This window comes from Paramisgurnus dabryanus, chromosome 6 (genome assembly GCF_030506205.2).
Source record: "Paramisgurnus dabryanus chromosome 6, PD_genome_1.1, whole genome shotgun sequence".
NCBI classification, from domain to species: domain Eukaryota; kingdom Metazoa; phylum Chordata; class Actinopteri; order Cypriniformes; family Cobitidae; genus Paramisgurnus; species Paramisgurnus dabryanus.
The window spans coordinates 12478421-12550509 of NC_133342.1; positions in this window are offsets into that span (position 1 = coordinate 12478421).

The window sequence follows — 72089 nt, forward strand, 5'->3', positions numbered from 1 at the left end:
ATTTTTTTGTAAAGTCTATGGTTACACTGCTTGACTGTGCTAATGTGCCCAATGTATGTTTAATTTAGATGAATGATAGTAAGCTGGTTTTAGATTGTCTTGAAAAGACCAAAGTGTCCACAGGACTCTTCAAACTCATTCAGTCTTCATTCAGCTTCATCTCTTTTCAAAAATACAGCCCACAGTTTGAAAAGGCCTGCTGGGTTGTGCACTTAAATATGAATTTTCCTCATTTACTTAATTAAAACAAGTTGGGATAACATGAATGACTAGTAGTAGTATTAAAGGGATAGTTCACCCAAAAATGAAAACTCTGTCATCATTTACTCACTTTCATGAGCACAAAGAAAGATATTTTGAGGAATGTTTGTAAACAAATCAATCAGAAGCCCCATTGACTTTCATATTATGTTTTATATTTGGGGCTTTTGATCAGTTTGACTCAACTTGTGATAAAAGCTACAGTATATGGAAAACAAAAATCTCTTTGTGGGACTATTAAAGCTGAGTACAGAGCAACTATGATCTAGTCGACCACATCCAGAGGTCTGCACAGCCTGCATTGTGCTCTTAATTAATTTATTTTTAAGTTCAATAAACTTTTTTTTTAAATGTTACCAATTGAAATATATATTTTTAAGTTATTCCAACTTTTCACTTTTTACAGTATGGTGTACTGAAAATAACTGGTTGGAAAGAACCTTTTGAAAACATATATGGATTTCGACAAAAGACACAGTGATGCAGTTGTGGTGTCGATAAGGCTTTGTGGACAGATTAGATCAGCATGGTGGTTTTGAGCCAGAAATGCAAGGTTTGGTGTTTGCTGCAAACTTGTTGAAGCAGAAGAAGAAAATATTGGTGCAAAATTCATAAACATACAATTCCATGCTTGAGTAAATATTTTAGCACAACAATGCTGTCATTGCCGCATAAGGTGCCACAATAGAAACAATGCTGAAATATTTTCTGAATGCATATGCAAACAAATATGATTTATATACGAGACATTTCAGATCACTAAAATAAAGACCGACCTGGTGCTGAGAAAAATGTATACAGTTAGTTTGGTTGACAGTGTGTATAGCTCAAATCTGTCTGCGCTTTTTTTCCTGTCTTTCATCTCTGTAATTCTGTGTGGTTTGGTTCATTCTGTCGGGGATGTGTATTTCACCAACCAAAACAGCCTTTAAACCTGAGATATCTCTGTATTCATTGCCCCACTTGCAGCGAGAAGTGGAATTCTTGATGAATTATTCATTTTTTGCCTTTGTTTTCTCCATTGTTTCCCCTTTTTTGTTTTTCTTCATCTTTGTACATCGTCTCCAAGTTTGTTTTGTTCCTGGGTTGGTACGTATAAAAAATACAGCTCCTGAGGCGAGAGATGTAGAGCAAGGCGTCCCCGTTACCTGCGAAAGCAATGCCGAAAACTCTGTAGCTGGAAACCTATATGAAGAGTTATGAAGGGCCCAATTTGGCTTTCAGTTGATGCTTATCTCATGCACTTTTTATCAGCTGGTAATAACCAGACAAGATATTTACAGTAGTTGATAAAATTCTCCCATAATATGCATGCAGGTGGGAGATTTGAAGGTGAAAACCTACGTTATTTATTATAAATTATCACTGTGCACCTGACATTTACTCCACATCATCATGAGGTTTCAAAGGACGCAACACAGAAAACATTATCTTACTTTTAACACAAATTATTCTGACTGAACCTTCAAAGAGGGCACAAATGTGAACCCTTAAGTGTTTGACCGCTAAAGCAGCAAAGCAGCCATATCGACTATTTTCAGGGAATATTTCAAATAAGCAATTTGCTCAACCTTTCACATGATTTTATCACACTGCCCTTCAAAAAAACTATTTTTATCATTGCTGCAGAAAAATAACAAAGCAGCTCTTTTAAGAGTTCCCAGAAAATGGCTTTTTTTACTGGATGACTCTGATGCTGAAACTGGGGGATTTCCAGCTCATGCTGGTGGGCAGAAAACAGCAGAGATTATATCTATTCTTTGAGACAGGGTGTGAAGTGGGTGCATGAATGTTAAGTGCTGTTTGTGGGGTGGAAATGAACGCTATAATGGACTTTGGGAATGGGCTTGCCAAAGGCAAGATCTATTGACTGGGACTCTGAGAGTCTTTTTTGTTAAAGCACTTCACACGCCAGAGCTTTCAGTACAAAAGACTCATAAGCTGCTGTCTGATAATGTCAAACAGACGGTTTTACACTTTTTGAAGATTTCTGAAGTGATTAACTCTAAAAGTCTATTATTTTAATATGTGACCCTGGACCACAAAATCAGTCTTAAGTAGCATGGGTACATTTGTAATAAAATCCCAAAATACATTGTATGGATCAAAATTACAAATTTTTAATTTATGCCAAAAATCATTAGGATATTAAGTAAAGATCATGTTCCATTAATTTATTTTGTAAATATCCTACCATAAATGTATCATTTGTGAAGGGATGCAGTTGATAATGACTTAATTTGGACAACTTAAAAGGCGATTTTCTCATCATCACCCTCAGATTCCAGTTTTTCAAACAGTTCTCAGTATGGTACTATATTTAAAAACCATACATCAATGGAAAGCTTATTTATTCAGCTTTTAGATGATGTATAAATCTCAATTAAAAAAATAACCTTATTACTGGTTTTGTGGTCCTGGGTAACATATTCTTTTAATCAATGCTATCTCATGGCAGATCTAACATATTTTACGAGGTATCTAATTTTTAATAATTGGTACGACCACATTTACACTTTTGTACGATTTCAAAACGACACCTCGGTTGTGCATTATTTTTCAATAATTCAATGGCACAAAGTCAATTATTCTGCTTATTCTATGGTTACCACACCTCAAGACATCAATCATATATATAGTTAAAGGGATTTGTCCAGTTTTTGTACTTAAATCGCTATTGTGATTAGGATTATTTCTTCCGCGTCTCATCCACAACGGCTCCTTTTGCTTGTTCCAAAACGTCATTTTTGAATTGCTAAAACACTAACCCCCAATCTCTGAACCAAATTCATAGTGGCCTAAACGCGTTTGTCAAATCATGCACTCTTTTTGCAAAATTCTAAACACAAACTTCTCACTAAAACACACATTTCACACTGCAATGCACTTGTTTTATAAATGCTAAACACAGGCAGGCAAAAGTTGAACACAACTAAAACACCGTTATCATCGAGTAAACACAACAACTCAAAATTCTACACACTTTTATCTAATGGTATTTTTTACCAATTGTGTGAATTGGAAACAGTCTGAGAGGCAGATGAAGAGTATGAGGAAGAAAAGGACACCAGAGACAATGTAATTGGCAAAATTTGCAGTTGGATTGATGACTTTTTACAAAATACAAGTGCTGCTTACAGTAATATTGAAAACTTACTATTACTTGCAGTACTTACAGTAAAGTATTCACTATATTCACTGAACTAAACTTGTGATTACAGTAATAGAGATTTTTTTGCAGTATTTGTGTTGTTATGTACAGTAAACATGTATTTCTGTAAGCAGATCTCCTGGATGTTGTGTTTTCCATTTTTTAAGGTAGTGTCTAATGGATGCGTGTAGTGTTTTATATTATAGACTTATGTGTGTATGATTTGAAAGCTTAGTTTGATTTTGAGTACAAGTGAAATGGTTTTGAAGCAATTGTTTGATTTTGCTAGAAGAGTCAGGGGTTCTGTTAATTTTGTTTAAAATTGGGATTTGTGTTTAAGGTTTTGAGAAAATGAGTGATGGTTTCAAAAAAAGTGTTTTAGCAATTCAGAAAAACTGTAATGAAGTTATTAGAAACAGAGCGAGAGAGACACAGAAAGAGAAAGAAAGAAAGAAAGAGAGAGAGAGAGAGAGAGAGAGAGAGAGAGAGAGAGAGAGAGAGAGAGAGAGACAGATTGTGTGAACGAGGCTACCTCTGTGCGTTTCTAAACGCCTCAGAAAATCGTCTGTCCTGTTGTTTTTGTTTGTCCTTTATTGCAGTTAACTATGCGAAGTGATATGGAACTGTAATGCGATCAAGAGAGCTGCCTGGAATGACGTTCGCGTTGCGTTTCCCAGAAAATAATTGCACACCTCAGAACGTTCATCAGCCAATCAGATTCAAGCATTCAACGGACCCGAATGTATTAATATTAAAACCTTTACATTTATATTTTATGACTTATGATTATACATAATACAAGGAGCCAACATTTAAGGGATTTACAAAATTGGACATACACACATATTTCAAGACCAAGGGCCCTATTTTATCGATCTAAGCGCATGGTCTAAAGCGCACAGCGCACCGTCGGAATCCACTTTTGCTAACTTAAGGATGGGAGAAATGGTTTGTGCGCCGAGCGCACGGTCAAAAGGGTTGTTCATATTCTTTTAAAGAGTAATGGGTGTGTTTTGGGCGTAACGTGCTCTAAAAATTCTTTATTTGTAACAAACAACGTGCGGATGGAGATAAAGAATTTACAAACGTGCGGATCTGCCGTTTCAGCACTCGGACAGTGACATGAGTTTTTTTTTTAAAGAATTACTTAACAATATTTCTCATCTCACCAATCCACAGGTATTGAGTCATCATATACAATAAATCCTCGGGGTAGCATTTAAAAACAGATGCATTTGTTTAAAGCAAAGCATTTATTTACTTACCAGGCTACAGGTGAAGCAGCTCTTTGCGCCTTCTAACGTCTCATAATTGGTCCTCATTTATATCCAAAAGACTCAATAATAATCTTTTACATTTGAATGCTTTACCTTTTCATATTTAAAAGCTTTTTTGTGCTGCTGCGCATCCATGTGTGTGATAAGCAAACGCGCATTGTCGTCCCGTTTATAGGCGCATATTTCTAAGGCAATCATTAAATAATAAAAACACTAATTGCGTCATAGACTTTAGACTTTTAGGTTTTAGTTGGTCAGTGGCGTAGTCTATTTTAGTTGCCTCAAAATAGCAACGCGCCAACAATGCGCCTGAACACACCTAGTTTTTTTTAGATCAGAACACCCATGGGCGCAAAACTGGGCGCAAATGCATTTGCTATTTAAAGAAGTGGTGCTAAATGTGAAAATGATAATTGTGCCAGGTTGAAACTAGTAAAAGACACTTGCGTGGCGCATTGCGCTGCATTGCGCCGGGTGTATGATAGAGCCCCAAGACTTTATGTTTTACCTATTACAACAACACGTCAAATTCAAGTTTCAGACAGTCGAAAATTTAAAAGACATGTCAACTGCTTGTACCAACAAAAGCAAGCCAATAGATTTACAGGTAGGTACTAAGAATTTTAAAAGTCATGTACTGTATAGGCCGTTGCAATGGATTGATGGCCAAATGTAGTGAGTCAGGCAAAATGTTTGTTTGCTTTTTTTAAATGAATGAAAGCTAGTATTAGAGTAATAAGCCCTGTTACTCTTGTACGCGCAGTGTGCGTGAATGGTCTTGTTTCATGTGTTTATGTTGGCAGAGATCGTTTCTGAAATGCCAGTGTAGACGAGGATCATTCTTATATTAAAATGAAAAGAGGCTCTATTGTAAACACCACATTGCCTTACTCTGGAATTGATTCACGCATCGCCTATAAGGGGGTGGGGTTTCGTTATTGTTTTATGATAATCGTACGTTTTTGCACAATTAACTTTTTACAAATTCATATAAATTAGCCAACTTATACGAATTCTTGTGAGATCAGGTTATTTCAGTTGAAACCAAAGAAATTGTCCATGCATTAATTTAAGTTAGGTTAATATTCAATATTAAAAAATAACCATAAAGATATTATCATATTGCTTAGTTATTTTTGCCATTGTTTGATTACTTGGAATTGTCTTCCTGTGCCACACGACATTTACAGCTAATGTAAAACGTTATTTGCTCAAACATGAGATCTCTGTAGAAAGTCGGTCTGTAGTTGTCTCTACACATTAAGCTTGCATATGAGAATGTATTTTAACATCAAGATTGTGCACACTTGACTTTAAATTGAGGCAAATTAAGCATTTTAAATTCTTCCCACTTGAAGGCAATTTAAAATCTTATCAAATAACGTCAATCACATGAATAAAGTGGCTAAGTGAACTGCATTTACTCCCTACAGCTGTGCTGGAATTATGTTTTGACTTGTTTAGATTGCGCTGTTCACATCATTTCGAGATGTTTCCTTTAACTGCCCTTAAATAGGCAGTTAGCATAATCAGCACATATGCGCTTTCATATGGCATCTGATGCCCTTGAAACACTTTACTGTTCTGCTCCAGTGGGAAAACACAAACTGTACATATCAGGCATGTCATTTATTTAACAAAAAAATAAATAAACATTTAATGTGCAGAAAATCATTGGAGTATAGTCACATACTGACCCTCATTTGCATGATTAAACTGGATATATCGTCTCGGCTTTCCTCCAGACATAACTTGTGCATTGCATTACACATGAAAATAACATTTTGCCCGTATCTGTCGAACGCCTCTTATCGGCAGAATGAGCCTGATATGACTCTGTTGATCTCAGAAAGGCACATGATTTCCCTACAGCTGTGTCTGCTTGTCATGTAGGTCATAACGCTTTAGCCTCTGATGCCAGCCATTAATAAACCACCGACTTTAGTTCTCGTGCAATTCTCGGGCACTCGCGCAAAGGAAATTAGCCAAGCACTTTAAAAGAACGAGTTATTTTCTCTCATCGACAAGTGCTTCTTTCATTTTTAGTTCTCAGATGGAGCAATCTTCAAAGCGGTTTGATAAAAGAAGTCAGGCCATCACATAATGGGAAAAGCATATTATAAAGCTTCAGATATTTTTTTATGATTTATTTTTAGGAGAAAAGAATTTAGCGTAAATTTAAGCAGTAAATTCTTAAAAATATAGCTGCTACACAATGTCATACTGTACCATTATTGGCTGAATGGTTCCATAAAGAACCGTTAACACTTGAAGGACCTTTCTGTTTCACAAAAGGTTTGTTGAAGTGAAAATGGTTCTTCAGATTATAAAAAGGCAAGAAAGAAATGGTGCTTTAAAGGACTTTTGACTGGATGGTTCTTTGAGGAACCAAAAATGGTTACTCTATGGTATCGCTGTGAAGAATCTTTTATACACTCTTTAAAGGTGCTTCACAATGTCATAAAAGTATAATTTCTAGCTAAATTGTCCCATAAAGAAGAATGGTCCCAGAAGAACCTTCGTGTTTTGCAAAAAGGTTCTTTGTGGTGAAAAGGTTCGGATTAAAAAATATAAGAGAAATGGGACCTTTAAAGAACCTTGACAAGAAATGGTGCTACACTGCAAAAAAATGAATGTCTTACTTAGTATTTTTGTCTTGTTTTCTAATATAAATATCTGAAAATTCTTAAATTGAGATACATTTACTTGGTAAGCAAGTGGCTTAAGATATTAAGTCTTGTTTATTGAAATAAATGATTACAATCAAGAGGTTTCTTACTTAAAATAAGTCAAAATATCTGCAAGTGCAGTGAGAAAAATTTTGCAGAAAAAAAAGTTTTTAAATTAAGTTTGAATTTAGTTGGAACTGAAATGAAGTTTATTTTTCTTACTGCACTGGCAGTTTAGTGCTAAACATAAACAATGTAGAATCTGTATAGCACCTGTGTATAATCACATTGTGCTATGTGGTGCTATAGTCATGCTTTGGTACCACTATGGTTCTACAGAGGTGCTATGTAGGTGCTCTGTAGCGCTAAAAATGATTCTCATATGATTACGAGCTTTTAGTACTATTTAGCACCATTTTTTAGTGTAGATGGTTCTCAGAGGGATCAAAAATGGTTCTTCTATTGCAGGGGTGTCAAACTCAATTTCATCCCGGGCCACATCAGCATTACGGTTAATCTCAAAGGGCCGGTTGTATTTGAATGACTATGTGAATGTATTAACTCTTTTATTACTGTACATTGCATAGTTTTCTCTGCATTTGCTTACTATTGGTTTTTTTAAATACCTCAATTAATATCTAGCTTTGAAAGTAGAAGCCCAGGCAAATAATGACAAAGTGTATAGAGTACAGAATAGATTACTTAAAAAATAATTGTGGTAACAAAAACACGTGTAGTATGTGAGTGCACTCAAAATGTTCTGTTATCCTTCATTGTGCAGGTAAGAAAATGAGTGGCATTTTAAGATACTAATAAAGAGTTTTACAATCTCTCCACCACAATAGGCCTATGCATTTATTAGACACATATACTCTGGCTTGTCATTTCTTGCCCTCTTTACAAAAAAGCTGTGATTTTTTTACCTGGCTTTGAGTGTCTGACTGATTGACTGACGTCTCATGAGTTCAGTGTTGTAGGCTACAGATCAATAGTTTCAATCGTTTATTAAACGTAATCGGTTCAGATGAGTCATTAGTTCGCGTATTTAGCGGGAATAGACGCGTTGTAAACTAATCCCAGCTGGACATCGCGAAACATTTCTGTACACGAGACGGAAAACATTTTCTCGCTGGATCCGCGTGAGCGTGCGCGAGAGAGGGAGAGAAAGAACGACCGTTTCCAAAGGCTGCAGCCTGCGGAGGTCGCATAGGCAGCGTCATCAAGCCTGGTTTATTCAAGTTAACTCACCATTACATTCGCAAGTCATACGCATATTACAACTATTTACTATAAACAAAGAATAATATTTAACTTTATAATTGTTAATATTCTGAAACAAGACAGTCTTGATGACGTATGCAGCCTGGATATGCGACTTCCGGAGGCTGCAGCGTTCGCATTCAGACACGCCCACTCTAGTAGTGCGCGCGTGCGGGGCACTGCTCGTTCTTTCTCATGCAATCATAAACATTATCACTATAATTACATTACAAAAAGACTTTGGCGGGACAAAAATTTGTTTTGGTGGCTGCTAATAAAATCAATAGGAAATAACCTGCAAAAAATAAAACTTATAATAACATTAAAATAATCTGTAAACTCTTGCGGGCCACATAATTAACATAATTTGTAAACTCTCGCGGGCCAGATGAAATGAGGGGGCGGGCCGGATTTGGCCCGCGGGCCTTGAGTTTGACACCCCTGTTCTATTGCATCGCTGTGAGTGTCTAATGGAGTGACTACACAATTATACAAATAAACACAATTATAAAAATAAAGGAATTTGCAGCGATGCCGCGGCGGAAACATATTGGTTTCCTCAATAAACCGTTCTTAAAAGATAAAAACCATCTTTCATTTTTGTAGTCTGCTAAAGCTTTTTTAACTGCAGATAACTTTTAGTGCAACAGAAAGGTTGAGTGAAAGTTCTTCAGCCCATCAAACAACCTTTTCGGAACCATTATTTTTAAGAGTGTAGTCTATTTTCACATCCATTTTATGTACGGGCGCAGCTGTTTGGGGTTTTTCAGTTGGCCAAATTGTTCTGCAGACATTTCTTTGGTTTGATGTTCTGCTCACTGAATTTAATTTTATTTTATTAATCTCAAGTGTCTGTGTGAGTCGCTGTCAACAGCTCATCAAATAAACTGATGCTCGATGATGGCTTTGATCAACAATGTCTCAGTGTTCCCACAATGCACTGCTCTGTCCTCTTCAGAGCCACCATTGTTCAATTTGGCTGCAGTTAGTCATAACATAAAGGGCTCTCGAAAGTATTTCATATTTCAGACCAAACAGACTCTGGTTCAGTTATCAGTGATAAAGAATGAATAAATCATTGATGTGGGTGGTTCGGTTTAGGCACGGAGAGTGAAATTATCCAAGGCCTGCTTTTTCTCTCTAAAGAGTCATTCATCAAACTACATGCTATAGTTTGAGAAATGGCTCTGACTTTGAAGTTTTGAGGAGGAAAAAGCTACTTCAGAAGTAATATGATAATTTGAAGTAATACGAATCTATATCATAGAAGACAGAACAAGACACAAGTGCTTTGTGAGCAGTCAAGCCTTGCGTGTTTACATCCTCCTAGTTAGATTAAAGTGTGCTTAATTCGATTATTTGATTATTCATGCGATTTTTAAGCTGTCATATTACAGGTAGGGCCTGTTTGCAGAATTAAACCTGTTTTATGGAGAACCCAACCATGAACTGACCGACGCAATCTCATGGCAATTCGTACGTATTTTGCAAGGTTGCTACTTCGCATGTATTCGTATAACCAAATTCGTACGTTTGTGTGTAATTTGCTTTTGATCCTGTGATGTTGGGTTTAGGGGCAGGGTTAGGGATGAGCTGTCATAGGTGGATTTTCCACTTTTTTGAAAATATGCTCATTTTCCAGCTTCCCTAGAGATAAACATTTGATTTTTACCATTTTGGAATCCATTCAGCTGATCCTCCGGGTCTGGCACTAGCACTTTTAGCATAGCTTAGCACAATCCATTGAATCTGATTGGACCATTAGCATCGCGCTAAAAAATTTTGATATTTTTCCTATTTAAAACTTGACTCTTCTGTAGTTACATTGTATACTAAGACCGATGGAAAGTAAAAGTTGCGATTTTCTAGTCAGATATGGCTAGGAACTATACTCTCTTTCTGGCGTAATAATCAAGGACTTTGCTGCTGTAACATGGCTGTAGAAGGCGCAATGATATTACGCGGCGCCTGAAAATAGTCCCCTGCTATTGAAAGTAACCAAGGGGACTATTTTCGGGCACGGGGTAATATCATAATAGTGCGAAAATTAGCATATTTTCAAAACAGTGGAATGTCCCTTTAACAGTAAACTTTGATTACGCATGAGATAATACGAGTATCTGGCAAAAGTGAGCGTCTCTTTTATCATAAACCCTTTAGACGCATCTGCACCAGGCACTTATTTTGACAAAACACGTGATGCACATAGCTTCTGAACACAAATTTTGAAATGACGAACCACACACATGACAGGCTACATACGTTTTGTGACGAACTTTGCATGGTGCGCCCTCAAAAAAAGAAGTCACCGGCCGCCACTGTTGTAAAATATGCATCATCCTAATGATACTTTTGTGATTTAACTTTATTTCTACTGCAGCAAAGGCAGCCTTGATGCCTGCAGCAGTCACAGATCCAAATTCGCGAACTGATTTCTACAATTTCATAAAAGTTGAACCACATTTTGTCCAGCTTGTTAAACGGTTCTTTCTTATCCGCCGTATCGACTGGAGCGTTTGCTCGCGGTATGTTTATATCAAAGTAAATTAAATCAAAACTGAGCTGGTCAATGCTGGTAGATCTTTATCCGAAATCTGTCTCCATGTGTAGGAAGCTTGGAGCCAGAGTGGAGGTCTGTTTCATTTTCGTAATAACACTCCTCGTTGTTATATTTCATTGCATGACGCAGTGGTCCAGAAAAGACCTGCGTTGAAGCACAGACAGTGCTCGATCCACTTCCCGGTCTTTAGTCAACTGTATCAGTTACTGCACCTCTCCACGGTCCTTTGTTTGGGATCTACCCAAAGGCATAGGATTGGTTTGAACACGGGGAGGGACATCTTAAAATCAATCAAACTTTCCTGTTACAGGTGAACATTAATTGTATTTTTTTATTTATAAGTCATGCCAAAAAATATACTTGCATAGAAGTTATTTTTTATGGTGTAAATGATGAATGCATGTTAATTTAAGTAAATTAAACATTTATATTTATGCATTTGGCAGATGCTTATACAAAGTGACTTTAAAGTGCATTTAATTTTGCATTTTTTTTAAATAAGGGATCGAACTCATGACATTTGCATTGGTAATGCAATGCTCTACCCTTTGAGTCACTGGAATATAAATGCATGTTGCATTTAATGTTTTTATCACATACAGTGTAAATAGCTAAAAAATATTGGTAGGGTTTAATTAAGACTGTCTCAACTTTAGTGTTTAGCCTCCAAATTCCTTACTTTACTTGCTTCTCTTCTTATTTTTCCATTGAGAGGCTCAGTGCTTGTTTATCTTGTTTTATCGGCTCTTGGCCGTGTCCCGGCCCATGCGTGGGGACCTGGCGTAGCTCCGCACACCGCAGATAAAATCATTGGGATTCTGATAGAATGAATTAGCCGCACAGTCCGGATTGATTTCTAAATGGCCATATACAAGGCGGTGAAGTGCACATCCATGGGAAACAGGATCCCGCACGGGTCACATTTAAACGATGCTGTGGTGTTTCAGGTTTCATCTGGAATGTTCACTCGAATCAATGATGGAGGCTTAATTACTGGGTACTACCAAAAGCAATATCGGAAGCACGTCATATTAGGATATTTAGTTTCGCGCTTGAAAGCCGGCGTACTGTAAGGTCACCCATTTGGCTCGGCCTCTGTCGGGGAAAGCACCTTGTATTGTACCTCGTTTAAAGGCGATGAGGCACAGTGACTTTCTTCATATTGTCTTTCTCAATGCTCAATTAGAGTCAGAACTCAATGGAGTGTTTATTCTTCAGGTAATACAGTTGGACAGGTTTAATTTACAAAGTTTTCTACAGTGAGCACAGCGTAGACTTTGATGTATGGAATTGTCTTGAAGATTAAAGAACAGATTACTCAGTGAATCTGTCAGAGCTCCTCAGCTTTAAACAACTGTTCCTCTTTAATAAATTATTGAGTGTGGGAAGAAAAATGTGAAGAGCAGGAAATTGCACCACGGGGCCACAGGGGAAATATGACAAGCCTGCGCACGTCCAAAAAATGTCCACCATCGTGAAGGTTAATAAAATGCGTCATGGACTGGAGCTTTTGCTCGAGCGATCTCCCCTGATATACAGACATGCGATTGGATTTGACAACACTCTCAACAACAGCCCTTCAGTTAAGAGCCGGGCCATAAAGCTTGCCAGTACAGTCAATTGGAAATGTTTATTTCTTGATGTGGAAACGTCTATTAGACTAAACGCAGACAAATTTCAATCGCTTTAGATCAGCGCTTCAAAGTTTCAGAGGCAGCAAAGAGAATGAAGATATAATCATGAAGTCGAAAATAATGAAGAGTTGGAGTAGCTTTATTATCAGTTCAGCCGTACGGCTTGTTCACAGGAAAATGAAAAAAAAAAAAACATTTCTCCAGGTCCAAGGTGGAGACAGTGCTATAAGATACAAGACACACAGCTAACATTATCTAAAAAATATATGGATGCACCGATACCGATACATTTTCTAAAGTACTCGTACTCGTTAAAAGTCCCCCGATACCTGGAATCGATACCACGGTCTGAAAAATGTCTATGTTTGAGCGGCGTGTAAGGGGTTAATGCCTCTTGTGTTGTCCAAAGAGGCAGAGTTTACAACAAACTGGAAAACTAGTCCTTTTTTTTTTTTTTTAATTATATGACTAAAGCTGTTACCTGTAAATTTAAATCATGTTTTTTTTATTAAGTACTCGGTATCGGTATCGGCAAGTACTGAAATGCAAGTACTCGTACTCTTACTCGTATTCCAAAAAAGTGGTATCGGTGCATCCCTACTAAAAAATAAATAGACAAAAAACGTTGAGTAAGAATGATATGAACTAAACATTACTCTAAGCGTAAAGGAACAGTATGTAAGAAATGTTTATCAGTTAATCATAAAATGGCCCTGTTATGTCACGTTTAACGTTTTAGGAAGGCATGGGCACTTTTAGAAAGAATACCTCTTTGGGTTTGAGACTTCAATCATTGTGACTTTAAGGGTCTTCTATATGCACCAACAGCTTTTAACACTTAAAGGAAAACATAAAATTATATCATATGACCCATTTATTAGAAATTAATAGATTTGGTTAGTTAAAGAAGTCATGTGATGCAATTTCATGTTTTTCTTTGCCTGTCTTTGAAAGAAAAGGTTAAAAGATTTTAAGATTTGGCAGATGCTTTTATCTTAAAGGAATAGTTCATTTTCTTAAAAGAAAAATCCAGATAATTTACTCACCACCATGTCATCCAACGTGTTGATGTCTTTCTTTGTTCAGTCGAGAAGAAATTATGTTTTTTGAGGAAAACATTGCAGGATTTTTCTCATTTTAATGGACTTTAATAGACACCAACACTTAACACTTAACACGTAAAAGTTTTTTTGAATGGAGTTTCAAAGGACTATAAATGATCCCAAACGAGGCATAAGGGTCTTATCTAGCGAAATGATTTTCATTTTTGACAAGAAAAATAACAAATATACACTTTTAAACCACAATTTCTCGTCTAGATCCAGTCCTGAAAGTCAAGAGGTCGATTTTGACGTCATGACGTCAAGAGGTCACAGAGGACGAAAGCGAAGCTCCGCCCCAGTGTTTACAAGTGTGTTGGAAGAGGACCGTTCCAACGTTGTTGTATGTCAACTGATACTAATTAATGTCTTTGTGTCAGTTTATTGTTTACAATGGTCCGCAAATGTGCGTTTTATATATGTAACACGTGACCTCCCTACGTCACTATGCATTTACGTTAAGTCGCGCTGGACCGGATCTAGACAAGAAATTGTGGTTTAAAAGTGTATATTTGTTATTTTTATTGTCAAAAATGAAAATCGTTTCGCTAGATAAGACCCTTATGCCTCGTTTGGGATCGTTTATAGTCCTTTGAAACTCCGTTGAAAAAAAACTTTTACGTGTTGAGTTAAGTGTTAAGTGTTGGTGTCTATTAAAGTCCATTAAAATGAGAAAAATCCTGCAATGTTTTCCTCAAAAAACATAATTTCTTCTTGACTGAACAAAGAAAGACATCAACATTTTGGATGACATGGTGGTGAGTAAATTATCTGGATTTTTCTTTTAAGAAAATTGACTATTCCTTTAAGTGACGTAGACTGCATTTTAGCAGTTATTTTTTTATCAGCATGTGTGTTCAATGGGAATCAAACCCTGTCTATTGCATTACTAACACTACAGGATAGTCCACCAGGAACATATATTCCTTTTATGAGAGCCCCATTAGCGTGGCCATTACGGTGGTATAAACTTCTAAAAAGGACAAAGACATTTTGATGTTGTCACATGAATGCAGACAGTCCAATCATTCAGCCCTCCTGCCAATAGTGTTGTGTGTTCTGCCTTGTTAAGTATTCCAGTGCGCCCTTGACAAAAGCTCCATACCTGATACCTTAATAATTAGACATTGGTTTTACTCATCAAACCGTCAATTTGTGCTTGATGTCTCAATGCAATAAGCCAACCCTTGTGGTGCTGAGAGTTGTAAGGCCGGTCGATTATCTCTGACCTGCCGCAACGCTATGGAAACCAATTAAGTGTGTAGCATTGACTGAGGTCCAGAGAGAGAGAGACACTGAACATTACATCAGCCACGTCAATCACTCTCTACCAGACAGACATGTGATCGATCGAAAGCCCTCCCTTGAGGCTACTATCTTTTTTACTTAAGTGTACTGTGCCTGGAATATAAATCAAATGCAGTGTACTGTATGAGGAGTGGCGGTTCATGGCAAGTCCATCTGAAAGTCCAACCTCAATGCTAGTTTAAAATGTGTGTGTGGTTGATTATGTTGTGTTAGGGTGTATATGTCAATGTATAGACTTTTACTGACAAAAGTTTAAAAAAGTAGAGGTTTCTATGCAAGTAGAAGAACCATTTTTAATTTCCAAACCATTTCTTTCTCACCTTTGAACACCTGTAGAAAATTTTTCCACTATAAATAACTTTTTGTTTCTCTGGATGTTAAAAATTCTTTATGGAATCATCCCGAAAACCATAAAAGAAAACATGGTTGCTATGGTCGAACCCTTACAACAAATTAAGAATAATTTCTACCGTACCCATAGATGGCTTTTGTAGTAAAATCATGTTAACATTCACCTTAAAGGTGTCACCTATGGTCAGATTCCCGATTTTACATTTCCTTTGGCGTGTAAGTGTGTATTAGTACATGTTAACGATATGCAAAAGGGACGTACCGTAAACAATGACGCGAGTTATCGTCTCCAACGTAAATCTCTTTTCTTGGACTACAACAAACACACAGATTGTAGGCAACAGTTTACTTCCTGGGATTGATGACGTAGACAAGATCGACATTATCATAATTCCTCCCGCTTGGACTCAGCCTGTAAGTTATCCTGTTAGCATTGCGAGCAAATCTTTCAAACCTGGTAAGGAGCATCACATTTCCGGCTGATGTCAGAGATATTCACACCAAGCACAACGTACAGGTTAGCTGCATGGCCAATCAGGGACACAGCGCTTTTCAAATCGATGAGTTTTGTACAAAATCTGTGAGTTTCATGAAAAAAAAGGGGGTATCTGGAGCTACAAAATTGTATGGTATGTGGAAAATAATGTGTTTTTTTAACCATAAACCACGCAAACACATTGTATTATACCAAATACACAAAATAGCATTGTATTTTAGCAATGAAATAGGTGCTCTTTAACTTTACCTTGACTATAATGGAACCACGGTTCATTTGCATAAAGGAACAATCTGACATAAAACCTTTTAGAAACACACTTTTTTTCATGGTTTAATGCAATTTGAGGCCATAAAATATTTTAGAAATATTGTTTTTTTTTGGTTAAGGTCCAATTTACTCTAGTAAAGAGTATTTTTTAATTCTGACTTATTAAAATAGTATTTCTGGGCGAAACTCATGCCTTCTCTTTTCTAAAAATTTCGGAAAGTTTTTTTCAAACATGGGTACCTGTTACTTATAAGGAGAATAAAGCCAGCCTTTTGGAAACAATGGATATAGTTCGTTTATCCGGGGAAGCAGCGGAGTTGTTCCTGTGGGTTTGTTTAATGCTGGATTTTGTTGAAATGGGACGGTCCCATGGCAATTGGCGCATAAGAGCATATGATTCACTACATTCGTGTCGTTTACATTATTAGTTATCCAGAGATAGTGGGATAATGTTTTGTGTGTGTGTGTGTGTGTTGCTTGCTCATGACTCGCTCCTCCCGCTGGATGCCTCTTGGATTTTTCGAAAACAATCGCTAGAGCTGATCTGTCTTTTATCAAAAAAGACTCTTTAGAGATATGAAGGATTTAAAGGGGCCATGGCATGAAAATCTGACTTTTTTCATGTTTAAGAGCTATGATAGGGTCCCCAGTGCTTCTATCAACCTAGAAAATGTGAAAAAGATCAACCCAATAACTTAATTTTGGTAAACCATTCTCTACAAGCACATGAAAAAATAGGTTGTTGAAATTTGGCTCTCCTTATGATGTCATAAGGAGCTCTTATTATAATAATACCACCACTTAATCTGCACTATCCAACCACAGCACTGCCATTTAGTGCAAGGAGAGAAAATAATACACAGCGCAACGAAATTCAATTTCAACAAATCACCATCATTGTGATCAGTGTTTGCACTTCATCAGCTCATTTGCATTTTAAAGGACACACCCAAAACGGCACATTTTTGCACACACCTACAAAGTGGCAATTTTAACATGTTATAATAAATTATCTATATGGTATTTGGAGCTGAAACTTCACATATGTGCTCTGGGAACACCAAAGATTTATGAGACATCTTAAAGTCTTGTGACATGGCCCCTTTAATACTACTCTTTAGTAGGGATGCAACGATAAATTCCGATAAACACTAATAAAACCTGTCCGATAACTATTCGCACAGCCGATATTATGCACAGCTATTTCATGTACCACAGCTTTTGATCAGTAAGTCCTTATCAATCTGAAATCACTATTAGTTTGAGTCGTTTATAATGTGCATTTGAAAAAACAACACTCGTCAAACATAATCATTATACATATTCTTTATCATCATGAAAATACCTAAAAAGGTTTGAAAAACAGCTATTTAAATATATGCTTAAGCAACTTCCTGGAGCTGCGATGGTTCTTCTTCTGCCGCATATTGAGCTTCTGTGAGAGGGCGCCCTCTTGCTTTTGGATGTACTGGCATTTCAAGCATCATTGGCCGATGTGTCGGTTCATCTCTACTCTTTCGGTACTAAAGATTTCAAGTCCAGCCCTACCTTTTTCATTTCAGATGCTGTTTCACTCGGATATACAGTACGTCACCACGGGGAAAATAATAACATAGCTACTTTTGTTTCATGGGCGACTTTAACCCTCCTTTGCTTGTTTTTGTTTTTAGGTATTTGGTAGAGAGATGAAAGACACAAGGGGTAACCAGACAGCCAGAACACTGCTGTTCCCTAATTTAGCTTGCTAAACAGGAAGTTGAGCAACATAGCATTTGGATGAGTTTTAGCAATCAGAATACAAACAAACTCAGTCTGACAGCCAATTAGCCCACAAATTGTCATTCATGTTTATGAGGGCAATGCAGGGCTTTCATTCGTCAGTTTCTATTTGATGTAGCCTAATGGGTTTTGACAACAACACTGGGTGTAAACAGTGAGTTAATGTTAGTGCCCTCATTATTATAATGTAAATTGCAACTTCCAATTACTAAAACTAATCGAATTAGGAATGAATGATATAAGCGAGTGTAAAAATGGTCAGCTTGTCAAGAACAGTAATTCATATTTTGCATTATTTTCTGCATTTACATCAACATGCTAATCACACGAGTCACTTTTATTCAAAACGGCTTTTCATCACAATCAGCAACATTTAAGAATCCATCTTACTAAGTCAATGAATCACTTCAAAGTAATTATGAATTCAGATTGATTCTGCTAAGTTATCTCGCTCTACGTTTCCTGACTGATGTTTTTAATTGAAACAGTCTGTAGTCTGTTCTTAATTTCAGATCTTGTTAATGCAATTAATAATGTATGGATATTCTAATTAAAATTTGCCCGCACCATTTTACAATGTAAACACAATTGATCTTCTGTTAATTAAGTTTTAAACATCATTGATGGAATTCACAATGAGCAGTGAATCTAGGACGCCTATCAGCACCTCCCCCAGCAGTTCGATGTATAAAATGGCAAACTGATTAAGACACATTAAAACAACTCCCTCGCTCGTACTTTTCATCAGGTGTTAAACTGTTTGTTCAGGATGTGTGATAAAAGCTGCTGTTTTGTACAGAGTTTAGACGAAACTGAATTAAATTGCATTGATGAAAATAAATCACATAATGAAACAGGACTGCGCCGTAATAATAGTGCTGTGGGTGTAATGCTGCGAAAAATATCAACTGCAGGATTTTGTGTAATCTGTAATTTGTGAGAAGCACCTGTTTCAAGTGAAGATGTTCAGTTAATTTAAGTCAGCTCTGTGTTCAACAATGCTATTTTACTTGTTAGAGTGAACTCTGGGAGATTGATAATATCCTGTATTAAATACCTGTGCAAAAATTTGCCTGTACTAACATTGTTCATTGGGCGGATTTTGTTACCTGGCCTGATCCAGACAAACCCTACAATCAAAAGTAGCCCAGTGACCTTAGGCCAAATGGCAAGACTCAAAATATGCCACTCCTATACCTAATATACATATTTTACATTCACTTCATGCATTGCATTAAGTTAAAAATCGCTGTATATGAGTGATATTAAACACAGCATGATTTTATAAATTAGATTATCATGCCTTAAAGGGACACTCCACTTTAAAAAATCGCGAAATTAGACTTATGAGGTGTCAAGAAACATTTTGATAAAAAAGTAAATGCAAAGTAAGAGTATCAAAATAAGAAGCATACAGTTACAAACATCTCTTCATGTACTATTTTGCGCATGATTTTAAATGACATCATACAAACCAATTTTGTTGTTTTTTCCACATTTAAGGGGACATTTTTCATTACCGCAACATGTCCATGACTGGATTTGGGTTCTTTGACATGGAAAAAAATAAAAATAATAAAAATCTTCAGTGCATGTTAAACTATAAACATTTACAGTAAAGAAACATGTGGTATTTGGTGATCATTGGTAAATGTCGTGACAATAATAAGGAATATAAATGTGTCCAAGACCAATTTTCTCATCCTCTGCAACAATTTTCAATCATTGTTTAAGCCCTCAAGAAACTAACATTTTCAAAAAAAAAAAAAAATAGTTGGAAGGGACATAATTAACTGTGACACTCAAGATGGCTACCAGGTAAGCAGTTCTTATTTTTTCTCTCCAGATAAAATTGAAATTTTGTTTGTCATAGTACCTAGACAACTTTTTAGTTCTCATTACCGAAACATGAGTTTGTAAATGCATATATTTAATGTACTATCATGTTGCGGTAATGATAATTTTTGTTAAATATAATCTAAAAAATGTAAATAGTTCTATAGGAAATATTTTTTAAATCCTCTAAAAATAATGGTTATAGTAACTCGGACCTTAATCTTATATCTGCAAATAAAAAAAAAGTTGGGATCTGGATTTCGTGAGAATCACCCGTTTATATTTTTTTACTCGATTCATTGAAACCACCACTGTTGTTAATCTTCATCTTTACGTACAGTAGACAATTACAGTATTATAGTCATGTTTGCATTTAATTTTGATCACATCAAACGGCAATTACATACAATAGTCTGGCAATTAATCTGAATCTGAATATGAATGCTGTTGTACAAATTAATATGAATAAGTCACCTCATAAAACAGTTGCACGTGTTGCCATTAGTGTTGTTTTGCTGTACATACGTGTCACTACTAAACAAATTGTTTTTGACTTTTACTAACCTACAGTATGGTTCTCAAACTTTTTTGCCATGTGGCCCCCCCTTGTACGGTGCATCCCTTTATGGCCCTGACCAAAAAATGTATGACATAAAACATTCTAAAATGTAAAATCTAAATTTATGCAAAACCTATTAAATGATACAACATAGTACCGTTGGTTAGTAGATTTAACAATACAGATTTATTTATTTTAATACAGATAAATTAAAGTATTTCATAAAATGTCATAAAACTAGGGCCCCTTTGGCACAAGCTTGTGGCCCTTCCAGGGGGCCACAGCACCAGTTTGGGAACCACTGGTGTACAGCACACACACATAAATAAAACAAAACTCCAAAGATTGAAACCAGAGCCTCGGCAATAACCTCAAGCAACTAAGTCCTCCTCCACCAGGATCTGAGAAGTTTAAAAGAGTTTAAAAACAGACATTGGCAGATAGGAAGTTTTGCAGTGCTGTCAGGCTTTGGCCAGAGCCCTGCGGTTTCCAAAGAGATTATAGATTGAGATCCCCCCAGGACTGCCCTAACTCCAGCCAGTGTGACCTCCTTAAAACCCTTTCTGGTTGCCAGGACCCTCTTGCACTCTGAGCTGGGGCCACAGGGCTCCTTCAGCTGAGAGGGCACCATCTGTCCGGCCCTGCTTGGAATTCGTTCGGTGGCTCTCTGACACGGCCCCTCCTCATCCAGTCACTTGTTGTGATGGCAGCAAATCCACCCTGTACGTGGTGTGAAATGCTTGTGCTGTGGCCAAACCCAATGTTGTGAAAAGGTCAAATTGGCTGTGTGGTGAAGAAACATTCTCTTCAATGCTTTTCTATGTAAATAGCATCTTTCATAATGAAGTCTAGAACAGAGGTGGCCAAACTAGTGCCCGCGGGGCACTTTTATCCAGCCTGCAAAGCATTTTGGTAGGATTTTGATCCAGAATGACTCATTTGATGCAATACCATCAACGTCCAAAAGATTCTGGTAGCGCTGAAAATCTCGACAGGAAAATGAGCACGCCTTTCCCAAAAATACTTTCCCAATATCAGACAGAACCCAGTATGTGTAATTTGCCAAGAAGTATTGCCATTTTTAAGACCAAAAACCATTTACCGCTGTTTTTAACATCATGGTGATATGTAATAATTATCTAGCAAAACACACAAAATCATTTGCCCTTAAGAAAACGAAGCATGCTTTAACTACATTAAGCATATTTTTATTTGTTGTAACCACACATTTACTATGGTCTCGTCTCACCATGTATTGTGGTAAATAGCCAGCCAGATATTAGTATTCTGTTATAATTTACTCACTCTTATGTCAAATACTACATGTTTTGCTCCACAAGATGACATTCATGATTGGCAAGAAATGTTTAAACAACAGTTGAATATGAGAAAAAAGTAAAGAATGTCGCAATTCATTTTCACCTGTTTTAACATATACAATTTACCAGCTCAACAGAACAACACATTTGTATTTTAATACTTCTATCTAATGTGATGATATTGAGATAATTGCCTCACAAGTGTTAAGTGATGAACTGTGTCCTGATGAATTAATTGTTCACACATGAAGAGCAGAGGATATCTAGTAGCACTTTGATCTATTGCCAAGTCTTGCATTTGGTGACAACACACATAAGTCAGGATGAAAGGTTGTTGTTCTTTGTTGGTAAACGCATACATGTGTTAAAACATACAGTGGCAAGAAAAAAGTATGTGAACCTTTTGGAATTTCATGGTTTTCTGAATAAATTCGTCATAAAATGTTATCCGATCTTCATCTAAGTCAAGGGTATTGACAAACATAATGTTTCTAAAAATAATTACACACAAAAAAATGTCTTTATTGCACACACTTATTCAACATTCAAAATGGCAGTGGAAAAAGTAAGTGAACCCTTAGAATTAATAACTGTGGATCAGACCTGGACATTTCATGTGTATGGCCCTCTTCAAGTCAATCCATAGCATCTCTTTTGGGTTGAGCTCTGGGCTCTGACGTGGCCACTCCAAAAGGCAGAGTTTTTCTGAAGCCATTCTGTTGTGGACTTGCTCTGGTGTTTTGGGTCGTAGTGAGTTCCAATGATGCCTTCAAATCTTTGGCTGTCATTCGGGGTTGTTACTTTACCCCATTGATGAGTCTGCATTGTGCTTTTGCTGTCATTTTAACTGGGTGCCCACTTCTTGGTAGAGAAGCAACAGTCCCAAAGCGTCTCAATTTGTAGATTGTTTGCTTGACTGTAGACTGGTGAGAACGAAAATAAATACCTTCCGGTAGTGCCGCCATCTTAGACTCCTCTGTATTCAGGAGAGAGTATTAGCGTAGTGTACGCACTTTTCTTAGTGACGTATGACAAATTCGGAGGGCGGGGGCACAGAGCAGCAGCAGAGTAGCCTCCGTAGGCTGCGTAAGCTCTCATCCTGAATGTGGACGCGACTAAGATGGCGGCGCTACTGGAAGCTAGTTATTTTAGTTTATATAGTTTTAAATATGGATATTTCTACAACAACACCGCGCGGATTACCCTCAGAAGACCTTTGTTTATCATCCTGGAGCTGTTTGGAATTATTTTGTGAAGGATGGACGCACTTTTTTTGGACTTAAAGGTCATGGACCCCATAACATTACATTTAATCAACTGAAAGATCTAAAACATTTTCTAAAATATCCGAAAATGTGTTTGTCTAAAAAACGATGGACATATGCAGCTCGGACAGCTTGGGGGCGAGTAAATCATGGGTTTAATATCATTTTTGGCCGAACTTTCCAGCTTTATGCAAACAATAATTCTTGATCGTAGCTCATCTGAAAGCTCTTTTTTGCAAAGCATGGCTCAAATAAGCATGCTATTCTTGTGCAGAGCAAACTCTAAATGTTTAAGGGGTTATTATCAATCAAAGTAGCTGTAGTCCACACCTCCAAACGTATAATCTTAACCAGACTCCAGGTGTGCTAAAACCTGACTACAATTAGCTTTTTGAGATCATTAACTCAAGGGTTCACTTTACCACAAGCACCATAGATTTTTTAGCTTGTTCTCAATAAAGACATGAAAGATAATTTTTTTTGTGTTATTATTTTTAGACACGTTATGTTTGTCAATACCCTTGACTTAGATGAAGATCAGATCACATTTTATGACAAATTTATTCAGAAAACTATTAAAATTCCAAAAGGTTCACATACGTTTTCTTGCCACTATAAGCAAATGTTATAATGTTGTTACATTCTGTACTTTTGCCTTATATTCATCTTACAAATTTTTGTCTTCACAAAAATGATATTCATCTTTTTTTCTGTCCCAAACCTTATGAAGGGCACATCCATTTCACTTTTTATTTATGCATTTGGCAGATGCTTTTATCCAAAGTGACTTACAGTACTATACAAGCTATACATTTTGTCAGTATATGAGTTTCCTTGGAAACCCATGACGTTTTGTGCTGTCAATGCAATACTCAGTTGAGCTACATGATTTAAACCCTCCGACCTTAGAGGATATTAAAAGCAAGAGATAAATATAAATATAACATTTGCCACTGGTATGCCTATTGATCCTTATCCTTACAATAGTTATTTTTTTCTAGTTAATATTCCCTCATCATTTTGCCTGGTTTCTAAGATTTAATAGTATCAAATTACATAGAGTTGTAAGTTGTAACTATAAACTATAATCTAAACCATTGCATTGCTTTAAACTAGAAAAACGCTTTTTTAAGTCATTAAGGTTTTAGTACTTAGATCCTCTAATATTGAAATGTTTACTTCCTCTGCAAGTGTCTGAAGCTAATTTTCACATTTAGCTTTTATTCTATATTTCCTTCTGTGATTTCTCCATTGTTTCACAAGGCATTATTTTTAGCATCTGCAAAGTTGTTTGAGAGCACACTGCGTGTGTTTGAAACTCTGAGAAATAGATATAAAACTCCTGGTATTTATTCTTTTGTCTATGAAATATGAAACAAATTTACAGCCTACGGCTTTCTGTGGCAATACTTTTAGAAATGCTAGTCATTATTACATTACAGGAAAAAAATGATGCTGCTTTGTTATGATGCTCAATAAAAAGAACCGGGCTTTGCATCTTTATTGGTTTATCCTCCTGACTACTGCACAGTAGAAAACTCCGGCTCAGCTTGTCACAGAATTCCCTGTGCTGCTGGAAAAAAAGTGGTTTTAATAATAGGAAGAGAAAGAGAGCCAGAGAAGCGAAATAGCTGCGTGATATCCGGGAACCCTCTCTGATTTATAAGGTGATATGTCTTTCTGAAGATCTTAAAATGAGTTGTTTCTCTGTGCGATGTTTCAGCTACACCAAAGATGCACGGTCGTCACATACAAATCAAAGCTCTGCAGTAGAAGTGGAAGCTAAACGTGATTGATTGAAAGTTGGATGAATGAATAAAGATGCTTTGCTTCTATGACACCAGCACACACAGCTGAGAAACTGAGAACAGACCTGATGAAAATTCATTAAAAATAATTTAAATTCAAATTTTGGTCATTATTAACTTATCCTCATGTTGTCTGTAAAATTAAAATGTCTGTTTACATAAAAACACAGATTTGGGACAACATGAAGGTGCATAAGAGGTTATCATCAAGGGTGTCCAGGGTGCGTCCCTCAGCAAAATGTATTGATGTTGACCAGAGGCATCTACTTATATTACTCTGAAAGCTGTATCTTGCCTGTATGCGACAAATAAACAAATTGAAATAAATTGAATATTTTCTCTCAAAATGGGTACAAAAGCCGTCACTAGGGCAGCGGTACCCTTTCAAAAAGTAGGGGAGAGCAGGGCACAACCTAATGATTTTTGGTTTTGAGTTAGATTAATTATATTTTTACACAAGCAACACACACATCTCCACTACAGATGAACATTTAAATTTTGTTTCTATTGCTTACCATTCTTGAACAATTACACCAAACATGACAGAAGTGCAAACGTTACAACTTACCCCATAGGTGGTGTTAATTGGAACAGGCAGGGGGTTAGATGTAACACTTGCTAAAAATTAAATTTGCGGGCAAATATTTCAATACTATTTTGTCTATATACTTGAAGTGGATATTGTTTATATATCTGTCTATAATAGACACACTGTAAAAAAATCCTGTGAAGCAAGTTGCCTTGAAAATTTAAGTTAAGTCAACTTTTTATTTTTTACAGGTATCCACATTGTATTAATTCATCCAGCCCTTTTCTAACAATAGTTCAATTACAAATGGATACAAATGTATAGATATGGAGAAAAAGCAGCACAATTATTACAAAATTTTTTTTTATATGTGACTCAGTCTGTAATAACCACAGTTTCAAAAATCAAATTCTGAGATAATGAGCATCAAAGTCTGATTTTAGCCGTTAATTTCATCATGATTTCAATCTTTGATGTGACCTTATTCAGTCAATATTAAAGATTTGAACAAAAATAAATTTGACACAGGATTTTTGATAAGACAGGGAAATGTATTTTGTTGGCAGCCAGCAATCATTCATGAGTAGCCGATTTAAAACAACGGCAAGAATTACGCTAATGTTAGCGGTTTTCATATCGTAAGTGTTGAGTGGTTAGTTGTAATACAGTGTAACAATTAACCCCGCTGGGTAAAAATATTTTCAAGCCCATCAAAAAAAGTTGCTATGAGCTGCAGGCATATTTCAAAACAATGCTATGTTTTAGTAAAAAATACACTGATTAATAAGACATAGCATTGGATTTGGTATCTTACACACCTAACTTAGAATCCGAAAAAAAACACATGATGAAAAAATTTACTTACATGCCACCAAAACATTCGTTCATAAATTAGGCTACTCTCTGGAAAAACATTGTACATTTTCAATAATTTGCGAGAGATCATCTTTTGGCAGCGTGAAAAAAATACTGGTAAAACAAAACACTCAAACTGTCCCGGTTACTACTAACCCCATTTATAGCAAGCTGTCTGTACGTACATCAGTTTGGTTCTTAATCTGGGGGGCAGATCACCCTTAGGGGGCACAATATGGTGCTTGGGGGACCCGAGTTTTATATCTATTAAATTACATTAATTCATCAAAAATTCTGTGTAATTAAACCTCAGAAAACCTCAGAAAAGTTGGCTATTAACCAACATTTTATGTGTTAAAACTCAAGACTGAGATGGTTTTATTTCATGAATTTTCTTTGGGGGGGGATGCAGTATGCACCCTATACAATGTGGGAGCTAGCCAAAAAGTTTGGGATCCGCTGCTGTACATGTAAAGTAATCCCAAGACCTTTATTAGCTGAAGGTGGATGGAGTAAACACCTATTCTAAATGGAAACAATTTGTATTTATCAAATATTAGAAGCAGCATGATAGTTGATAGTTTATGTATGCTGTAAGTTGTATTTCGGACTCATGTGTAATTAAACCAACCTCCCCTCAATTATTACAACAGCAGCAAAAGATAATTGTTTAGTTACATTGCAATACAAGGTCATAAAGAGAAATAACATTGAATAACCCCTTGACCCCGCTCTCTCTCAGGTTATAGCAGATCTCACTTTTTGTTATAACCTTTACCATGTGCAGTTAGCTCTATGCATTACTGCCAGTGAACCAACACTGCAGAATTAGCTAATAGAGGGCACATTGTTTGAATGTATTTTTAGCCCTTAGTTTCATGCTGGGTTTCAATTAATGGCCCTACTATGAGATGCCACTCTCCGCTGGATGCAGACACCAAAAAACCCCAAAATGACCTGCATATTACCCTCTTAATTTCTATGATAATTAGCATTTCATTCTCTTCTGTAACTTCAACAGTTCTCCCGTAAGGGGGTTGATTTTGATTTATGTCAGGGGACGCTTACCATTTTGTGCAAAGGTTACATGAATCAAATACATGAAAAAATGACAATAATGTGAAACTGAAAAATGCTATACATAATGTTTCTATTCGACATTCACCAGTGTAAATTTTTTATTGTTTTATGTGAATATCCAGTACAATGACCTAAACTTTAAGACATATCAGGTTATCCCTAATGGCTGCCAAGTGTGGATACTTCCTTGAAGGAAAATACATTTTTTTCAATATTTTCCTTTTTTTTACCTTAGCTTAGACCTTTTTTCAATGAGTGGGATAGTCACGGATTTTTGTGCTCATTTTTCCGTGGCATTCTCACAGATCTCCGCATTTTTCCGTGGCCCTGCTACGGACTGTCTTTTTCTGTGGCATTCTCGGGGATTGGTTACTCAACTGCTTTTTCCTATTTTCAAACCATTTTCGCTTCGGTTTAGGGTTAGATTTGGTGTTTGCGTTAGTATTTCACTTTAACTATTGGTTTATACTATTTTTTCTGATTTATTCTTTTATATTTTCTGAACTTTAAACAATTGTCGCCTGGCGTTGGGGTTACAGTTGGGTTTGGGTAGGGATGTCATTTCATGTAAATCTAACCCTAAACCGAAGTGAAAATGGTAAGAAAATAGGACAAAACAGTTGAGTAACCAATCCGTGAGAATGCCACGGAAAAAGACAGTCCGTAGCAGGGCCACGGAAAAATGCGGAGATCCGTGAGAATGCCATGGAAAAATGAGCACAAAATTCCGTGACTATGCCACATAAATTCATGAGATCAGGTTGTCTTTGTACAGTGCGTCATGAATAAGAGTGTCACGGTTTCGGTTTTAAATCGAAATCGATCGAAATTAAGGCACAACCTCGAACTTCAAATAAAAAAATGGGATCGTCGATGCTGCCACGCCCCCATGTCACGTCCGGTCAGCTTGCCAAGTGGGGGAAAAAAACCTCTCAGAGATTTATATTTTAAACACAAGGGATGTATTGCTATAACTCCTTAAAATGCATATCATAAACAGGATTACTACCTAGTGATCTGACTTCGGACTGAGCGCAGCTCTCTGCATGTGCGTGAGAGTGAGAGAGGCGCCAAGATGCAGCAGGTTATATTTTAAATAAAGGGATAGTTTGCAGACCTCAGCGTGCAGTAATATCATCACTTCTGACTACTCCCCCTTCGCTCCAACTTCCGTCAATATTACTGCACCCGAGGTCGAAGTTCTTTGAGTGGCTTTTAAATTCATCCCTGTTAGGATCCTAAGTAATAAATGGGGCTAGGCTAAATGCTAACACATTCACAACGCGTTGTACAAAGATTAAGTGCACGCACCTTCAAAGGGACTTTTTGATGTGCACTATTTTCCTTAACAGACTTTTTATTGCATATAAACATTCATAACATCAAGATTAATTATGTGTTGTAATGTGCCTTCCTCTTTTTATATTGTTCACTTATCCTGGAAAAAGGTGATCTTTTTTATTCTTAATAAAATATATAACCTTAATACATGTTCAATTACTTAAAACAAAATGCATAAATTTAAATAAATGAAAAACGAAAACTTGCAATAAATGTAACTCCTAACGAGTAGACTGCTCTTGTGCGATTAGGGTTGTAATGGTATACCGGTTTGGCGGTATACCTTGATATTAACTTTTACGATTATCATACCGTAAACATTTGCTTATACACGGTTTTGGAAAAAAATAAAGCAGATCTCACCTGCGCTACTACGCACATGCAACTTCATTTGGCATGACTGCTAGACTCCACTCGTTTATGTATAGCAGATAAAATGTCAGAGACTACAAATTCTATCCTCTATCCCCCACCAGAAAAAAAATTAAAATCTACAGTATGGCAATACTTTGGGTATACGAAAAACGAATGCAGGGTTGTCCTTGAAGATAGACATCCAGTTTGCAAGAAATGTGGACGAAAAGGCACTAAAGCCCATTTAAGTAATTTATATTACAGATCAATTGAAGTTGATTATATTTAGGCCATATAATAAAAACTATACATTTCACTCACTATATGACGATGTGAACAAATGAATATATCCAGAGCAGTTCTGAGAGAATTTAATGAGAATTGTATCATTTTATTTAAAAGAATCAAATTAAAAGAATCAAAAAAGATTAAGAATCAAAGTTTACTTTTTTCGAAAGTGTATTTTCCCCCCAAAAAGTTTAATACAATAAACCATATGTTCAACCCAAAACCCTATCTGTTTTTTATTAATTTAAGGGTCTTTGTAGCTAATGATAATATTAATAATAATAAGTGTTTAATACCGGCAAACCGCGAAACCGTGATAGTTTCTGAGACGATTATCATACCGTGGAAATCTCATACCGTTACAACCCTATGTGCGATATATACTAATATGCAAATACGTGAAGTACGAATGTACACATGCAACTGTGTTTTATAACTCTTGCTCTGTGATAAAGTGGAAAGTGAACTGTCGGTAATAGGATTTAAGATTATGGTTGTTTACGAAAACCCCTGCCATCTTCGTTTAACAACAAACGATATGAGTGAAGTTCACAAACAGACTGCAGAGCTTTGCTTTCTAAATGCAGTTACCATCTTGATTGATTTTTTCATCGCAGACGTACATGTTTATTACGAATGTGAAAAATCTTTTTATGTGTTCAAATGGAGATACATAATTTGTTTAAAAACTAGTGAACATGCCTGGTTTGATTTCTCCACCTGTAATAGCATTTGCACTTTGCAGAGGTGTGAAAATAACTCATGCACATTGTGCAGTCACAGTTCAGCAGGTACATGGTTTATATATATCCATTAATTTCCTGTTACTTAACTTTGCTGTGGCAATATGATGCAGGTCCATCTATTGATGAATAAACCTGAAGTGTGCTACAGGAAATGACACACTGCTAATAATGAGACACCCCAGACACATTTTCACTTTTTTTTCTTTCTGTTCATTATGTCCAGAACCTTCTGCACAGTTTCTGGTCCATCTTTCATTCTTGGTAATAGGGAAACATCCCAGACCCTTGTTGGTTGTGCTCTACTGGATGTACAGTACTGTATATATTTAATATAAGTTGGTCCCGTCCTGATTGAAACATGGTTGGATGGTGTCTTTGGGAAGTGAGTGTTTAAATGCCAAAACTAAAATACAAATGGTAGATATAAATGTATAAAATATAAATATAGATGTTTATTAAAATTCTCTGAAAAAGAAACACAAGAATAAGTTCCTTGGTTAGTATGGGAGTGGGGAATGTTATATAATAAAAAAAACAAGAAAAGCAACATAAAATCTTTCTACTGTTTGACAAATACAAATAGAAAACCCCTGTTGTACCACTTTTTTAGGCAATCTCTGTTTTTCTTGAATGCATGCAAGCTTCGTAAAAGGCTGATCACACCAAACACGTTTTAATGCTTGGAAAGGCAAGGTGTGCCGCACTGCCTTTTTTGGGTCACTTGAAAAAAGAGCAGTTTTTGCGTTGATGGCGTTGTTACCAGAAGCTAGTTTATAAAGTTTAAAATATGGATATTTTTCTCAAAAAATCTCACCAATGATACACAAAAAATCTTTATTAACCCATCGTGGATTACTTTTGTGAAAGATGTATGCACTTTTTTGGGCTTCAATGTCAGAAGTTGTTTCCTGATCACTGTTTTCTAACGTTATAAGCTTAGAAAAAGCAAGGACATTAACTAAATAACTCTTAGGGCCCTATTTTAACGATCTAAGCGCATCGTCTGAAGCGCACGGCGCATGGTCTAAATGGGCATGTCCAATGCCAATTTTGCTAATTTAACGACGGGAAAAATGGTTTGTGCGCCGAGAGCAGGGTCGAAAAGGGTTGTACATATTTTCCTAATGAGTAATGGGTGTGTTTTTGGCGTAACGTACAATAAACCAATGAGAGTCTTATCTCTCATTCCCTTTAAAAGCCATTTGCGCTGGCGCAATGCCTTTTTAGATGAAGGACCTTGTAAACTGAAAAACTAAGCGGAGGAAGAAGACCACCAGTTTAAGAATAAAGTGAAAAATGTGTTGTTTTAATTTTTATTGAAATTTTAAATGTTTTAATTAAAACCTTTAAAAGCCTATTTCTTTCAGTCTAAGAAGTACAAATAGCAGGCTTTGAATTTCTGTAAATGTATTGATATCCTACATAATCTATGTAATCTCATAAAATAATTTGCAAATATGCAAGAAAAGGTTTGTGCTCTAAAAATACAAACAAGAGATAAAGAATTTACAAACGTGCAGAGAGCCGAAGCGTTTCAGCACTAGAACAGCGCCGTATTGGATTTTTTACAAAGCATTACTTAAAATGTTTCTCATCTCACCATATCCACAGGTTCAGAGTCATCATATACAATAAAGATTAAAAACATTTAAAAACAGATGCATTTGTTTAAAGCAAAGCATTTATTTACTTACCAGGCTGCAGGTGAAGCAGCTCTTTGAGCTTTCTAACGTATCATAATCGGTCCTCATTTATGTCCAAGAGACTCAAGAATCATCTTTTACATTCAATCCTCTAATCTTTCATATTTAAAAGCATTTTTGTGCTGCTGCGCATTCATGTATGTGATAAGCAATACATTTTGTATTGTTGTCGTCCCGTTTATAGGCGCATATTACTAATACGCTCTTTAAATAACAAAAAACATATTGCGCCATTGACTTTAGACTTTAGAGCAGGTTTTTGTTGGTCAATGGCGTAGTCTATTTTAGTTGCCTCATAATAGCAACACGGCAACAATGCGCCTGAACACACCTCGTTTTCAGACCAGAACGCCCATGGGCGCAAAAGGGGGCGCAAATGCATTTCCTATCTAAACAACGTGGCGCTAAACGTGAAAATGATAATTGCGCAGGGTGGAAACTAGCAAAAGACACTTGCGTCGCGCATTGCGCCAGGTGTAGGATAGAGCCCTTAATGTGTTTTTCTGAAAGATGATGGAAGATTGTATCTTAAATTGCTTGAGGGTGAGTAAATCTTAAGGAAATTTTGATATTTGGCTGGAGTATCGCTTTAAATGACTAATGCTGCATTCAGAACAGCTGCGGTAGAGGCGTCAAAGCATGGGTGATTTCAATGTTAAGTCAATGTAAAGACTCGTTGATGCACGTCTGGAGGTCTGGAGTACAAACCTTTTCTTGCATATTTGTAAATATTTTTTTTGAGATAACACAGATCATGTAGGCTATCCTTCCCTTTACAGCAATTAAAAGCCTTTTACTTCCATGACTAAAAAAGGCATTTAAAAGTTTTAATATAACAATTTCAATACAAATCTTAAACTGGGGGTCTTCTTCCTCACTTAGGTTTTCAGACTCTCATTGGCTTATTGCACGTTACGCGCAAAACACACCCATTACTTATTACGAGAATAAACAACCATTTTAGACTTTTAGACAAACCATTTTTCCTGTGGTTAAATTAGCAAAAGTGGATTCGGACACGCCCGTTTAGACTGTACACTTTAAACCAGGGGTCTCCAACCACATTGTGAGCAAGAGCTACCACAATGTATAAAACAATCTGTAGGGCTACTTTTTGATATAGTCTACTCAAAACTTTTTTTGTTTTACTTTTTTATTTTATTTTACTTGTTGATATGTTTTAGTATTGTTTAAAATGTTAACGTACGTAAATCAAGCCAAGCTAATATAAATATGTAATAAATAAATATTACAATTGAGACTATTAATAGAATGTGCTTTGGCCGTTGGAGACCGCTGCTTTAGACAATGCATTTATATCGTTAAAATAGGGTTCCAAAGGTTTTTTGTCAAATACTGAGCATTACGGTACCTATTTTGTTGCATGGAGGCCTGCACCACTCGTGGGGGGAGCCTAAACAGCATAGAAATGTCTATGAAAGTTGCCTATTTTACTACGAGACCATTCACGTACAAGTTGCACTGTATTTAATGTAGTTCAAGTTTTGCTACTTGTTTCCACTCTAACCAATTTTAAGGATTGTTTTACACATCCCAATGAAATATGATCTGGAATTTAATAGATATTTGTTGTGATGATGATCAATACTGTCTAAAGTCTAGTCTGATATTTCCCAACAACTATGACTCATTCCCGACTATAACCACAGCAGACTGACAGGTGAACAGAAAAATCAGTTTGGTTTTTTTGGCTTGTTTGATGTGCAACAAAATACAACCAATTTAGGGATTTTTCAAATTATTATTCTCCTTTATTTATCCATACAGTATCTAAGATAACTGCCTTTGTTGTAAGAATAGTGCGTATGAGTGCGTTGGATATTTCTCTCTGTCTTTCCAACAAGAGTAAATAGGTCTGATGAATGGATGGCGATGGTAACCGATATTAGTTTTCTCCCCGCGCTAGACCACGCCCTACCGCATGTCATGCACGAGCTGAGCAGTTGCTATTAAGATGAATGTGAACACCAATGTGAACGCTTCAAGTGAGCCCAACATCTCAACTTGATTGACACGCTTAAACTTTTGCCGGCACTGCTGTGGAACATTAATTATGGTAGACATTTTATGAGATAATATCACTGCCCAAAGCATAGGACTTTGCATATAAAACTAACTGAACCATAGTAAATGCCACACTATTTCTCAAAATTATGATGGCAAAAAATGATTTTTTTTCTACCTTGTGCAGAATAAATACAAAAGTTGAAAAGTTTTGCAAAACAACAACAACAAAAAAAACTGTATCTGTTAAAAATTCAAGTGCATTGTGATCTGCTCTTGACACATCTCTCCTTCCGCAGCTGTGGATGCATCTGTCACAAACACCCTCTGTAGTTTAAAATCTAACCTGGAAAGGCACACACTTGCCTTGTAATTGCTTACCAGACGGTGTAGTGTTCAGCCCATCACCCCATGTGCATTTCCTGCATATGTGCCAGGCCTAACACTCATTTCACTGTCGTCCCTGTTCTCTGTACTACCCGTGCAGGCATTCCTCTCCCTTCACATCCATGTATCCATCCATCCATGAATCCGTACAGCTCGAACGGCCCACCCCCACTTCCCAAACCTTTCTCAGATCATCTCAACCCTCTGCTGCTGTTTGGAGCTGATTCCCATTGGGCGATGCTGTCATCTATAATGACACTGAGCTACGGGGCATCACCAGCTCTGTTTGTATGGAAAAACAGTTTGCATAAAGCACCATACAATAACCCGCTGTACAAACAGGCTCTGAGGCAAGATGAACTGTCTGCGCTTTTCCAATGTGCTGAGTTATCAAAATGTGCGAGGTTTTCTTTGTGGTCGGGAGTGATCTTTGAAGAGATCAGGGCTATTGTGTTTGGATGGTATCATAACACAAATGGGATTTCTGCGTGCAGGGGTGCCAGTATTTCTCACTGATATGATCTTACTCTATAAATGTGCCAAACTGAGATTAAAAATAAAAATTACTGCTATATATCTCACAGTACTGCAGTGCATCTATCTAAGATCATAATAGTAAATATGAAAATGTAATCATTTTTCTTTTTCAATAATAGTCAGTGAAAAGATACAATTTTATCTTCGTTTAATCGTGTTTGTTTAGGTAACAGGGTAAGAATGGTGACAAAGTGGCAAGTTTGGCTTAAAGGGAACATTTCACAAGGCTTTTTTAATGATGTAAAATAAATCTTTGGTGTCCCAAGAGTACATATGTAAAGTTCTATCTCAAAATGCCCCACAGATAATTTATTATAGCATGTTAAAATTGCCACTTTGTAGGTGTGAGTAGGTGATGTCTTCCTTGTTCTATGAAGTCCCTCCTTCAGAACTCAGTTTTGAGTTCTGATTGTGTAGTTTGTTTAGTGTGTTGTGATTCGATAGCAGCTTAGCTTGCCGTTAGCTTAGCTGGCGACTGACGTATTCCTGTGGGTGGAGTTTAGTCAAAAAACTGTTCTACTGATGTCATTAAAGCAGGAAGTAGAGCGCTGTAGTCCAAACCGACCGTTCGCTGTAGGCTTTGAAAGGCAAATTCTATTAAAGAAAATATCTCGCCTGGCAATGAACTTTGAGCTTTATCATTTTACAGGTATTATTTATGCTATTATAGCAACAATACACACTAACTAGGGTTTAAAAAGTGGGATCAGAAAGAACGTGACCTTTAAACAACAACACACTTCTTTGGTGACGTTGAGTTCGTATCAGCTCTTGGTTGGTGCGTACGTGTGATATTAAGGTGCCCATATTAGGACTTCCACTGTACTTCCCTCACTGGAATAAAAGAAATAAAGCAAGATTGTTAAGTATGAATCTTTCGTGTTCAAAAAATACTTTCCGAAACTTTTACGAACCCTGGCGAAGTTTAATCTACACACAAAAACACATCATACATTAAACTGCTTTTTTGACACTTTGGCTATGTTTAGCTTTATGATTCCAACTCTTAAAGGATAATTCCGGTATTTAACACTTTGAGTCTCATTTCTGGTTTGTTTTGGATGAACTACAGTGATGGACACAGAAATTTTGACAATGGTTCATGTCTTGAGTTTTTGACTCATTTAGAAGCGTCTCTTGACTGCTTCAGAATGGAAGTCAATGACCATGCAAAAACATGTCATTAAAACAACACTTAACGTTCATTTTCAAAACTGTACTACTCACCGAGTGGTTTGTGGTGTTCGTTGATGATTAAAAACAAATATATTGTTGCAATGTATGATTTCAATCCGTGTTATTTGCTATAGTGGAACTATTTTTTCAGATACCTCACAACCGCGTATATACTTCCGCTCTATTTTTGAGTCTGAAGCGTTAGCACACTCCCAACCACTTGATGGCGACAACCACTTTGCCATACAAGTACGCTCTGTGTCTAGCGTATAGACAGTCACAATCGAGCTCAACTTCAAACCTAAGGCTGGTCACTGGGCCATCAAATATGGGAAAAATTTCTTCTGAGAGAAACCGAGTTAAAAAAATACAACCACATGTAAACAGACCCTTTTCTGTTTCCCGGCGGCGGAGTGATATATCAGCGAGCAATGAGTCTTCCAAGAGAAGTCAATGGAATTTTACAAAATCCCAAATAAAACACGACAGAAACTGTATTTCGCTACACAACTTGTTTTTAATCATCAACGAACACCACAAACCACTCGGTGAGTAGCACAGTTTTGAAAATGAACGTTAAGTGTTGTTTTAATGACGTGTTTGTGCATGGCCATTGACTTCCATTTTGAAGCAGTCAAGAGACGCTTCTAAACGAGTAAAAAGTCAAGACACGACCCATTGTCAAAATTTCAGTGTCCATCACTGTAGTTCATCCAAAACATACCAGAAATGAGACTCAAAGTGTTAAATACCAGAATTATCCTTTAAAGGGGTCATTACAATAATATTATTGTATTTACAATAATACCATCCCCTTAATCTGCACTATCCAACCACGACACTGGCATTAAGTGCAGAGAGAAAGAGAGAGAAAGAGAATAAATAGCACAATTGAGTTTCAATTACAACAAACCACCATCTTTGTGATCAGTGTTTGCACTTTAATGACACACCCAAAAACGGCACACTTTTGCTCAGGGCTACGAAGTGGCAATTTTAACATGCTATAATGAATTATCTGTGGGGTATTTTGAGCTAAAACTTCACTTATGCACTCCTTGACACCACAATTTTATTTTACATCTTTAAAAAATCTCATAATATGACCCCTTTAAACAGTTTTAATAAGTCAAAATGCATGAAATAGCTCTAAACCCCCCTTTAAAATATGCGTCTCTGCTATGCTGTAGAAATAATGTTATTTCTTGGGCACTCCAATTTTACGGAATGTTAAATTTACTGGGGAAAAGCCCAATATTAAGCAATACCGAGATGTGTTTTGTAGCTATTTTCCATGCTACGTTAATTTTGTTTTTAGATTGAGAAATAATCAGACATATCTAATATGGTCACAGCCAAATAAACGGATATGTGCCACTAATGTTTCAAAAAAGCCACGAGATTTAAATTTTTTTGTGGAATGTGCCTGCTGTAATATAGCCCACCTACAGTACATACTGTGGGTCTCTCCTGATTCAATTTATAGATCAAATGCGTGACATTTGGCATCAGACCTCAGGGAGCATATTAAATTAATTTCAATATAGTCTAGTTCGATCTGTGTAGTCTCGCTGGGACAAAATCAAAGTGGTGTGGATAAATGTGTCACATAATCCTGTTTAGTTATATCTTCCTGACTAGTAACACACAGTCGAACTTTATCTTACTGTATTTAAGTAACTGTGGTATACTCTGTCACATATTTGAAGCCATAACAATTGTTGTAGGAGAGAGCGGGGCACAACCTAACGCTTTAATCATTTAAAAAAAAAAATTAGTTTGATGAATTATATTTTTACACAAACAACACACACATCTCTGCTACAAATGAACATTTAAAGTTTGTTTCTAGTACTTACCATTCTTGGACAATTACACCAAACATGACAGAAGTGCAAACGTTACAACTTACCCCATAGGCGGGTTAATTGTAACAGGCAGGTTGAAGGGGGCCTTTAAGGGGCAAATACATCAAGCACAAATTCAACGATGTAGATTATATTCAATGTCAATGCAAGATGCGAATAGACTCGAACTCATGCCGCTGCAAAAACATGCGCTATTTGCCTCAAACGCGTCTTCACGCAAGTTGAAAATATTACACAATTTGCATCACATGAAGTTTAATCCCACGAGTAATCTAACGTGAAAAAATACGATGTAGATGGTAGACAGTTAGGCAGCTCACAAGCCAAGGTTTGTGTTTCAATTCTCATTCTTTCCTTACCTACTTTTTCAGTTTTTTAGTCCAAATCTCTTTCTCTCTCTCTCTCTCTCTCTCTCTCTCTCTCTCTCTCTCATGTCATCTTTAATTCCCTCAGTACAGGTCTTCTGATGATGAATCTAGTATACAGTATGTAAATGAGTAGGGTCACAGGCAGGCTGTTAACTGGACCCTGCTGTAATAAGGAATGAGAAATGACAATCTGAATTTGGAGATTAATGGATTATCCGGAAAGGGCTCGTCACAGTGCCACAGTCAATGACCTTTTCAGATTGACGGATGACTCCATTTTACCTGAACCAATTCTCTGGTCCAAGGGCTGATAGTGCCACTATCCCTCTCTCTCTCTTCCTTTTTGATCTGATAATGAGAAAAGCTTATTGATATGTATTGAAATGTTAGAGTGAAATGTGAAAAGATTATCAAGTAGATTTTGTTGGCACTATAAAAAGTTGGCATAGATGGTATTGTTACTGCTATATTTCAAACAAAGGCCAAAAGTCAGAGCCTAGTTCAGTGTATGATGAAAGGGCAGGGTATAAAAAAGTTGACCTTGTTAACTTAACTCTCTAGGTTTTAAAGCCTGACAAAAATAAAAAAGGTACACACAAAATCACATGAGAGGAGGTGGTGCCTCTATATTGCTGAGATAACGGGACCTTACAGTGTTTGTGTACCCTTTAAATGTATTGCTTTTACATATTCTATATTTATAAGGTGCTTTAGATGAAAGTTTCTGTTGAATTTATAGACTGTTTCATTGGATGCACGTGCGGTGACGCGATTATGCGTCTCGTCGGAACTTTACTTCCGGCTTCTGTTGTTTAATGGTCTGACTTAAAAATTCATTAACATGATTTTAATAAATCTGATAAAATATATGCAAAATATTACAATAATGTTGTCATATTTGGTTTGATTAAAACAAACTCTGGTGCAATTGCTTAGTTGGTGCAGTTCATTTGAGTAATTGTGAATGCTGCCACCCAAACTTTGGTGCACACTAAACGAACCGAGACAGCTGATAAGGTGGGTCTCGGTCCATTTCCAAACGGTCAACTCTGGAGCGGTTTGACTGATATGTGAATGCACTTGGACATTAACATTTGGTCCATCGAGCATATTGCAAGAATTTACAAAATGCTTAAAGGACAAGTTCGGTATTTTAGACTTAAAGCCCTGTTTTCAGATTGTTTATGGTGAAATAGAATGGTTTTGACTGAAATTTCGACATTTGCGGGTGCCCTGAGAATTTTCGCGTGTTTGTGTTTCAGTTCAGACCTCTGCAATGGGTTTAATGGTGCACTGGAACAATCCTTCCTAAAATGCATTAAACTTTCGTTTATAAAGATGTGAAACTCACCGAGTGGTCAGGGGTGTTCACTGATATGCTCACACAAAAATCGCTGCAAAAGATGCTTTCCAACAGCTGTTTTAGCATTCGTTGTTAACTTGTGGACCTATTTTTCCAAACGCCTCACACCCGTACATTCTTCCGCTTAGAGCTTGAATAATAAACACTCCAGCCCAGGTGGTGGCGCTAATCCGCCTTTGCCTATTGCAAGAATAGAAACAAAGTTCCCGGCGCGGAGTAATACCGTACCTCACAGGACATCTAATACAAGTCCATTGGGCTGGTAAAAACTACGATAAAACCTGTTGGAATGCGTCTTTTGGAGCGATTTTTGTGTGAGCATACCAGTGAACACCCCTGACCACTCGGTGAGTTTCACGTCTTTGTAAACGAAAGTTTAATGCATTTTAGGAAGGATTGTTCCAGTGCACCATTAAATCCATTATAGAGGTCTGAGCTGAAACACAAACACGCGAAAATTCTCAGGGCAGCCGAAAATGTCGAAATTTCAGTCAAAACCATTCTATTTCACCATAAACAATCTGAAAACAGGGCTTTAAGTCTAAAATACCGAACTTGTCCTTTAAAGTTGACATTCACAAAACTTTTTTAAAATGTAAAATAAATCTTTGTTGTCCCCAGAGTACATATGTGAAGTTTTAGCTCAAAATATCGGTTACACTTTATTTTAAGGCGTCACTGTTACATTGTAATTATATTTTTAAGTACTAAGTAATAATTATCAACAACATGTACTTACTGTAGGGTTGGGGTTAGGATTAGGGTTTGGTTTAGGATGAGTTGCATGTAATTATGCATAATTAACTGTTATTACTATAATAATTACATGTAACATGTGTAACAAAGACACCGTAAAATAAAGTGTTACCAAAATATCCTATAGATAATTTATTTTAGCATGTTAAAATTGCCACTTTGTAGGTGTGAGCAAAAATAAGCTGTTCTGGGTGTGTCCTTTGAAAAGCAAACAGGCTCATCTCTGCACTAAAGGGCATTGCCGTGGTTGGATAGTGCAGATTAAGGGACGGTATTATCCCCTTCCGACATCACAGGGGGAGCCAAATTTCAATGACCTATTTTTTCATATGCTTGCAGAGAATGGTTTACTAAAACTAAGTTACTGAGTTGTTCTTTTTCACATTTTCTAGGTAGATACAAGCACTGGGGACCCAGTTATAGCACTTAAACATGAAAAAAGTCACATTTCCATGATATGTCCGCTTTAAGTTTTAAAAATGTTTAGTGCTAGTAAAATATCTTCATGAGATCAGAGCTGGTAATAAAACCACAGAATAAATACGTGTAAAATGAGCATGTTTACTTCAGCATGCAGCATTGTTGTTGTAGATGATCGTTGCATGCGTTGTTGTAGATGAGTTCAGTTGCATTAAATCTGGTCATCAGTCTACCTATCGGTTATCCTTCCGCATTAAAGGGATTGTTCGGCCAAAAATGATATTAAACCCATGATTTACTCACCCCCAGGCTGTCCGAGTTGCATATGTCCATCGTTTTTCAGACAAACACATTTTCGGATATTTTAGAAAATGTTTTAGATCTGTCAGTTGATTAAATGTAATGTTACGGGGTCCACGACCTTCAAGTCCAAAAAAAGTGCGTCCATCCTTCACAAAATAAATCCAAACGGCTCCAGGATGATAAACAAAGGTCTTCTGAGGGTAATCCGCGCGGTGTTGTTGTAGAAATATCCATATTTAAAACTTTATTAACGAAAATAAATACCTTCCGGTAGCGCCGCCATCTTAGACTCCTCTGTATTGGAGTGTGTGCACTTTTCTTAGTGACGTATGACAAATTCGGAGGGCGGGGGCACAGAGCAGCAGCAGAGTAGCCTCTGAAGGCTCCGTAGCTCTCATCCTGAATGCGGACGCGACTAAGATGGCGGCGCTACCAGAAGGTATTTATTTACGTTAAAAAAGTTTTAAATATGGATATTTCTATAACAACACCGCGCGGATTACCCTCAGAAGACCTTTGTTTATCATCCTGGAGCCGTTTGGATTTATTTTGTGAAGGATGGACGCACTTTTTTTGGATTTGAAGGTCGTGGACCCCGTAACATTACATTAAATCAACTGAAAGATCTAAAACATTTTCTAAAATATCTGAAAATGTGTTTGTCTGAAAAACGATGGACATATGCAACTCGGACAGCTTGGGGGTGAGTAAATCATGGGTTTAATATCATTTTTGGCCGAACTATCCCTTTTAGGATCGTTATCTTTAGGTTCGCTAATATAAAATGCCAGTGTGAACTATAACTATATATAGTGAATATATAACTATAAATAAAGGACTTTTTTTCTCTTTTGGTCTACGCCAAAAGAACCAAACTACAAGTATGAACTACATCCTAAGATCACAGTCAACGAGAATTATTAAAAAAGAAGAAGAAATGAAAGCAAATGCACCTGATCAGAACACAAACCTTATTTATGTTGCTGCATCTACATATATATGCCAGCAGTTATTCTCATGAGTCCTTAACATGAAGTGGTTCTGCTTCTTCTGTATATCTTTGAATAAGACACTCTAACCATATAATAGTATAATATCTCACAGAAACAAGCGCCTGAGGCATTCACATACATGTGAATGAATGTGTGTAATGAAGGTCTTGATCATACACATACTGTACTCGAGCAGATATTGTTTTTAATGAGGCATTCAAATACGCCCAACATTCAAGCAACATACTTTTTTACATAATTTTCCAAGAGTGGATTTACATTTTAATTAGCGCCAATGACCTTGCATTTGCTTTGCACAGTTAGGAATATGTCCTCTAAAGTATAAACGCACTCGATGAATTGAATGTTGAAAAGATTTACTGAAAGGCACAGTAGTCCATCTGTAGACATTTCCAAGGTTTCTAGCCTCTTCAGCATCAAGTGGAATGCATTAAATTGAAAGGATCAGAATTTCTGTTTTGCGATGAACTGTTTGATGGTTTGTGTGCGCTAGGGTTGTGCCAATAGACAATACTATCGTCTATCGACGATGATCAGTTAGGCTACCCTTCATGAAGATAGTTGGCATGTTTGCCCATTATAATTTGTAATTATTGTTATGCTATTTGTTATTGTTATTATTATAGTTTCAAATTAACATTCCTACATAACCAGCACTTAACACCAACGCACATTGCGTGCTATTCCTCACATAAGAGCTTGTGGGCTTCTCCTCCCTTACGATAAATTAACCATGTTTTTATTACAGTTAGAACCAATAAACCAATGGTAACCATGGTATTTTAACACTATATTTAAACCATGGTTACTATAGTAAAATCATGGTTTTGCTAATCAATACACAAAAAAAACATGGTTATTTCACTTTAACTGCAAAACATAGTTAATTTTCTTAAGGGCTTCAGCGAGAGAGCTTGTAAAGTGCGCATCTCAGACTCTTCCTCACACCTGAGCTTGTACAGTAATGTGTGCAGCTCAAAGTTTTATCCCACCTAAACTTGTAATGCGCATGTCTCTGAATTGTCCTTGCACCTGAGCTTGCAATACGCATGGCTCTGGCATTTTCTTGCAGTGGAGAGGTTTTTATGTGCGCAGGGGTTTAAAATCAGTGAGTGACATGTTCCCGCTCCCTGGAACGTAATAAATTGGGCATTAATGACGCACTCTGATTAATGACATCATGTTTAAGAAGGTTGGTGTCATGCCAATGTTGCCAGCTGCCCTTCTGCTTCTGTTTTTTTGTCCACCAACCAGTAACTTGTTATAAATGAACCAATTAATAAATAAGTAAACTACCCCCCCCCCCGGATAATATTGTGTACCGGCGATGTCACTGGCTGACGATAGGACTATTTCACTATGGATCATATCGTGCAACACTAGTGTGCGCTTTAACATTTGAATGCATGGAGTTTGAATTATTTAGCTGTATAGAAACTACTCAGAAAAAATGTTTCCCCAATAAAATAGCCTGTTTTCTCCTGGAGGTATTTTGTGTACAGAAATACATTTTCGCTGATTATTTTTAACGACGTATAGACAAACGGGATAGATGGATTGATTAAGAAAAAAAATATGGAAGGAAAAGAAAAACAAAAATAGCTTCAGGCAAGCAAGGCACTGTGGAGCATATAAAAATGCAAATCACAATATGATAGCAAAGCCAACTAGCAAATGAGTCAATTAGATTTATGAGATATTAACAATGTGAAGACTGAAGACTGTTGTTAGATCATTTAGCTTGTATAACATACCTGCAGATCAGCCTATCTTTGTGCTCGTAAACTCCCGTCAAAATCTCTTCATTTGTTTCTTGTGTAATGCTATAATTTCTACACTAAGACAGGCATTTATAGCTAAGGTTAATGCAGACAGGTCTCATGTACTGAATCACACTGATGTGGTAGATGCCACTAACTGCTAATTAAAAATGCGTTATGACAGTATTTAGTGTGACTGTATTCTTTATTTAACCGGCCCATGATTACAATAGACAAGTTGACATGGTGTTAACATTTACTTAAACCCAATCCAGTAGGTTTCTTGTGGTGCCACTCAATGCAAACAAAAGAAAATTTTTCACATCCGACTTGGGCTGTAACGCTTCTCTTGCAACGCACGCGTTCCCACCTTAAATGTCTCGTAAAGGTCACGTTTAACATTTGAGTAAGCCTTCAAAACCAACACAGCGTAATAAGGGCAAGTCGGGATTACTTTAGGTGGAAGAAATTCGCACCTAAGAAAATTATTTTAAGCCACCCACTCAGCACTAATAAGGGAAATGGAAATTCTTCAGAAACTTAAAAGGTAAAATGTTTAAAATATTTTGATGTTAGCACACCATCTTTGTTCCCTGATTAATATGTTCAAAGAAAGGTAAAATTATTGACCCCAATATTGTTATATTAAGCCTCCGGAATGTGAATTTCAGCACTAAAGATTTTTCTTGGATAGTTTGGGTCTAGCTTTGAGTAGCAATTGGGTGGGTTTTGCTGTAAAAACCTGGCAACCCTGGTAATAAAGATGCATAAAATGTTCTACTTATAATTTAAAATAAATAATAGTTAAATTTTTTTTTTTAAATCAAATGCTTACAATGCAATGAATATTCTGTTATGTAAAATACTTTTTTTCAGTTTTGTTGGCTCCATCTCAACATGCTTGTCAATAGCTACGCTTACATGGATACTTTTTACTTTTTGATGAAATCATTCTGATTTATAAATCCTATCATAGCATTTACATGAAAACTTTATAATGTGATTGGATTGATTTGCATGTTTATACAGTATGGCACAAGCTTCAAATCAGAATTGATCATTTGACCTGCGCACATTGCAGAAATATAGAGTTTCGCGCTGTGTCAAGATACGCATGCAAGCCATCCTCCCAAAATCGATGAGCGTCTATTTCAGGTCAGACTTAATAAACACACTGAGCTTTATCAAGCAGTAAAATCACCCATTCACGTGTGCCCAAAAAGTCCTTTTGAGCGGAGTACAAAAGGTATAAACCACCCCTCTCAAACGGATTCGGTTTTTAATCGGTTTGGGATTTTTAATCTGATTGAGGTGCTTACATTGAGCATTTTTTATTCGGATTGAACATTTGAACCGATTACAATTGTCCATGTAAACGCAGCTATTGTAATGGCGAAATCTAAAGAAAAGATTAAAGTAGAGGGTTGGGGGTGATCAGATTGTATGTGGTGAGGGGCGAGATAAAGGTTGGGAACCACTGAACATCATTAGGTTCAAATTCATGCCGGCTTGACCTTGAGGGAAAAGTGTTACATATATACTACATACTAAAAAAGGAGTATGGTAGTCAAAACCAACTCATTTGAATCCAACTCAAGTCCAAGACCAGAGAGTGTCAAGTCCAAGTCAAGAACGAGTCTAGATCCAGCTTTATTTGTCCTTAGTCTTGACTCCGACTTGAAACACTCTGGTCTTGGTCTTGACTCACACTTGACACTCTCTGGTCTTGGTCTTGACTCACACCTGACACTCTCTGTTATTGGTCTTGACTCAGACTTGAAACTCTCTGTTCTTGGTCTTGACTCAGACTTGACAATCTCTGGTCTTGGCCTTGACTCCGACTTGACACTCTCTGGTCTTGGTGTTGACTCAGACATGACACTTTCTTGACACTCTTTGTTCTTGGTCTTGACTCAGACATAACACTCTCTGGTCTTGGTCTTGACTCACACTTGACATTCTCTGTTCTTGGTCTTGACTCAGACTTGACACTCTCTGTTCTTGGTCTTGACTCAGACTTGGCACTCTCTGTTCTTGGTCTTTACTCAGATGTGACACTCTCTGTTATTGGTCTTGACTCAGACTTGACACTATCTGTTCTTGGTCTTGACTCCGACTTGACACTCTCTGGTCTTGGTGTTGACTCAGACATGACACTTTCTTGACACTCTCTGTTCTTGGTCTTGACTTCGACATGACACTCTCTGGTCTTGGTCTTGACTCAGACTTGACGATCTCTGTTCTTGGTCTTGACTCAGACTTAATACTCTCTTGGCTTGATCTTGACTCAGACTTGACACTCTCTGTTATTGGTCTTGACTCAGACTTGACACTCTCTTGTCTTGGACTTGACTTAGACTTGACACTCTCTGGTCTTGGTCTTGACTCAGACTTGACACTCTCTGTTCTTGGTCCTGACTCAGACTTGACACTCTCTGGTCTTGATCTTGACCCCGACTTGACACTCACTGGTCTTGGTCTTGACTCAGACTTGACACTCTCTGTTCTTGGTCTTGACTCAGACTTGACACTCTCTGGTCTTGGTCTTGACTCAGACTTGACACTCTCTGTTCTTGGTCATGACTCAGACTTGACACTCTCTAATCTTAGTCTTGACCCAGACTTGACACTCACTGTTCTTGGTCTTGACTCAGACTTGACACTCTCTGGTCTTGGTCTTGACTCAGACTTGACACTCTCTGCTCTTGGTCTTGACCCAGACTTGACAGTCTCTGGTATTGGTCTTGACTCAGTCTTGACACTCTCTGTTCTTGATCTTGACTCAGACTTGACACTCTCTGGTATTGATCTTGACTCAAACTTAACCCTCTCTGGTCTTGATCTTGACTCAAACTTCACACTCTCTGGTCTTGGCATTGACTCAGACTTGACACTCTCTGGTCTTGGACTTGACACAGACTTGAATGGATTGGTCTCGGCCACAACACTGTAGGAAACTGAAATTCAATTTTATAATTTTTTTATCATAATGGGGAATTATTAGTGGGAGGGACCTGGAGGGGGGTCTTGGATGGTCCTGCACCTCCAATAAGCATGGAGGGACCCCCTCACAATTAACTAATCCAAAACATTTTTGTCTGCAATAAATGTAATCTCTCAAAAACAACGCCTCACGCTGTTTTCTAAGGGAATTGACATACCAATCAAAGTACATTCACAGTATCAACAATGGGGGGGCTTGACCAGGGGGTGGTGCTTAGCTAGGGGACCCCCCCATAATCTTAGACATAATTCGAACACTGGGAGGGACATTCTTGTTCTTCTGAGCATTTGATTGGACAAAAATGTGTTCAGTGCAAAATGATGAATCAATTTACAGCTTACTTTACACTCAATAAAAATCATTTTATTAAAAAAAAACATTTAAAATACGTACATTTTCTGCTGAAGGTCTGAGATCAAATAGTAGTAGTATCGCTCTATAACAGGGTTGTTTTGCAAAATGCATTCTTTTTTAATCTTGCCCACAACGTTGGGAAAACAATCAATGTAACAGCAATACTTCAAGAGGCTTCTTGGACAGTGTTGGGAATGTTACTTAAAAAAAGTAATTAGTTATAGTTACTCACTACTTGTTCCAAAAAGTAACTGAGTTAGTAACTGAATTACTCTATAATAAAAGTAACTCGTTACCAGGGAAAGTAACTATTTACGTTACGGTTAAAAAAAGTTGCTATATGTAGAAGAATTTGTATTTTTTTAGCAGTTTTCACATGTCAGTTGAAATGAGTAGAACAGACAGGTGTTCATACATAACTTTCCATATTTATTGCACGTCAACAGACAGCAAGAGTTTTATCCTACACTTCAAATATTATCTTTGTAAGAAAAGTAAACAGTTACACCATATAAAGTGCATTTAACTTCAGCAAACTAAATTAAATCAAACTCTCTCAACCTGAGACAACTGGTCAAGTAAACAACCTACTTCCAAGTGTTTTGTTCACAAAAAGTTAACTTTTAAACAACAAAAAGTGTGTTTGCTCTGTAGTCGTATTCTTAATTAAATGAATCAAACTCCCAATGTCAGACAACTGGTCTGGTAGACATTCTGTACTTCAGGTATTTTCTTCAAAAGTAAACAGTTAAATAATATAAAGTGTGTTTGCAATAACTGTAGCAAATAAAATAAATCAAACTGAGATAAATAGTCTGGAAAACATAGGCTGCTGTATTTCGTTTTCTTCATTAAAAAAGTAAACAGTTTAACAATATGATTCATTAAATTAGAGTTGCTTACAACGGATGTCGACAAAGTCTTCGCTCCCGGACATAATGTACACATTACATGCACGTTCTTGCTTTGACCACAATGAATTTGAAGTAGTGCTTATATCTCCACCTTGAAAATGCCAACTTTTCATCGGATTGCTCCTCCTGACTCGCCATCTCTTCTGCTGCCGCGAATCTCTGTTTAGCTGTTGCGTGTGTGTGGGTAAATTCCAAATGCCGTTTGTGCGCCCTTGAAGGGCACTTCGCGAAGGGGATGTAAAATCCAAATAAACAGAAAAAGACGCTGTATTTTATCACCAAGTGTATTTTAATTAGCCACACTATCAGACAACATTGCGCAACTTTATCTAGAGTTTATACATCAAGAGATTTGATCTTCGAAGGGAATAGGGCATAGTGATCATCACTTTCGATTGGAATTCGCCCTGTCAGGCGCGTGCGCTGGCATGTGTATAACAACACTGGCTCTGATTGGCTACCATGAAACACATTACTCTGCCTTAGCCAATCATAATCGCTTATCTCGTTATTAACCTACCTCCTCACTAGCTGTGTGAGCCAGGGTTGCGTTTGGATCACACAGGTTAAGTCAGTGCATAGTAATGCACCGCATTTAACTTCCGGTAACGTTAACGGCGTTGTAACGGCGGGAAAAGTAATTAATTAGATTAGCCCGTTACTGAAAAATGAACGTCGTTACGTAACGCCGTTCTTTTAAACGGCGTTATTCCAAACACTGTTCTTGGATCACCGCTTTCTGAACATGTCTTTGAGGGGGTGTTGACTGTGAAATTAGAGCTGAAATCTGGAGGTGTAAGGAACTATAGGAGGGAATAATGTGGTCCTCTTACTTCAGAACTATTATAAAAGCCCTTTAATTTGTGCTTTGGGACAGACACATCAACATGCCCGGCTGGAGCCGCACTCCAACATTGTTTGACTGTCTCTGGAGAAATATAAGGTTATCCATTAGTGGACAAGCATTAGGATTGATCTGTGTTTGCTGGGATGCCTGATGCCACCCATAAAACTATGGGAAAAGCCTGCCGCTGGGGTCCCATGAATGTGTTCCCTCCACTAGCTGTGCGATACAATTACAGCATCAAAATATTTTCATAAGCAAAGTCTCATTACATACAGTGTACTGTGGTAAATCCATATTTGGAGTCTTTACCTTATGTGAGTGCTAATATAGCCCTAATCCTCTGGTCTGATGTCAGCTTGTGTTTAATGATGCATGTCAGTGGTTTGTCAATTATTTTAATGAGAGGGAAATTGCTTTTCCGTAATCTATCATAGCTATCATGATTTAAAACTTACGTGTTAGTTGTACAACTAGTCGTAACTTACCATCTCCCTCGGAAGATCATAAAGAGAGGCATTACAAAGGTTTCAGCTTGTATTTTTTTGGGATTAACATAGCTTGCATCATGATGTCTTACAGAGCCCCTATTACGTTGCTAAAAGAATGTTATTTTGTGTAATGCAATGTGTTTGCATGCCCTACGGTACCTCCCTGATACGCGTCGATTTTGTACAAAGCTTATCGTTCTGAAAGGCGTGTTGTGCTCCGATTGGCCAGCTGTCCAGTGCGTTGTGATTGGCTGAATAGCTCAAGCGTCTGGCTGAAATGTGACGTTCTTTACCATATTTGGAAGATCAGCTCCTAATGCAATACAGACAGGAGTTAATATTGTCTTTACTATCTTATCAATGCGAGCCAAATCTGTTCTAGGAAATGCAGATAACCAAGCTGATCGATCAACTTTGCCAGTGCAGCTTGAGCAAAACGTAACAGATTAGTAAGGTAAAGAAACAATGTCTGCATTTGTGATTGTAGAAACAACAAGCGCTACTCTACACTGCTCAAAAGTCATGTTTAACTAGCCACTAGTAAATTCTTTAAATATGAAAACATAGGCTTACACATCAACCCGCTGTGGAAGTAAACTGTGGCCTACAATCATCCTTACATTCATTGTAATCCAAGAAAAGAGATTTCAGTTGGAGACAATAACTTGCGTCATTGTATACTTTGGGATTTGTAACGTTGCATATCGTTAATATGTACTAGCACTTATTTACACGCCAAAGCAAATGTAATTCATAAACCGGATAATAGTGACTCTTAAAAATATTGGAGACTCTGCATTAGTAAACAGCTATTATTATTTACAAATGACAGGATATCGTTTGGTTGTTTGCACTCCGCTTTCAAGTAAATATAATGCATGAAACATACATAGTGATTCTCCCACAAGTGTTCCTGAACATCTCTGTATTGATTGTGTATTGATCGTCCCACGCTGTGTAGATCTTGCATCCTGACAATTGCAATGACACACTGCCAAATAATACAATTAAACAAATAACAGGTCACAAGCAGTAATACTGATTAGTTTTGAATGTGACCTGAAGTGAACTTGATGTCTAGGCGCGTCAGGAGTCCCGTCCCTCCCACCCCGGAGCTCTTTCTCACCATGGGAAAGTCAAATTAAAGTTGACATATTTTTCTGTCAGCTTGTGTGTTTGTGTAATCAACAGTTTTTCCCAATTGTTACACCTATGTGAGATATGTGGGAAAATTGTAATGCAGGTAGACTATTACACACTGCATGTGAGTTCAGCACGTATCTTCAGAAAACTCAAATGTTATGAATAAAACACTCAGCAGTGGTGTTGAATGATACATTTTCACATATGCTGTCTTAAAGCTTATTAAAAATGACACATAGACATATAAACAATAATAAAAACTTGATTTTCACCTCAGTGGTGGCTCGTGACTGCTCTTCCGAGGGGTCGAAATTCAAAATATGTGTTCGGAGTGTCTTGTGTGTTGCTTGTGTTTTCAAAATATGTGTTTGTTGCGTCATGTGAACCATGTGCATCACGTGTTTTGTCAAAATAAGTGCCTGCTGCACATGCGTCAAAACCGTTTAAGATAAAAGAGACGATCACGTTCTCAAAATCCACGCAAGACACTTCCTTAACAGTAAACTCTGATTACACCTGAGATTATGTGAGTATCTGGCAAACGTGAGCGTCTCTTTTATCATAAACCCTTTATAGACGCGTCTGCAGCAGGCACTTATTTTGACAAGACAAGTGATGCACACAGGTTCACTCTACACGCGAACACAAATTTTGAAATTACGAACCACACACATGACGGGCTACATACATGTTGTGAGGAACTTCGCATTGTGCATCCTCAAAAAAAGAAATCACCGGCCGCCACTGCTTCATATTAGGCAAAAACGCAGAGATGCAACCTGCGATACTTATTAAACTTTTTGACTTTGGTGTTATGCCAAATCTGAGCTCGGTTTGTGACATTGACGCATCTCTCTCTTTTCTCAAGTCACTTTTAAAAAGCAAGACACTAAAGTGAAAGTCTCAATATAATCTCATTGCTGTCTAGGAGAACCAACAGAGATAATGAAGGAATTTATTTGGGTGCAAAGAAAGCTGTTGCCGTTTCGCCACAAATGTGCAGAATTTGTTTGTTTTGTGTGATCTCGCTCTCTCTCTCTCTCTCTCTCTCGGTCTGTCTAGCTTTTTGTGCTTTGATTTCCCATGAGCTCAGAAAACAGACTCGAAGTGACAGTCTGTCTCAACTGTCTCAGCAGGAATTACCTGGGGATATGGAGGCATGCAACGTTTTTAAAATATTTGTTTTATGCAGAGCTCTCAGCGTCTTTAAATTGTCACGTTGTTTACGAAACCGCATTTCTCATTATGTGTTCATTTTGGTAAGCACTGTTACCACCAGTCAGATCTTACTCAGAAAGGGAATACGATATAGAGATAGAAAGGTGAATATTGATTTGTGCAATTGTAGCTCGGTCATGAGGAATAAAAATGTTGACTTTGAGGTTTTACAGTGAACATTTGGCATATAAATACATACTGTATATACTGTATATATGCATTTTATCAAAAAATTCCTAACAAAGCGTTCAAGCTGTACATGTTTGTATCCGTATACATGTGTGATCCCTGGACCATGGGATCGATGCCATGACCTTTACATTGCCAACACAATGCTCTACCTATTTAGCTACATGAACAACTATTTATGCAACATTTATTTAATTGTTTTTGGTTTGGCTAGTGACAAAGAAACTATTACACTTGTCATGAGTTACGATAAGAGGTTAAAGGTAGGGTAACACATTTTGAGAAATGCTAACGGTAGCCACCTAGCAATGAAATCACGATCCCACCCTCAAGTCAAATCGCCATCCAAAGTCACGCCTCTTTCCAAACACACGAACACGCTCAGATCAGACGGCCACGTCTCATGTCTCATTCAGCAGTGAGAAAACTTTGCAGTACAAAGTCGAATAACACTTCCAAAATAACCAAACAACTGGTTTACATCAGAATTAGTTTAAGCACACGTTCGGTTGTGTAGACGTAGTAACTATATCGTTACGCTAATCCGTAAACGAACACAAATTTCATAAGCAACACAATGTTTCATCAAAGTAGAATATCTGAATCCATCTCAATACAAACATATCGCGTACCTACCTTACCAAAATAAATTTTCAGACCCTTTGCCTCCTGCAGCCGTTTGCACCTCGTGGTAAAGCAGTAAAGTTACCGATGTTAATTTGGGTTTTTGCTCTTGTTAATCCAGGCAGTTTTTGCTGTTGTTGTTATAAAAGATGTTTTTCATTTTGTGCCTCCTGTGTAGGTTGTCAATTCAGCAGAAAAGTTTGCTGCTCTCACTGTTTACAGACAGGAGATGAGCGCACGTGAACGCGCCGATGACGTATGGTGTCTGCGTGGACTCGCTGCGCGGTGGGCATTCAAATTACGCTTACGTACGAGGGACAAAAATGGAAACGTCTGTTCGGACCGAAATCTATGATTTGTTGAACATTTTTTGGTCCTACGCCTTTCACAGATGACATAAATTTCTACAAATACATTTAAACAACTTAACACAGTGATTGCTATCAGGATGTGAGGAGACTTTTAACCAGAATAACAAAAAATGTTTCAGGATCAAATCTGTTACCCTACCTTTAATGACAAATATAAGTGGTGAATTTAAAACCCCTGCTCTACATTCACAGTGTGACAAAACCTTTTTCTTTTTGTGTCTGGAAAATGTTATGATCACTTAAAGTTTTTAAAATGACAACAACCAGACAAATTTGATTGTTCTCCTTTAAATCCACTAAGCAAGCTTTCTTGTGCCGTAATCTTATTAAGCCACTGTAATTTCCTGTCCTACACATGATATTTAGCTTGAACTGATTTTGCCAAGTGAGAGATGTCCTCAGGGCAACATAACAAAACCTAAACCCACCCTAACCATAACCAAACCCTAAAATCAGAGGGACATGATAAGTGAAAAACAATGGTCTTATCCTGGTTGTAAGCTTAAACTTAAAACAAACTGTACATTTATTTCTTAAATCTGATTGGTTGATTGAAATGTTGTCCCAGGGTAAACATAATGTTGCTCTGAGGACATCAACCACTTGGCAAAATAAGGGGGAGCCATGATATTTTGTTATACAGTATACAAATATAATAAATAAAGAGTTTGGTTTCAAAACAAGATAACTGTTTTTAAAATGTTTGTCAAAACATGTTTATTATTATGTTATCATGTTTTTATTGTGCTACTTAGCTATATTTTTTTTAGTTATGAACGCTTAAATCAAAACAAACCAACTGCAGTTTGATTGATATTAATTAAAATGCACAATCCAAAAGCAAGCTGTAGCTGTGGACCAGCACTTTGTTGAGGAAGAATTTTAGCCCATTCTTCCTGGCAGAACTGCTTTAGCTCTGAGACTTCTCATGTGTGTGGCCCTCTTTAAGTCAATCCATAGCATCTCTTTTGGGTCGAGGTCTGAGCTCTGGCCACTCCAAAGGGCGGATTTTGTTTTTCTAAAGCCATTCTGTTGTGGACTTTCTCCTGTGTTTTGGGTCGTTGTCCTGTTACATCACCCACCTTCTATACAGTTTAAGCTGACATACAGACATTCTCATGTTATCCTGAAGAATTGTCTATTATACTTGGGAATTCATCTTCCTGGGGCGGCACAGTGGCTCAGTGGGTAGCACTGTTGCCTCACAGCAAGAAGGTTCCCGGTTCGAGCCCCGGCTAGGGCAGGTGGCCTTTCTGTGTGGAGTTTCTGCATGTTCTCCCTGTGTCAGCGTGGGTTTACTCCGGGTACTCCGGTTTCCTCCCACAGGCCAAAAACACGCAAGTTAGGCAAATTGGAGATACCAAAATTGTCCCCCCCAACTTGTGTATAAATAAACTTGTGTATGGATTACCTGGTTCTTGCCATGAATATAGCCGTAGATGCTGGAATGGCGTTAAGAAATAAAGGAAGAAGAATTCATCTTCCCCTCAATGATTGCAAGCTGGACAGGCCCTGATGCAGCAAAGCAGGCCCAAATCATGATGTTTCCTCCACCAGTTGGAATGATGTTTTTATGATGATATGCCGTGCCATTTCTAAGCCAGTCCACAAAACATTTTGCCAGTACCGTTGTGGGGTGTCAATGTGCTTTTTTGCAAACTTCAGGCCTGTTGCAAGATTCTTTTTCGTAAGCAGAGGATTCCTTCGTGGTGTCCTGCCATGGATACCCTGTTTGTTCAGTGTTTTATGTATTGTAGACTCATAAACAGAAATGTTTGCAAGTTACAATGATGACTTCAAATCTTTGACTATCACTTAGGGTGGTTTCTTTACCTCATTGATGACTCTTCTTGTGCTCTTGGTGTCATTTTGACTAGGCGCTCACTTCTTGCAGAGTAGCAACAGTTTTAAGTCTTTTAAATAACTTTGTAACCCTTTCCAGCTTTATATAAAGCAACAATTCTTGATCATAGCTCCTCTGAAAGCTCTTTTTGGTGAGGCATGGCTCACATAAGAATGTTTTTCTTGTGCAGAGCAAACTCCAAAAGTTTGAGGGGTTTTCATCAGTCGAAGTAGCTGTAGTCCACACCTCCAAATGTATTATCTTAACCAAACTCCAGATGTGCTAAAACCTGACTCCAATTAGCTTTTTTGAGGTCATTAACTCAAGAGTTCACATACTTTTAACACAAGCACTTTAAGGTTTTTGGTTGTTCTCAATAAAGACATCAAAGATCAAAAAATGTTGTGTTACTATTTTAGACACACTATGCTTGTCAATTCCCTTGACTTAGATGAAGATCAGATTACATATTTTGACAGATGTATTTAGAAAACTATGAAATTCCAAAAGGTTTACATACTTTTTCTTGCCACTGTAGTTATCTACTATTTAACATGTGGACCATTTGCACATGCACAAACACAAAAACACTAGGACGTTCTTGAACACATACACCATGGCTCCGCTGTGGGCTTTGTGTGGCAGTAAGGGAATGGAGAAGGAGCAGGGATCCACCTGTTTCTAATGCATGTAAAGGCACATTAAAATGGTAACGGAGTGTGTGAAGAGCTCGGCCACTGAATTATTCATAACTGCAGGGCGAAGGACACGATTCTCGTTCGTGAAGCGCCGTCACGGCCGCTCTCTGACTTTTTGTCCTCCACACTTCCCCTTACAGGTGCCGAACAGCACCAGTTCGGCCTTTATTACGGCTCAGACGTGCGTAGCAATAACATGGCTTCTGCTTACTCTGAAGTACTTCTTTCTGCATACACTATGGGGCAGTTTCCTGGACAGGAATTAGACTAGTCCTAGACTAAGAAAAATATAAGAGCTGTCCAAACTGAAAACAACTTGCACTGACACATCTTAAAATACATCAGTACCATTTGTTTTGCCTCAAAATGCACACAAGTAATGTTTTTTGTAAGGCATGTTTGTTAAAACTAGTTATATTTCCTAATTAAATTTAAGCTAATCCCTGTCCGGGAAACCACCCTTATAAAATTGAAAGTTGGATTAATTTAAATAAATACTTCAATTAGTAACTCTTAAAAAAATTAAATGTAATTTTTTTAGGTGTTACCAGTAGTATTTTTTTGAGTAGATCCAACTTTCACTTTTTACAGTGTATAATGGGGCATACACACCTAATGTGAAGCGTGTATTTGCATTGCGTTCCTCCCTCAATTTTACTTGCGGGATTTAACGTTGGGTCAGGCAAATTTGTGCTAGTTTTTTTAAGTTTTGCGGAACAGGCGTTTGAGGCGAATAGCCATGTTTGCGGCGAATAGCCATGTTTGCGGCGAATAGCGTGTGTTCGCGCCAAATAGCGCGTGTTTGCGGCGAATAGCGCGTGTTTGCGGCAATCACACCCCCCAATTCGGGTAATTTGCATGGCCCGTGCGAATTTGTGTCTGCTCGCATCTTTGCATTGGCTTTGTTTGTAATCTACTCACACATGTTACGAACGACACAACTCAAGAATCCCAGAGCAGAGGGTTTTAATGAAACACAGTTATCAGTGGGTATGTATAGATAATAAACAGTCAATGTCTTCATGTGATGTATGTGAGAAAATGCAAACACTCTAAGTGGGAAACACAGAAGGACATCCACTTCAATAGACACTCGATGAAATCCTCACAGGGCACAGAGAGAGACTCCTGGTGGGACAATGAGAGAGAGAGAGGCGGTCAGATCTTCAGCGGAGTCCGTGCTGGACAGCGCACTGCAGCGGTCCGAGTGATGCGCAGAATTACGCGCCCAAAAGCGCACTGCGGCTGGACAGCGCAAGGTGTGTAGCAGCGCTCGGAGAAACCACAGACTGAGAGTTCTTAGATAGAAGATAGTAGACACACCAATCGGGAGGGACTGACGGCAGGACGGGGAAGTCTAAGAGACAAGGCAGCAGAGAGCTCGGTGAATAATTCAAAAAACGAGAAACAGATAATAGACTCAACAGGACTGGAACTAGACAAGCTAGCGGGCAGGTACATACAAAGACGAACTTGCAAAGAACAAAGGAAACGAGGGGAATTTAAATCAAACCGGATTGGACAATAATGAGAATCAGGTGCGGGTCGCAGGTAAGAGAAGTCAGAGGTAATGAGATCACCAGGTGGAAGACGCGCACGTGTGGAGCTGTCAAAACAAAAACACAACACATAGTGAAACAAAGACAAAGCAGCCAATAAGACCGAAATCATAACAGGACTCCCCCCCCACGACCGCCACCGGGCGGTCCATGAGGAGGCTCACCCCGTCGCCGGCGGAGATCCTCTATCAGCCCAGGGTCTAGAATGTCCCGGGCCGGTACCCAACACCTCTCCTCCGGACCATATCCTTCCCAGTCTACAAGATATTGAAATCCCCTACCCCGGCGACGCACATCCAGTAAAGACTTAACTGAATACACAGGGGCACCATCTATAAGCTGAGGGGTGGGAGGGGTGGGGGCACAGGGAACAGGATTAAGGTGGGAAAAATACACAGGCTTCAGTTTAGACACATGAAAAACTGGGTGAACCCGACCGAGTGCTGGGGGCAATCTGAGCCTGACCGTCACGGGGTTAATGACCTTGACAATGCTGTATGGCCCAAGGAATCGTGGAGCCAGCTTACGAGAAGGCTCACGGAGAGGTAAATCCTTGGACGAAAGCCATACTTTCTGCCCACAGATAAAGCGGGGCGCGGTTCTACGGTGACGATCGGCCGCGGCTTTGGTTCGTCTGGAAACCTGACGTAATGTAAATCTAGCCCTTCTACAGGTGCGTTTGCAACGACGGACAAAAGCTAGTGCAGACGGAACCACCGCATCAGGTTCCTGTGACGGGAATAAAGGGGGCTGAAACCCCATGGACGCCTCAAAAGGGGACATGTTAAGGGAAGAAACAGGGAGAGAATTATGGGCGTATTCAACCCAGGGTAACTGTTGGCACCAGGAGCTCGGATATTGCGATGTCAGACAGCGGAGAGCTCTACCTAAATCTTGGTTAGCCCGTTCACATTGCCCGTTGGTCTGAGGATGATACCCTGAAGACAAGCTAGCTGTGGAGCCTATTTGTCTACAAAATTCCTGCCAGAAACGAGAAATAAACTGAGGACCCCTATCTGAAACAACGTCTGTGGGCAGACCATGTAAGCGAAAGACGTGTTCGATCATTACCTGGGCAGTTTCCTTGGCAGTGGGTAATTTGGGCAAAGGGACAAAATGAACCGCCTTGGAGAAGCGGTCCACAATGGTCAAAACAACAGTGTTTCCCTTAGAACTAGGCAAATTGGTTACAAAATCAATGGCGATATGTGACCAAGGACGAGAGGGGATGGGTAACGGTTTAAGCAGACCAATAGGGGCTTGATGAGAGGCCTAATACGGGCACAAACCTGACAGGCTAACACAAACTGTCTGACATCGGGACCCATAGAGGGCCACCAGAAACGCTGACGTACGGTAGCCAACGTTCTCCGAACCCCCGGATGGCAAACAAACTTGGACTCGTGACCCCACCGGATGACCTCGGAGCGAAGCGCATTCGGCACCCACAATCGACCCGCTGGGCACCCCTCTGGCACTTCCCCCTCCCGGCCGGCCCGTCTCACCCGTTGTTCTATTCCCCAGCGCAGGGCACCCACCACCCGCCCCTCAGGGAGGATGGTTTCGTCCCCATCAGAACCGGGACTTTCGAACAAACGAGAGAGAGCGTCGGGCTTGGTATTCTTAGAACCGGGCCGGTACGAGAGGGTGAAGTTAAATCTGTCAAAGAAGAGTGCCCAACGAGCCTTACGAGAAGATAACCTCCTGGCTGAACGGATGTATTCGAGATTCTTATGATCCGTCCAGACCAGGAAGGGCTCCGAGGTCCCCTCCAACCAGTGACGCCACTCACCCAAAGCTAGTCTGACCGCCAGCAGCTCCCGATTACCTATGTCATAATTTCGCTCTGCTGGGTTTAACCGATGGGAGAAAAAGGCACAAGGATGCACCTTGCCATCCTTAGCAGACCGCTGAGACAAAACGGCGCCTACCCCGACATCCAAAGCATCCACCTCCACAATAAATTGAGCAGCCGGATCTGGAATAGAGAGAACAGGAGCAGAGATAAACCGGGACTTTAAATTATCAAAGGCCTCCTGAGCACTAGAATTATAGACAAACCTCTCCTTAGTGGAAGTGAGAGCAGTAAGAGGCTGAGCAACCTGACCGTAATTTCTGATAAATCGCCGGTAAAAATTGGCGAAGCCCAGAAATCTTAATAAATCCTTACGGGACTCGGGGACTGGCCATTCGGCAACCGCTTTGATCTTGGCTGGGTCGGGACGGATCTCACCTGGGGCAACAACAAAACCCAAGAACGAAACTGACTTACGATGGAATTCGCACTTCTCCGCCTTTACATACAACTTATTCTCTAACAACCGGCGTAAGACTCGGCGGACATGCTGAGTGTGTTCCTGCATAGAGGGGGAAAAGATGAGAATATCATCAATGTACACAAAGACAAACTTGTCAATCATGTCTCTCAGCACATCATTAACCAGAGCTTGGAAGACTGAGGGAGCGTTACAAAGCCCGAAAGGCAAAACGCAGTACTCAAAGTGTCCAGTAGGGGTATTAAATGCTGTCTTCCACTCATCTCCCTCTCTTATACGCACCAGATGATAAATCTAGTTTAGTAAAGACCTGCGCTCCCTGTTTGACTCGCAATTTTTTTGTGTGTGTTTTTTCCATAATAGGTTTGGTATACAGTGGTGTAAAAAAGTGTTGGCCTCCTTCCTTTTTTATTTTTTGCGTGTTTGTCACACTTTAATGTTTCAGATCATCAAACTAATTTAAATATTAAAAGATATATGTCAAAGATAACACAAGTAAACACAACATGCAGTTTTATTTAAAAGGGAAAACTAAATCCAAGCACATGTTTTGTTTTCCCTTTCATAATAAAAACCTTCACTTAAAAACTGCATGTTGTGTTTACTTGTGTTATCTTTGACATATATCTTTTAATATTTAAATTTGTTTGATGATCTGAAACATTAAAGTGTGACAAACATGCAAAAAATCTTACACACCACTGTATCCTGTATGGCTTGAAGCCAAATTTAGTATTATACCCAGTTAAATACAATCTAATGTCTATGAATGACATCTGTGGCACGTTGTCTATAGTGAAGTATGATGTTTGTTTGAATGTTGTGTTTGTGTGTGTCTCATAGTGATTTGAGATCAAGGCACTGTCATGGGTCCCACAGCAGGTGTAACGTAGGCCTATTTGGCAGAAGCTGCTAGCATGGTCTGTACTTGTTTTCACGGTCATGACTATTGTCGCATCCTGACTGGTAAATAATGTTACTTGTGTCCTATCAAAGCCCGTCAAGATATAGTCGCTGAAAAAATTAAAAGACCACTCAAAGATAATTTTCTGTTTTGCTGGGTTTACTATTTATACACTTTAAGAAATAAATGTACAAAAGTTATCACTGGGACGATACCTTTTAAAACGGTACCATTTTGGTACAGATATGTACCGTTGAGGTTTCAGTATGTACATCTAAGGTACCATTGTGTAGCTTTTGAGGTACCAATATGCACCTTTTAGGTACAAAAATGTACTTTTTGAAAAGGTACTACCCCAGTGACAATTTTTGTACCTTCTTGTACCTTTTTGTTTTTAAAGTGAAGGTATGTATTTCAGTAAAATAATTTTAGTATTATTGTTATATATTATATATTCTATACATAATATATTTCTATATTAACATATCTGCCAAATTCCTAATAAAAACTAATGCTTTTATTTGTAGAAAATTGAAATGGCCAAAAAAACATCTTCAATGCTGCAAAAAACTAGTTTTTAAAAACACAATACTATTGTTATAACATGTATATTAGGTACAATTCAAAAATCTATATTTGATGGAATAACCCTGATTTTGTAATAACATCTGTCATGTGTGTTGGCATGCGTTGAGTTTATTACATTGCTGTAGGGTGACTTTATGACCTGACTTTTGATTTTGTTAAACATTTTACAGTAACTGGACTGGAATGGCAAAAACTGGAGTCGTCTCAATTTTTTCAGTGACTCTATGGGGCGGTTTCCCGGACAGGATTTAGATTAATCCAGGACTAGGCCCAGTTATTTTAGGACATTTAAGAAGTTTTTACAAACAAACCTTACAAAAAACTATACTGGTGTGCATCTTGAGACAAAACAATGGCACTGAAATATGTTAAAATATGTCAGTACAAGGTGTTTTGAAATTGAAGTTACTCAAACATGCATTTTAGTATCTTAAATATATCAGTGTCATTGTTTCACACCAGTAATGTTTTTTGTAAGGTTTGAAAATCTTACTTAAATATCCTAATATAACTAAGGTATAGTCCTGGCTTAATCTAAACCCTGTCTGTGAAACCGCCCAAATTGCTGTCTGTCATGTCTGGCCCAGCCCACAGGTCATTTAAAACAGCTAGACAGAAACAGTTAAATCTGTTTATGAACTCAGGTGTGGACTGTAAGACCAAAACCAATTTCATGCTTCAGGAAATCCATTTAAGATTTGGCAATCTTTTCTGTTCACACCTCAATCTTTATTAAGAACTAGAAAAGGCAGGTATTGAAATTAATAATCCAAGAGTCATGCAAATAAAGAATGGGTAAGGATGTATAAAGCTAACGAAATGTGAGAACCAATGTTTGATAGTCCCCAGTCTACAGGAAAATACACAGCAATGATAACGTGCACAGTTTTTATGAAAAGGTGCTTGAAAAAAAAACGTCCCACGCCGAGCATCCTGCGACAATTTTGACATTTACCTGGGAATTGATTAATGACATTTAACTCAAATTGAAATATGGTGTCTGAATGATAAGGGGTTGGTAAAATCAAAGTAAAATGTCACCAATCCACTCTGTCAAACGCACTGGTGACTGGGGATTGTGTTGATTATTTGTCAAATCAGAAGGAAAAGAATTAAAAGAGCCTTTGACCGAACACACTTCTGAGGTCTGTGATTGGATGCAGGGTGGCTTGCATTAAAATGAGAATGACATCAGTCATCTAATAACTTAATGGATGTAGTCACTGCCATTGTGATATCCAGTCAAGTATTAATAGCTCAATTAAAGAAAGAGTATTGGATTTCTTTCTCAATTGCAACGTTGAAAGGAACATTGATAAGTGCAGAAGCAGCAGGGATTGATTTTACCTAAGTCAAGAGATCACAATGGTATTAATCCTTCTGTAAGACGTAAGGATTGTCTGGGGCAACCATCTCTCTCTCTCTTTCTTTCTCTCTCTCTCTCTCTCTCTCTCTCTCTCTCTCTCATTCTCTCTCTCTCATGGCATAGTCAGTGCTATAAAGGGAAAGTGAGAAATTAGTGGAAGCTGCTGCTACTGTGCAGAAAAAACTTGATGTTTTTATTGTTGTTATAGTTTGAGAGCTTGTTAGCTAGTGGTGCCATTTTTGGCTGCCTTGTCCTGCTCTTATACTTTTTCATTGCTCTCTCTTTCTTGTTAGAAAGAGTTTGAGGCTGCTCTAAGTTTTTTTGCGGTCACGATGAGAGTGATAAACTTTTTGTAGTGTGCAGTGGGCTTCTATTCCTTGTTAAGTCATTACGTAAAGAATATTGTTTCTGGATCCAAGCTTATTTTATTTAAACAGCCGTTTATGGGCAATATTTGTTCATATTACACATTTACGTGAAAATTGTATAAACTCCCAATTTACACTGCAGTCTCGAGGCTCACGGAATCACTGACAGCAATACAGTAAAGGAATTTTCTAGTAAAAAAACCCCACATAATTTACTCACCCCCATGTCTTAGATGTTTATGTCTTTCTTTCTTCAGTTGAAAAATATATATATATATTTTTTAGGAAAACATTCCAGGATTTTTCTCCATATGGTGTACCTGAACGTTTGCAGTTTCAATGCCATTTAAAATTGCAGTTTCAATGCAGCTTCAAAGGGCTCTAAATGATCCCAACTGAGGTATAAGGGTCTTATCTAGGGAATAATTTTTGCCAAAATAAGTACTTTTAAACACACAGGTATTTATGTAATATGTAGGTCACGCTGGTGCCTCACAAGGGAAGTGTAAGATAAGAATGTATGGTTAAAAAAGTACTTTTTTTTTTCATTTTTTCTGCAAAAATGACGATTGTTTAGCTACACTGTAAAAATTAATATGCTGCATTTTCTTAAAAATATAGTGCATCATGTTTGCATCCACTTTTTTAAGTAAGCAATTGCATAAGTTGCTTAAAATTCCATGTAAGACTTACTTTAAAAAATGGACGCAAAAAATATGCACTATATTTTTAAGTAAATCCAGCCTTTATTTTTTTGCAGTGTAGATAAGACCCTTATGCCTTGGTTGAGACTGTTGAGAGTTCTTTGAAGCTGCATTAAAACCGCAATTTTAAACTGCATTGACACTGTAAACTGTTGAGATCCACTTGGATGACATGGTGCTGAGAAAATTATCAGAATTTAAAAAAAAAATGGATATTCCTTTAAAGTCGCAATGAAATTGAAATGAAAAACTATATATATATTTTTTAATATAGTGGTATTATTAACAAATGACTTATCTGTGAGCTTCATTATTTTTAAAAAAAATTGTGTGTGATCATAATCTTTAATCAAAAATGTAAATCTCCTCCCCTCCTCAAAATGATCTCTCTTCACTTCCGGTCATAAGTATGGCAGGTGGGCGGGGTCCGGGAGAAGATCGCAGCGATTAGCAATTAGCAACACGACCCAACTTCAAATGATCCAATCAGATCTCGATGGACAAATTCAAATCCAGCCCTGCCTTATTTCATCTCAAAAGCCGTTTCATTCGGATATACCTCACCATGGGGAAAATAAGGCAATCACTACTTCAGTTTCATGGCGACTTTAATAATTCACAAAAAAATCCATGTCCATGAGTCCATGTCTGGTCATCTCAGATTTTGTTATAGAGAGAAAAATTAGGATTGCGTGTTTTTGGTAGTTTTGCAATATGATACATTATGATATATATGTTATTTCCCTGTGGCTTTTAAGGTACTGTATTTTCCAGACTTTAAGTCACACTTTTTTCATAGTTTGGCGGGTCCAGGAACTTAAGTTCTGTTGTGACTTATACATCAAAATTATTTCATAAAAACCAAAAGAAATCATTACCGTCTAGAGCCGTGAGAGACCGCTCTATGCTGCTCCTGTATTTATGTAATTCAATGGATTCAGTGATGCAGAATGATTTCGGGATCTTTTTGAACTTTTTTTGGCTTGTCGTGTTAATTTAACCTGTTCAGCCTCTCAGGTATGTTCTGTATGCTATTGTGTATCGTGTAAATAACTGTTTATGTTACTTTAACATGTACGGACACCTATTCAGCCTGCTGTTCTGTGCTATTGTTTAGTTAAATAACTTGCCTTTCCAGATTAAATGTCTCTTCTCCGGCTTGGATTTTGTGAAATTATTTTCTAAATAAACGCATATTCCAGTGCGACTTATATATGTTTTTTCCTCCTCAAAACGCATTTTTGACTGATGCGACTTATACTCCGGAGCGACTTTGGACCCGGAGACAGTGGCGTAGCAAGTCAGTCCCGGGCTCATATGCAAAAAAAATATTACGGGCCCCCTTAAGCCAAGCCCCCCCCCCAACCTTTCCCATTGGCACTGTTAACTGTGGCGCGCAGGTCTGTTAACAACATAATAAGGTAGTCAAATATTTTTACTTTACTTTTTTACTTTAAAGGGTAGATTTAAATAAAGAAAAACAAAATGTTTTGGGTAGTTTTTGACTCGTGACTAACTTCTCCGCCTTCTCTATTCTCTTTAAGGCCCCACTTTTATGTTTATATTTGTCCATCCTTAATGTTCATGTAGATAGCCACTATAGTAACCACTCACACTGTGTTTTCTTTTTTTTTGGCACGGCGATGCGTCACGTAAAAAAATTATGCCGTAGTAGTCTACGGCAGCTGCGGAGTGCAAAAAAATAAATAAACGCAAACAAGAAATGATGGAGAAATTAGACATTATGGAGAAATATGAAATCACTACACATGATATGCATACAAAAATATATTTATTGCAGCCACAAATAAAAAAAAAATTGAAAAAAAAATTTTTTTTAAGCTGGGGCGGGCCCAGGACCGGGCCCCCTATTGGCCCGGGCCCATTTGCACATGCATACCCTGCATGCCCGGACGCTACGCCACTGCCTGGAGACCATTCATGATGTCAGACTTCAAGCAGATTATTTGGAAGTGGGTCTGGCCCACCCACTTTTTAATATGGGTTTTGTGTGTGTGTTGAACTCAGGTAAAATTTGAGGAATAAAGGTTACAGAATCATTCTTCCCAGATTGTTTATCACTTCACTAAAATGATACGTTATTTGTGCATCAGCAGAACATGGATTCCCATCAAACACTGTGTTTTTAACAGGTGCACAGGGACACACATGCTAAGCATCATAAGACAGGAATCCGAGGATCACCCCACAAATGTGTTGCCAGCATGCCAGATGGCCCCTATATGTGCAGAAAACAGGTTCCTCCCTCCCTTTCGGTGACTGTAATATAAAAATAACCAACGGCCATCAATCAAAAGCCGAAACTACGCAAGTGGATCTCATTGAAGCGTGAAGCCTGCTAGAATTATTTGACTTATCCTAAATGTATCGTTTATGTTTTGTCCTCCAGTGGGTGAACAAAGGCTGCTGGTCATTTTAAAATCACTTTTCGTCAAAAACGCGTTGTCAAATCACATCGGATTATACTGGATCAAAGTAGGTCTGCAGGGACATTTAATCGTGGCCAGACTTTGAAAATTCAGACGTTGCTGTCGTATCGCAAACAACAAACAATCGTCGTAGCTGCAACCTCTTTGATGTGTCTGTTTTTGAAAGCAGAAGCGTTTAGGTTTGAAGCAGGAATGGCAAGCGTGTATGCCTGACTGTGCATGGTAAACCCACCTTAAAAAAAAGCCTGGTGTCAGCTTGCCTTCCTTTTATCCATTTACAGTCACGATTAGAGAAGAGGGAGCCTTTCTTGCCTGTGTGAGGTCTCTGCAGAAATGTTAAGGATGTAAGTGCTTAGAGACGGTACATGTGCGGTCTTTTATGAAAATGTATAGCCTCCAGAGCCACCCTATCCTTCAAAGTAACTATGATATCATGGGTATGACAGATTGTGCAAGGCTGCATGAGGGCATAATAACCCCCTGTTAGCTCACACCACAAAATGAGGCTTCCTTAGAAAGCAATATAGAGAAGCCAGCTTTCTGGTATATAACATGTTTTTCACATTAACTAGATGAAATCGTATACAAGCCCTTCATGAGCCCCTTGCTCTTTAGCTCTGCTGTTTCAATGTGGTCTGGACACATATACAGTACAGTAGATATCCACGTGTATGTATATACACATATATTTTCATCAAGTGTGTTCCCAGATTTCAAACTCATGATCTTTGCAATGCTATACAGGAAAACACGCACATAGCATATCCCTTCTGCAATTATTTATATTCACATACATTTAGTCTTGACACACATACTATGTAATGGTAGATGCTATGAAAAACTTATAAAATAATGCTTTTTAAAAGTCATCTCATTCTATCATCATAACATGATTTGTATTTGTATTAGTGTCATTTTTACATTTGCTTTCTTTTATAATTAATATTTATGCGTGTATTAGAGGAGACAAACTAGATTACCGCAGTACAAATGACATCATCTCCATCTGTTCCACCATCTAGCACACCAATCTTTTCTGCTTTTTTATTATTACTTCTGTTTCCTGGCGGTATGCTGAATTCGCTGGACCATCAGAGCATTCAAACTGTTCTGACAGATGATGGACATCTTGTAAATGAGATCTGCTGAAGGCATGTGAAATAGCACAGATAGATTCAAACTGATGGTCTTTGTGATTGACGCATATACGGCGTTTTATCAGTGTACTAGATTTATCACACAACGGCAACCTTCTTTCTTTTGATGCATTGGCTTTTTTATGCTTATATTTGTTGTTTAAGGTCAAGTGATGTGTAATATTGCACCTCTTGTGACAGAATTGTGACACCCAACAACCCACCCACAAATATTTTAGTGATTTTAGATGTTTTTTTTTTTTTCTTTTACATAAATCCATTCTACATAAAGTAAAGAACATTCTGTGAAAATAAACTTGATATCTTTAATATTTGCTGAGTAAGGTCATATCAAAGATTGAAATCATTGTGAAATCAATGACTGAAATCAAACGTTGATGCTCGTAATCTCATTATTAGATTATGAGACTTTAGCCTGAATTTCACAGACACGGTCACAACATAGAGGTGCAGGGATGTTTTATTTTTGTGGGACAGCCTAGAAGATACACAATATTGTCAAAAGTTTTGGGACACCTGTACATGAACCTGAATTACATCCCATTCTTAATCCTTAAGGTTTAATATGGAGTTGGCCCACCTGTTGTAGCTATAACAGCTTTAAAGGAATAGTCAATTTTCTTAAAAGAAAATTCCCGATAATTTACTCACCACCATGACATCCAAAATGTTGATGTCTTTCTTTGTTCAGTCCGAGAAGAAATTATGTTTTTTGAGGAAAATATTGCAGGATTTGTCTCATTTTAATGGACTTTAATAGAGCCTAACACTTAATACTTAACTCAACACTTAACAGTTTTTTTCAACGGAGTTTCAAAGGACTCTAAACGATCCCAAACGAGGCAAAAGGGTCTTATCTAGCAAAACGATTGTCATTTTTGACAAGAAAAATAAAAAATATGTACTTTTAAACCACAACTTCTTGTCTAGGTCCGGTCCTGTGATACGCAGCGTGACCTCACGTAAATGCGTAGTGACGTAGGGAGGTCACGTGTTACATATATAAAACGCACATTTGTGGACCATTGCAAACAATAAACTGACACAAAGACATTAATTAGTATCATTCCACATACAACAACGTAGGAACGGTCCTCTTTCACCACACTTGTGAACACTGGGGCGTAGTTTCGTGTTCGTCCTCTGTGACCTCTTGACGTCATGACGTATTGCGTGGTGTTGCGTGGCGCGTCACAGGACAGGAGCTAGACGAGAAGTTGTGTTTTAAAAGTGCATATTTTTTATTTTTCTTGTCAAAAATGACAATTGTTTTGCTAGATAAGACCCTTATGCCTCGTTTGGGATCGTTTAGAGTCCTTTGAAACTCCGTTGAAAAAAACTGTTAAGTGTTGAGTTAAGTATTAAGTGTTGGGCTCTATTAAAGTCCGTTAAAATGAAAAAAATTCTGCAATTTTTTCCTCAAAAATCATAATTTCTTCTCGACTGAACAAAGAAAGACATCAACATTTTGGATGACATGGTGGTGAGTAAATTATCTGGATTTTTCTTTTAAGAAAATTGACTATTCCTTTAACTCCTCTTGGAAGACTTTCTACAAGGTTTAGGAGTGTGTTTTTGGAAATTTTTGTCCATTCTTCTAAAAGCACATTTGTATGGTCAGACACTGATGTTGGACGAGGCCTCGCTCGTAGTCTTCGCTCTTATTCATCCCAAAGATGTTCTGTTGGGTTGAGGTCAGGACTTTGTGCAGGTCATTTAAGTTCCTCCACACCAAACTTGCTCATCCATGTCTTTATGGACCTTGCTTTGTGCACTGGTGCACAGTCATGTTGGAACAGGAAGGGACCATCCCCAAACTGTTCCCACAAAGTTGGGAGCATGAAATTGTCCAAAATGTCTTGGTATGATGAAGCATTAAGAGTTCCTTTCATTGGAAGTGATTGGCACACCTGAATTCAATGATTTGGAGGGGTGTCCCAAAACCTTTGGCAATATAGACGGTTTTAGCAGTAACAACATAAACAAACGGCTTTCGTGGAACACACGTAACTTCCGGTAAACTCAGCAAAGATTCATTACAAACAAAGTCCTTTTAAAGTAGTTTATTTCTGATAACAAGCAAAATAAACAGCAAGTAGATTACCTTAGTATAAATCACAGCATATCAAAAACTACACAGAGCTAACGTTACTGTGTAAAATGTGTACTATATAATTTATACAATCTCAACTACAGATCGGCTGCCAAACTTCCCATCAAATAGAAATTATCCATGATTGCCGTCTTTCCTCGTCTTTAGGAAACCAAAACATTTGTTATTTTTGACGAGGTATTTGTTCCAGAGGTCAATTAAGACACCAGTCAGACCATTAAACAAACTGAGACCGGAAGTTAAATTCCACTCAGATGTGTGATCGCGTCAGCGCACGTGCGTCCGATGAAACAGTCTATAATGTAACTTTCCATAGGTCTGCAGTTGATGTGCACATCTTTGGTTGGCGTGATTTTTCAATAAGATTTTGGATTATCATGCAAAATAATCTCTGTAATTGCCAAAATGTTACATTTATGAATTTTACTCTAAAAAAACAAACGGTGCTATATAGCACCAAAACAGTTGCTTTGGATCGTAACGATAGAAGAACCATTTTAGTGCCATATAGCACCGGTGAAGAACCAGTGAAGCACCAGTGAAGCACCAGTGAAGCACCAGTGTAGAACCATATAGGGGCCATATAGCACCACATATGGTTCTACATAGCACTATATGGTTCTACACAGGTGCTTCACTGGTGCTTCACTGGTGCTTCACTGGTTCTTCACCGGTGCTATATGGCACTAAAAATGGTTCTTCTATCGTTACGATCCAAAGCAACTGTTTTGGTGCTATATAGCACCGTTTGTTTTTTAGAGTGTACAAATGTGTTTACTAGAAATTAAAAGCAAACTATAAGCGAACTACACCATGGTCGCTCGACTTTATAGTCATCACCACCAAGGTTCTGATAACTCTTTTAAAATTTATTAAAAACATTTCTTCACTGTAAAAATTCCTTGTTTAATTTTAATACATTTGAAATTACAGTTAATTTTTAATAAAATCTGAGTCTTGATTATGTGAGGAGTTGCTATAAATTATAAAAATAAATTTGAAATAACTTCAACTTTATTTTTATGATTTCAACACTCTAAAAATATTGGTGCTAAATAACACTAAAAGCTTGTAATCATAGGGGAACCATTAACTTAGTACTAGTCAAGAAAGTTGAAATTAATTATAAGTAAAAAAATTAAGTGCAACAAGGAATTTTTGCACATGTTGCATTGTTTTTGTCATCTTCATGCATGACAACATTTACCAACAACCTCTGTAGTCCCATGTAGCAACTTGTTAGGAGATGCCTTTACACTGTAAAAAGTAAAAGTTGGATCAACTAAAAAAATTACTTCAATTGGTAACACTTAAAATGTAGCATTTTTTACTAACATTTTTTACGTTTAAATATTTTAGGTGTTACCAACCAAAGTACTTTTTTAAAAAGTTTCACCTTAATATTTTCACTTAATTTGGAAAATTTTAGTTAACAAAACTTAATTTTTCAATTGAAGAAAGTAAGTAGAGCAGCTTTGACTTTTACAGTGTATATGGTACTTAAAAAATACTTTACTAAAATCACAAGGGGGTATTACAAGTGCGTTTTATTTCGTAGAATAAATCTTAAAAGTACCTTGAGCTCGTGTTAACCACAGATGTAATTTTAGGAGTTTAACCAAAACCTCATTCAAAAAACCCATTGACTTTGGCACAAGAGAACCGGACGTGCTAAAATGCGAACTCCTTTTTGGGATTGCCTAGAAAAAAAATCATCATCCCTGCAGCTCTCTATTGCAACAACAATGGTTTAAACACACATTTAACTTGACTAACTAACTAACCTGGGGCTCTTCCCACATGACTGGTTCATTTAGCTGTCTCATTTAATTTAACTGTAATAAAAGAAAGTATTTTCTTTAAAACACTTCACATTTAAAAAAATGTGTTGTTTAGAGCTATGATAAATTGGATCTAGAAAAATCTAGACAATATTTTATAATCAGGCTTAAGAAATTGTTTTTATTCCAAAAGATGTTTAGGTTGTTTCTTGCTTGACTGAATAGAAAAATAAAAAGTCTACTAATAGAAATGATATAAAGATATATTTTTAGGAGATGCACATAATGTTGAAATGCCACAGTTCAGGTTTTGTCTCTTTAATGAGATGCCACTGCCTACTCCAGGCCAGAGGGTAGTTGGTGATTCAGTCTCTCCATTTAAAACTAATTGGCCACCCATACAAAGTAGCCATGTGGCCAAGGTTGGGGCGACTTCTAATTCGTGATGCTTTTGAAATGGAATTTCAAGAAATAATCTATTTTTTGGGAGATTGGATGAAGATAACAGGCACATTAAAACTATTCAAGTAAAATCATCTTGTCTTTTGTTTGTTGGTTATTTCCTTAACTCTGATCTCACCCTTTCTTAGAAGTTAGAAAAAAATAAATGCCTTTATGTGTTCCTCTTTTGCTCCAGTGTGATTGATTTAGAGCAGGCTTTGTCTCTGCAGGCCTGGGATCAGTAATTGCCTGTACAGGTAGGTGTCATAGTGGCAGTTAAAGTGCCATTAAAGTGCTCTTTTCATGTGGAAATGACATGACTTATTTAACCCTGTTAAACTGCCTGAGCTGAGAGTTTTTTAATTGTTATTCAGGAAGTAGTAAGGCAGGTCTGTACTATGAAAATTAAAAAATGTGATTGATTGTCAAGTCCGCAATTCTGAATTGACTCAAAATTTGATTGATAAATTGTAATGAAAATAAACGGAGAACTTAAATAGGCCAGAAAGGTGCTTCCCATTGACAAACATCAGTTTTTATCCGATGGATCGATTAAGCAATTTGAGAGGGCTGGTGAGAGGGCTGTCTGTCATTGCGTCCAAACGGCTCAAAATAGAAGCCACAAACATACCACTGAGAAAGTGCTTTACTTTCTGTATTCTTTTAAACAATCTCTTCATTTAAATCGAACAAATTATGCAGTTTTAAAAAGTATGCGAGGTTCATAAGATAAAGTCTTTACATGCGTCCAAGGGTTTTGCTTAAAGGCAGGGTGCATGATTTTTGAAAAACACTTTGGTAAAGGGAGTCGGGCCGAGTACCAAAACACACTTCTAGCCAATCAGCAGTCAAGGGGGTGTCTACTAACCGACATCGTTGTCTGGGATGCGTATGTGTGGGGTGGGTCTATCAAA